Below are 64,523 nucleotides of genomic sequence, written 5' to 3' on the forward strand. Positions count from 1 at the left end.
GAAACACTCTGCACGTCAGTGCTTGCCCAGAAAGCGAGAGTGGGAGTGTATGTTCCCATCGCTCTGAGCTAGCACCTCCCCTTTTTTTTCGTATGCATTACTGTTTGCCCTGTTATTTTCCTAGAGTCGAGTTGTCATGCCTGGAAAGTACTGCTGAAGGGATGAGAGGGTCCGTATCATTGCATGGAGGCAGGATACTGTCCTTATCAACACGATTTGTGAACGTACTGGACGTGCAAAGTGGACCGTCATGAAGATTCTTGCTGCAGTGCGTGGCCTGCCACCTGATGTACCAGAGCACAAGCATGGCGGTGAAAAGAAGAGGATGACTTCCAGAGGTACAGATACGCTTCTGAAGAGGGAAGTAATCAAGAATCCTCAACTGACAGCAGGAGAATGGAAGAGAATGCATCCCCAGCTGTTACAAGATGTCGCAATTCGATCTATCAAACACCGCTTGCAGAAGGAGCTGGGTTTGCCAAGCCGCACCGCAGCCAAGAAACCGTTTCTCACTGACCGCATGAAGAAGCAGTGCGTTCAGTTGGCCAAGAAGTATGCACACTGGCCATCGAATGAGTGGAGAAAAGTTATGTTTTCCAATGAAAACACATTTCAAGTGTTCCAGGTGTGTTCTGCCAAGGTTCATCACCCTGCCTCCCATAGTTGATATGACCCTGCATACACGGTGCTGACTGTTAAGCACCCACATTCAGTAATGATATGGGGGTGTTTCTCAGGTGAAATGGGAAGGGGAGGCCTCTACTTTCTTCTTAAGAACTTGATGATGTGGTGGCTGGTACATTCAAGTTCTGAAAGATCATTTGTTAAAGTTTTTTTTTCTATTCGTGAGTGTGACTTTTTCATGCACGATTCAACTCCATGTCACAAGTCAAGAAAGGTGACAATATAGCCTCAGGATAATTGGATTGAGGTCCTTGACTGGCTTGGCAACAGTCCGGATCTGAATCCGATAGAAAACTGTTGGGCAAAGATAAAGAAAATCATGACAGAGAGGAAGACACCCAATCTGGGCAACCTCAAGACTGAACTGACAAATTTTTGGTGCAAAGAAATGTCCATAGATTACTGTAAAGATCTATGTGATTCCATGCCAAAATGCATCCAACTGGTCCTGAAAAACAAGGGAAACATGATTTCATAATGATGAATGGCATTTCATGAACAAACATTGTGATATACTCTGATTTCTGTGTTTTTTAATACCTTGTGGGGGGAGGTCCTAAGTCAGTTTGTGGTAGCTGTATAACTTAGTGTGGAAAAGTGTGTGAAACAGACTGAGAAGGGAAGTTTGTGAAATGGAGAGTGCTGATGAAGAAAATGAATAGAGTGTACTGAGACCAAACTGTGGAAAAGTGATGGAAAAAAGTAAAATGCTTTGGAAAATTAAGCATCATTGTGAGTTAGTTAAGTGGTTGGTGGGGGCTTTCACCATCCACTCACTCAATGTAGTGCTGGTGTCAGGTGCCTGCTCTTTCCTCTCTTCCTTCCTTCTTTCCATCCTTCCTCTTCTGTCTTTCCTTCCTTCCTCCTCAGTCTTTCCTTCCTTCATTCTTTCCTCTTCCTTCTTTTTGTGGGTGACTTTACACTGAGTGATAAGCCAAATGGTTTCCTGTGCACCAGGAAACCATTTACCACGCTGGATGGTAACTATATAACCAAATAATCGTGCCTGGTGGTTTAGTGGGCAATTAAAGTGCTCCAATTGGATTGAACTGGTGCAGGTTCGTATCCAAGGGGTGGTTGGGGTTTACTGCTCATGTAATGCCATTCAGGGATGAATGAGGCTGGTCACTCTCATCTTAAATGTCAGGACCAACTTGCCTAACCCTAGGCTGCTAAGCGTCTCGTGGGACAACACTGGATCAGATGATGAATGAATGTGAGTTCATTGTCATTGATGAGTAATCCTGGTCCATCCAGCTGAGCATACCCATCAACCATAGGCAAGCAACTTCTCCTGCTTGGTCATCCTGTGCAGTGAATAGATAATCCCATGCTACGGACAGTGCTTCGACACAGCTGGGTGTGGAGAACAATGTGGAGATCTGGTTCATGGATGGATGTCACAATTGTGTCTCCACCCAATTTACAGGGGCACCATAGCTGGCTCTACATTGCCATTAATTAATGGTTACCACCCAGCATTATAAATGTTTTCCTGGGTTACAGGAAACCATTAAGGTTTTCACTCAGTGTAATGCCACCAAGAAGAGTTATAAAAATTGACAGGAATCATTTGGTTTCTTCATAAAGGCTCCACCAGGTGTGCTTGCGTCTGCCCAGGTCACCTAATGGCGGTTCTCCATGCTGTTCAATTTCTGGCAACTTCCCTGCTCATTCCTTTATCCCTGAGGTCACACTCTATGACCCTGTCCCAGGTTTTTTAAGTCTGCCACTTGCTGCCCTACCCCCAACATTCACACTTTTCACTTTCTGCACCCAGTTGTCATCCCCCATCCCCACCACATCCCAGTCTGCCTCTCCTCATCACAATACCAATACACTCCAGTCCCATCCTTCCTCTCAACTCTTCCACCGTAAACCTAGCCCCCCCCCCCCCAAGCCTTGCATTCAAGGAATGATGGGAGAAATTGAAAGAGAGGAGGGGAGACATGAAGAATGATAAAGGTGAAGGAAGAAGTAGGCAGTGCTACATCAAGTGAGTGGATGATGGTTGCCATCACCTACAACCTGGCATATTGAAATGATTAAAAGAGTGAAGAGTGTAAGTGCAAAAGCTCTGTAGGAATGCAATAAAAAATCACACAAAAAATGTATATAAATGGGGTACAACAAAATATAATTATTTTGTACAGAAAGAACCATAGCCACTAAGAATGCTTTACTATGGCTGGAAACAAATTGAGCTGATAGCAGGCGACTTGGTACATGAGTAACAAAGGAGACTGACTGCACAACTGAAATTTATAAACAAACTGGTGCTTCCTGGGTGGGGGACAGCAGTATACAGAAGTGACGAGGAGTGCCGTTCTGGTGCAGTTAATTATTATTTACTGTATATCAGCTGTTTGCATGTATTTATATTTTTCTGTACCTTTTTATTTATGCTTATACGTTTTTAATTTAAACTCCTATTTGAGAGGAGCATGTTGAGTTACATGGAGAGACAGACTAACAAAAAAGTGAAGGAGTGTGGTGGTGTGGATGTTGATGTGATAGAAAGCGTTAGGAAAAACACATTGAGGTGGTTCCGCTATATGGAGAGGATGGAGAGTGAGAGACTATCGTGGAGAATGTATGTGAGTGAGGTGGAGGTGGGCAGAGGGAGGGGGGAGACCAAGGATGAGATGGAAGGATGGAGTGGAAAGGTATATGAGAGAGGGGTGTGTGAGCTTGGGGTAGGGCAGCAAAATGGCAGGGGACAGGCCAACATGGAGGCAATTTGTTTGTGGCCACCCCTTATGGGATTAAGGCATCTGGCAGTAGATAGGTAGAATTTAAACACCATAATGTATATTTCATGTTACTTATTTTAGTCTCTCTCTCTCTCTCTCTCTCGTACTCCTACAGTCCGTTGATAACACATATGGTCATCCTTTTTCAATATCATTGTCAGTTTAATTCTCAGACTTTTTTTTTGGCATTGTGTCTGTGTGCTTTTTTTTTTTTTTTTAACACTGTCCATGTCATCTCATGTGGCTTGTTTTTAGACAGAATATAATAAAAGATGTTAGTATGTTGGTGGGGTTAAAGTATCCTCTGTTGTCTCTGCAGGTTCATATAAAAGATGAAGTTGATATCAAAGAAGAGGAATTATTTGAAGAGCCAATGGAGGGTATGGAACAAGAAGTTATGATTGTAGTGGATGGAGGAACCTCAGAATTCATCCAGCCTTCTTGTCAGCCAGCTTCAGACCCTCTTGATGTGGGTAGTAAGCCCTCACTGTTCACCAAAACTCCTGTCATAGAGCCTCGTCATATCATCTTACCAGAACAGTCTCTCAGCAGTGGATGTGTTCAGCAGAAAAGTTAAGAGAAAAAGTAAGTTTCATCTTTATCAAAACTTTTCTCTTTATTTTCTTTCCATTTTAATACAGCACTGGACTATAGAAAAAGCACAGGCTAGTCTGTACTATATAACATTTACTGTAGTAAAGCCAGGTACTTTAGTACAATTTAGTTAAAGTGGACACTGTTATCTTCTTCAGTATCTGATCCATATAATTAAAAGCTTCTCTCATGTTTATCAGTTACTGTGAAGTGGAGATAGTGTGAAGTATGTGAAGTCAGGTATGAATGTATATGGATGATGTAAAGGAGGTGAGCTATTGGTGAGTGATGAATGGCAGAAGGTAACAAAAGAGTACGTAATAGTTCAGGAGCCTTAGATCATATGTAGATGGAACCTGGACCAAAAAAAAAAGTAAAAAGCTGATTTTTTCAGGAGAGGTACAGTCAACCCCCACTATTCACGGGACTGCTGTTCGCGGGTTCTCATATTCACAGATTTTTCTGGGAAGTCACCAGCTACGCAATTTACCATAACTTCTTATAACCATATCCATTAAAAAATTATTTATTACATTTTTTTATACAGTAATTCATGATATATTTGTGATATCAGTATTTTATGCTGTTTACAGGTGTGAGAGAATGGGAGTATGGATGGGGTATATGTGCAGGAGTAGGTGAGAATGAGAGGGTGAAGGAAGGAGTATGTATAGTTGTGAGTAAAAGATGGAAGAACAGCATAAGACAGTATGGATCAGTTGGGTCAAAGATTGTGTGGGTAAAGTTGAAAGTTGGAATACAAATGTTGGCGATTGTGTGTATGTATGCGCCAATGCAAGATCGTGCTAGAAGAGTGAGAGAAGAGTTCTGGACAAATGTAGAAGTGTGCATGGAAAAGTTTGGAAGGAATGAGATAGTGTTTTTGATTGGTGATATGAATGGTAAAGTTAGGAATGCAAAGGTGGATGGAATAGTTGGTGAGTGGGGTGGCCTGCCGAGATAGATGAGAATGGCAGTGCGTTAGTGGACATTTGTGCTGGGAGGGGGTTGGTGGTAGCCAATACCCTCTTCAGGCATAAAATGATCCACAGGTATACGTGGCGAGTGATGAGAAGGGTGGGTGGTGAACTGAATGAAAGGAAGGCAATGATTGATTATGTGTGTGTGGATGAAAGGATGCGAAGATGTGTAATGGATGCAAGAGTTTATAGAGGTTGGGGGAGTGGACTTTCTGACCACTACTTGGTGGTGGCCAGAATCAAGGTCCAATTAGAATGGAGAAATAGAAGAAGGGAAAGACGAGAGGAAGGAGTAGTTTCAAGGAGAGTGGAAAGGTTACAAGAGGGTGAGAAAATGGCAGAGTATAAGAGAGAAGTGGAGGAACGATTGGGCAAATATGAATTGGAGCAGATGGGAGACGTGGAAGGTGTGTGTAGCATATTTACAGAAGAAATATGTGCAGCATGTGATGTGGTGTGTGGAAGGAAGAGAAGACGGAGGGGGGTGCAAGGAACAGCATGGTGGACTGAAGAGGTGAAACAGGCTGTGGCACAAAAGAAGAAAGCATACAATGAATGGATGAGAAATAGGGGCGTGGAAGAAGTTGAGAGGCGGAAGAGAGAGTTATATGTGGAAAGAAAGAGAGGTGAAAAGATTAGTAAGAGAAAGAAGAGAGTGGATGAGGAATTTGGAAGGAATTTGAGTGTAAAGTGGAGGGACTGTAAGAAAATGTTCTGGAAAGAGGTGAAAAGAGTAAGACAGGGTGGAAGTGAAGTTAGCAGGGGAGTGAAAGATAAAAATGGTAGATTTTTAGTGGAGAAGGGAGAAAAAGTGAGCAGATGGAGAGAACACTTTAAGGAATTGTTGAACGTAGAGGATGGAAGTAATGCGAGTATAAGTGGCTGGGGAATGGCTGGGAGAAGGAGGCAGGTGAGAAGACAGGAATAAATCAGTAGGATAGAAGTTGTGGAAGCAATGAAGAAAGTTAAATCTGGGAAAGCCCCAGGAATTGATGGAGTGTGTGGTGAAATGCTGAAGCATGGAGGAGAGATAGTAGTAGAATGGATGTGGAAGATGTGCAGATTAGCCTGGGAGGAAGGTAGAGTCCCGGAGGATTGGAAGTCAGGTATAATTATTCCCTTGTACAAAGGAAAAGGGGAAAAAGAAGTGTGTGGTAATCATAGGGGCATTTGTCTTCTTAGTATAATAGGAAAAGTGTATGGTAGGATACTTATTGACAGAGTTAGAGAAAGAACAGAGAAATTAGTTGGAGAAGAACAGGGAGGCTTTAGGAAGGGAAGAGGTTGTGTAGATCAGATATTCGTTCTTAGATCTTTAGTGGAAAAGTTTCTAGAGAAGGGAAAGAAGTTGTATGTGGCTTTCATGGATTTGGAGAAAGCATATGACAGGGTGGATAGACAAGGATTGTGGAAAGTGTTAAGAATATATGGAGTAGATGGGAAGTTGTTGAATGCTGTGAAGAGTATGTACGATTGTGCGAAGGCTGCAGTGCGTGTGGATGGTGAACTAAGTGAATTTTTCTCTTTGAAAGTTGGTTTGAAACAGGGATGTGTCATGTCTCCATGGTTGTTCAATCTGTACATGGATGGGGTAATAAAAGAGGTACAAGGTAGGGTAGTGGATGTTGGAGTGGCCCTGGTGAGAGAGGATAGTGTTTGGAAACTCCCTGTACTGTTGTTTGCAGATGATACTGTGTTGTTGAGTGAAGACGAAGGGGAGCTGCAAGGCTTGGTGGATGAGTTTGAGAGAGTGTGTAAGAAATGGAATCTAAAGGTGAATGTAGGGAAGAGTAAAGTGATGGTCTTTGAGAGAGGTGAAGTCAGTGAATGTACAGCGAGGTTGAATGGTGAGGAATTGGAAAATGTGAGTACGTTTAAGTACTTGGGTAGTGTGATGAGTAAGGATGGAGGTTTGGAGGGTGAAGTGCTTGAGAGGGTACAGCAGGGAAGAAAGGTTGCTGGTTCTTTGAAAGCAGTGATAAGAAACAGGGAAGTGAGCATGGAAGTGAAAAAGTTACTACATGACAGTATTGTGATACCAACTCTAACGTACGGAAGTGAAGCTTGGTCGTTGTTGGAAGGACGCAAGTCAAGAGTGAGAGCAGTGGAAATGAGTTATTTAAGAGGAGCCTGTGGAGTCACATGGAGAGACAGGCTGACGAATAAGGAAATAAAGGAGCGTCGTGGTGTTGACGTGGATGTGATAGGAAGCGTTATGAGGAACACACTGGGGTGGTTTGGCCATGTGGAGAGGATGGAGGGTGAATGACTGACGAAGAGAGTGTATGTGAGTGAGGTGGAGGGGGAAAGAGGGAAGGGGAGGCCGAGGATGAGATGGAGGGATGGGGTGGAGAGGTATATGAGAGAGGGGGGTGTGAGTTGGGAGCAGGGGAGTGAAATGGTGGGGGACAGGGCGACTTGGAGGCGATTTGTTTGTGGCCACCCCAAACGGGATTGAGGCGTCTGGCAGTAGATAGATAGATAATAAAATCTGCTTCCAAGAGATTGGGTGTGCTAAGCCAACTCCGCTCTTTCTTTACCCCTGCACAATTGTTGACTCTATACAGGGGTTTTATCCGCCCCTGTGTGGAGTACAACTCTCATGTGTGGGGAGGCTCCCCACATACAGCTCTTCTCAATAGGGTGGAGTCAAAGGCTTTTCGTCTTATTAACTCTCCTCCTCTTACTGACTCCCTTCAACCTCTGTCTCTTCGCCGCACTGTTGCATCTTTATCTCTTTTCTATCGCCACTTTAATGGTCACTGCTCCTCTGAATTGTCTGCTTGCATTCCTCCACCTCTACGACGGGCGCGTAGCACCCGTCTGGCAGGAAACTCTCATCCCTCTTCTGTCCAACTCTAATGCAAGAGTTAACTGTTACTCCCAGTCCTTCATTTATGCAACAGGTCAGCTCTGGAACTGTTTCCCTCTGTCTGTATTTCCTGCTGCCTATGATCTCCAGTCTTTCAAACGCAGTGTGTCCAGGCATCTCAAAATGATCGGATCTTGAATTTGGCTCTCTATTGTATTTTGTTTTTCTCTTGGAGGGAACTGTTACTGCGGGCTCATGGCCTTTGGTTCCTTCTTCCTCGCAAAAAAAAAAAAAAAAAAAAATTGTACAGCACTAATTTCAGTTTTTTTACATTACTTTGTCTGGTAAAGGAGACCTATAAACCACAGCCAAGCAATTACCGTGGCCAAACAGACTCATCAAGCAGACAAGCAATCACCACTACAGGGACATACCTTGCAGTTACATGAAAAAGAAATGGCTCTGCCAGGGGAAAATGTTTGCTCCGCCATAATTTCCACCTGGATGCAAGCATTTTGTCCGAATAAAATGGAAAATGTACGATTATTGGTTTTGAATAGCCAGATCACAGGGTCTGGATAATGGACATCAAGCTAATTGAGGGATTACTGTACATATAAACACTGGAGGATTCCTTACCTTGAATGGAAGAGGTTGTGGGCTTGCTAGAGGGAAATGGAGTGGGGTCTCGAGGCAGGGCAGGACTCTTCTATCTATCTATCTATCTATTGCCAGACGCGATAATCCCGTACGGGGTGGCCACTTGACTCTGAGTTATTTGTTTTACAGGGAGAGGCACTAACCTTCCACCAACCCACTTGACACGTAGGGAGCACGTATGGTTTGGTTATATGGTTACCACCCAGCGTTGTAAATGGTTTCTTGGCTTACAGGAAACTGCACCTTTAATATTCCCACTGTTCACCACAACCCTTCGATCATCATTCTTCACACACTGCTCACCTCATCCCAATTATCCCTCTTCATCTGATTTGCCACCTTAAATATCATATTTTTCCCTTCCTCAGACTTCACCCTGCATATCTCTCTGCTAACCCTATGCTTGGCAGCCAAGTATTCCTCCTTGTTACCACCCTTCTTCCATTCCCGGAAAAGCCTTCTTTTCTCCTTAACTGCAGCTTCTACACCCTCATCACACCACCAAGTTACTTTATGTCTTGGTGGGCCTCTTGTCCAACCGCATACTTCATCAGTAACTCTGAAGAGGTTGTTCTTGAGGGCTGTTCATTAACGCCTCTATCCACAGCTCCCTGTTCAGCCACCACTCTCCTCATCTCGCTATAGAAGGCATCCCTTACTGCTTGGTTTCCCTGCTTCCATATTTTCCTCCTAGGTACATAAGTCCTCTCTTTCATCACTCATTCTTTAAGCACCATATCACAAATCAATAGTTTGTGCTGCTGCACACACTCCTCACCTCCTATAACTTTAACATCCCTCACTAACCTCCTATCAGCCCTCCTGACCAGAAAATAATCTATCTGACTGCTTATGTTTACATCTACTGTATTACGTTTACATCTACAGTATTGCTAACATTTCTGAGAGATTACTTCTTTAGCAGAAAAAAATGGAAGTTCATGCATGGAAAGAAGTACTGTATGCACATTTCTGTATTACCTAATATTCATTCTGCCAGCATGGAGATTAAAATTAATATTATGTAAAACATGTGCAATTTGAGAAGAGTTCAAGAGAAAAACATTAATAAAGTACTTGTGGCTTCAGAAATCATGGAATAAAAATAAAGACAGCCATACACTGTGCCTGACAATAAGGACAGGAAATAACATACGGATAAGTCAGTAAAACATTCAGTTTGACAGTAAGAATATATAATAAAGGTTATATACTGTAGATGGGTACAGTGTGTGTGTGTGTGTGTGTGTGTGTGTGTGTGTGTGAGTCCATCCCACCTGAAATCCTGCTGGTGTGGGTGTTGGGTCTGAGGTGGTGCGATATCCAGCCACACTGTTGGCTTTCATGTGACAGTTGCCATCCTCCCAGACACATGCTGTATAACGCCCACACTCACCCTCTGAGTTCACAGACTGCCCCTCTAGGTGTAAGGAACCAGGGAATCACAATTTATTAACCCCCTTCACTGAACAAGTATTAATATGTTAGTTTATCTTGGTACTGGAGTGACACCTTCACTAGTGACATCAATAGTACTGCACAGTAAGGACTCTTACTGGTCGTAATGATCACACACAGCATGAGTGCAGCCAGAGTGTGGGGAGAGGGTAGGCTCAACTGGGGTAGGAATGATCAGTCGGCTGTGACGACACCCCACGCAGACACATGACAGCTATATGTCATAGGCTGATGCAACCTGTGCTGTGACGATCACTGGCCACGTTGTATCTGTTCCCACCATGTCATGACCCAAGTTTGCCGTGTTATGACCATATGAATGATAATTTGGGGCCTCTTGCCGCAACATGTCAATCCTCACCACATAGTAAGGTGTTAGAATAAATGGGCAGCTTCCTCTGCCTATAATGTCTATCATTTTCATGTTGTGACTAAATTTGGAAGTAAAATTTTGCCTCCTGTGTTATGTGAGTTTCATGCTAGAGGATTGGGTATTATGTAGACACTGACTGTACTGTAATGCATGAATTTCATCCCTAACACCTGCCACATTTTGTTTTTCATGTAATATGGTATAAAAGAAAAACTTGAGAAAGTAATATATTTAATTTCTTTCAGCCTGCAGAGTACCAACTGGTCAATTAAACACCTCTATGAGTGAGGCCTCATTACCTTACATTTATGGGTTACCAAAGACCCATAAACCACAGATTCCCCTTCGTCCTATCATCTCACAGTGTGGCTCATTCACTTACAAACTTTCAAAATTTCTAGCGAACAAATTAGCACCATTGGTTGCACATTCTCTAAATCCCATGTCCAAAACTCTACTGATTTTATTGATAAGATTAAGTCTCTCAGTTTCTCCAGTGGCAGGTTGGTCAGTTTTGATGTAGACTCGCTTTTTACTAAAGTCCCTACTGAAGATGTAATTAGTTTCTTGGAAGAAAAATTACCTAATTGTAACATTGATCTCGGCATGCCACATGATGTCTTTCTCCAACTTATTAGCCTTTGTGTGCAGTGTAATGCATTTTCTTTTGGTGATCAGTTTTTCATGCAAAAGTTTGGTATGGGTATGGGCTCGCCCCTCTCTCCAATTCTCAGTAACCTGTACATGGAATATTTTGAATCCAACCTTCTTACCACCATATCTCCTCAAAATTTAATTTGGTATAGGTATGTTGATGATGTGTTTTCATTTTGGCCAGACGTATACGCTAACTTTGACGAGTTTCTTACAAAATTAAATGCACTGTTTCCCTCAGTTAGATTTAAAGTTGAATGGGAAAATAATGGTTCCCTTCCATTTTTAGATGTATTTGTGCACAGGGATGAACTTGGTACACATAGCTTTTCTGTATACAGGAAACCAACCCAGTGCAATTTGTATATACATTATTATTCATATGACCACAGTTCCACTAAAATGTCAGTTACTTCTTCTATGTTCCTTAGAGCACTGAGAATCAGTAGTCCCCAACATCTGGATACGGAAAATGCCAAGATATGGAAAATATTTTTAGATCTAAAATATCCCAGTTGGTTTATAAGGCAAGCGTATTTTAAAGCCAGAAAAGCCTTTTTTGTACCTAGACCAACATCACAAAGTCAGCAAAATAAGCCATACATCACAGTTCCGTATGTGTCAAATCTTAGCTTGGTGAAGTCTGTGAGTCATGATTTGGATGTAAACATTTCATTTAGATATACTTCCACCTTAAGATCAATGCTGGTAAAGAATAAACCAATTAGTAACAAAACTGCAGGGGTATACAAAATTCCATGTAGAGACTGTGATTTGGTTTATGTTGGTGAAACGGGAAGGGATTTGGACACTCGCATTAAGGAACACAAGTATGCTTGTAAGATAGGCAACATAAGTAATGCAGTGTACGTTCACTCTTCGGAAAACGACCATAGAATCGACTGGAATTCTAGCCAAATATTGTACAAATGTAGTAACTATAAGAAACATAGGATTGTGGAAGCTGTATGTATAGAGAGATATAATAATTTTAACCATGGTGAAGGAATGTATAAATTAGATCCAGTGATGAGAGGATTAGTGGCAAGGTCCTTGCCGCCCCTTGTAATCCCTCACTCAGGTCGTGGACAGAGTAGAGGGAGAGTCAGGTGAGGTCACATCAGGTGTGGTTGGGAAAACGTGTCCTCACCCTGCATATAAGCAGCTTCTCAGCATTTGTATGTACCACTCTTGGTCTGTAGATCCACTGAAGAGGGCGACAGCTGTTGCCGAAACTGTTTGGAATACATCTATTTTCGTCTGCCAGTGTGGGTTTTTGTATCCTCTCTCAAGACTATCTATCTATCTATCTATCTATAGCCCGACGCCCTAATCCCGCAAAGGGTGGCCGCAGACAAAACGCCTCCAAGTCACTCTGTCACCCACCATTTGACTACCCTCCCCCCAACTCACCCCCCCCTCCCTCATATACCTCTAAACTCCATCCCTCCACCTCATCTTCGGTCTACCCCTCCCTCTCCCTCCCTCCACCTCACCTACGTACACCCTCTTAGTCAGTCTTTCATTCTCCATTCTCTCCACATGTCCAAACCACCTCAGTGTTTTTCTCCTAATCTTCTCAACCACATCCACATCTACCCCACAACGTTCCTTCACTTCTTCATTCTCTCAAGACAAATTTAAATAATTGGTAAAACAGAAAGAGTTAAAGTTTGTTACCTTTCCATGTTGACATCATATCAGAAGCTAAAACCTGAGGATTACAGGACTATGCTGAGGTGGTACGAGGGACTGTATTGATGAAGGCTATATTAATCGTGCTGAGTAAAATAATCTCATTGAAATATGTCATAGAGGTGAAAGGGTTTAAGTACTATATGGTATTTTTCCTTACAGATCTGTACTTGGATGTTAAAGCTTGAGGATAAGAGGGTTAGAGGACAGTACCAGTGTGCTGTGCGAGACTAGTGTTGGTTTCCAAAGTGCAACCCAGTAAATTGGAGAGGTCCATCCCTTCACTGGAATACAGAGACATGCACATTATTCATCTTCTCTTCAAGCATCAGATCAGGAAGGTATTGTGGTCTTTATAAATTGCCTTTCAAAATGTATTGACCTGTATTAAAGCCAGTCCTTTTACCATAGCTTGGCCCAGATTTTTGTCCTTTTGCAGCTTACTTCACATAACATACTGCCACAGTAAGACAGTGTTACAGCTTTGCATCCCTTCCATAGCACTTCTTTGTGACTAGCAATATCTTTTAGTATTGATATCTTGTTACAGGTCAGTGCTTAAGATGGAATGATGGAAATTTTAGACTGAGTTAGAGTAAAAGGGTATAGTATAATTAACCCATGGATTGCGAGCCACAGCTCAGGCTGTGCTAACCTTCCAGTGGCCGTGCATCAATGCTAACCACTCCACCCCCATGCAGACTTGCGCATGGCGCTATGCAAAGACCAAGAGAGAGAGAGTTTTTCTTTTTCATCAGATGATGGCCTGGATGTTTCTCTTCAAGTTTATAATAAACAAAAACTAACAATTTTTTTTTTTTAAGTTTTCACTTCACTCCCCCTATGCAGACTTATGCATGGTGCTATGCAAAAATGGAAAGAGAGAGAGAGAGAGAGAGATTTTTTTTTTCACCAGATGATGCCCTGGATGTTCATCTCCAAGTTTATCTATCTATCTATTGCCAGACGCCACAGTCCCGTAAGGGGTGGCCATTTGACTTTGAGTTATTTGTTTTACGGGGAGGGGCACTAACCCTCCACCAACCCACTTGTTCACACGTAGGGAGCACGTATGGTTTGGTTATATGGTTACCACCCAGCGTTGTAAATGGTTTCTTGGCTTACAGGAAACCATTTGGCTTGTCACTCAATGTAAAGCCACCTGTAAAGGAAAGAAAAGCAATAAGAAGTGACAGGAAAGATGGGAGAAATAGGAAGAGAGGAGGGCAGGCACAGAAAAAGAATAAGGCTAAGGAAGACATAGGCAGCACTACATCAAGTGAGTGGATGATTGTTGCCAGCACCAACCACCAATAACAACCAATAAATAATAACCAATAATAAATAATAAACAATAAATCAACGGAAATACATAACATACGAACATCCTAAATATTTCGGGGGCTGAATGTTTACAAAATTTCGGCAAGGACACGAAAAAACCCGACATCCTTTAAATATCTGCAAACAACAATTGAGAGGTATATGAGGGAGGGGGGGGGTGAGTTGGGGGGAGGGGAGTCAAATGGTGGGTGACAGAGTGACTTGGAGGCGTTTTGTCTGCGGCCACCCTTTGCGGGATTAGGCCGTCGGGCTATAGACAGATAGATAGATAGAACAATATTCTCCCACCAAACTACACTTATTTATCTCCACTGCCATGTATAACAACAGTAAGCAGAATTAAGTGGGGAAATTAGCTGTAAGTAAGGAAAATATGGAGGCAGAGCAGGATACTTAACTTACTACGCCAGCCATCTTCGACGTCAAATCTTACAAGGATGCCAAATATCATCTCAATACAGCCACTTTCCCTCACATGCGTACACCCAAATAATCTCTAGTTGCTTCTCTAACACCAATGAGTAGAATTATGTCAGTAAATTAGATGGAAGCGCCGAAAAACGAATCAGGGCAGAATACCTAAGCTAGCCTTCTTCGACGTCTGTTCTTCCATTTACACCACCATTCATTTAATCTCCTCAAAACACGAATATTTCTTTCACATACTCCCTAGTACGCTCCATTAACTTATTTAATATTAACGAGCAGAATTATGCACGTAAATCAGATGCTAGAGGTAAAATCATGGAAGTGGACCAGGATACTCACGAAGCCAGCCTTCTTCAACGTCTGCTTGGAATTTGTTGCCCTTTCTGATCACGAAACACGAATACTCACTAGAAATGCTCACCTCTATGTTATCTCCAATGCCATATCTAATTTTCACAAGCACAATAATACAAGTAAATTAACTGTAACCGCTTGAAAATGTGGAATCAAGGCAGGATACTCACTTCATCACTCCTAAATGTTCTCTTGAAACATCCAAGTTTATAATAAACAATATATATATATATATTTTTTTTCACGCCATGGGTGGGATAAAGAAAGGTAAATGCGTAATCAACGGGTTAAGCATGGTTTATTTGTAGTTATGGTATGTGGTGGTTTAGAGGTTAGAATGCCCCATATGGAGTGACAGAATTGCATAAGTTCTATCCCCAGGTGGTGACTGGAGGCTTTTTAGTCATGTAATGCCACCAAGGGAAGCTAGCTGGTTATCTACCCTTAAATGTACCGGACTGCAGTAGCCTAGCCCTGGGCCTGTTTTGTGAAGCTAAGTGGCAAAGTAGGATATTCCTACAGCCCCACACTCTCTCTCACAGCACTTCTTCAAGACTAGTGTAATTTTGTAGTTTCCTCTTATTGCTAAAACAGCATTGAGAGTGGGGAGAGGGCAATTTTGGGTCAGGTTAAAGTGAGCTTAGTGCAGTGCTAGAGAAATCATCAGTAGGCTGTGGGATGGGTGGGGGAGAGGGCACCAAATGTACATAGTTTAGGTGAGGTAAGCAAGACTATGAATCTGTATGCCTGTCAGTCTGTCTCTCTGTTTAGTTATCAGTCTAGCTGTTTATCTATTTGTCTGTCTCGAGATATCTTAATACTGTAAATGATCACCACAAATGGATCACCTCTGTGTTACCATATCCTCTGCCATTTGGTTGCCCTTCATCCAGTTTACACCTTTTCTGAAATCTCTCTCCATTCCCTCCTTCCATCTCATCATCAGTCTCCCCCTTCCCCTCCCACACATGCACATTTCCAGCCAGTCTCTTACTTAGTGATGGCCAAGGTAAAGATGCAAAGAAAGTGGTTGAGGAGGCTAAGGGGAAGACAGGAAGAAGCAGCTCCTGTGAGAAGAGTGGAGAAATTGCAAGATAGTGAGAAAATGACAGAGTATAAGAGCATAGTGGAAGAAAGATTGGGAAGGTATGAGCTAGAGCAGATGGAAGGGGTGGAAGACGTATGTAAGATATTCACGGAAGAGATAGGCGCAGCGTATAAGGTGGTTTGTGGAGTGAGGAGGAGATCCAAGGGTGTACAAGGGACAGCATGGTGGAATGATGAGGTGAAACGAGCTGTGGAACAAAAGAAGAAGGCATATGGTGAATGGTTGGCGAGTAGAGGTAGGGGAGAAGATGAGAGAGAGAAGAGAGAGGTATATGTGAGCAGGAGAAGGGAGGTTAAGAGACTGGTGAAGGAGAGTAAGAAGAAAGTTTGGGAGGAATCTGAGTGTGAAATGGAGGGAGAGTAAGAAATTGTTTTGGAAGGAGGTAAAGAAAGTAAGGCAGTGTGAAAGGGGAAATAATAGGGGAGTGAAAGATAGGAATAATAGATTGTTGGTGGAGAAGACAGAGAAATTGAGGAGATGGAAGGAGCACTTTGAGGATTTGTTGAATGTAGAGAGTGAGAGCAGTGTGAGTATAAGTGGATGGGGAATGGCTGGGAGAAGAAGAGATGAGAGGAGGGAGCAAGAGATCAGTAGGGCGGAAGTAGTGGAAGCGATGAAGAAGATTAAACTGGGAAAGGCCCCAGGAATTGATGGAGTGTGTGGTGAAATGCTTAGGTATGGGGGTGAGATTGTTGTGGAGTGGATATGGAAGTTGTGTAGATTGGCTTGGGAAGAGGGAAGGGTTCCAGAGGACTGAAAATCAGGTATAATTGTTCCTTTATACAAAGGAAAAGGGCAGAGAGAATTATGTGGTAACCATAGGGGTATTTGCCTACTTAGTGTGACTGGTAAAATATATGGTAGAATACTCATTGATAGGGTTAGGCATATGACAGAGGAGCTAGTTGGAGAAGAACAAGGGGGATTTAGGAAGGGAAAAGGGTGTGTAGATCAGATATTTGTTCTAAGATGTTTAGTGGAGAAGTATCTAGAGAAGGGAAGGAAAGTGTATGCTGCCTTCATGGACTTGGAGAAAGCTTATGACAGAATAGATAGGCAAGGTATGTGGAAGGTATTAAGAATATATGGAGTGGAGGGGAAATTGTTGAGTGCTGTGAAGAGTATGTACGAGGGAGCTAGGGCTACGGTGCGAGTGGATGGTGAGCTGAGTGAGTTCTTTGATCTCAATGTGGGACTGAAACAGGGGTGTGTGATGTCTCCATGGCTGTTTAATATATATATGGATGGGGTTGTAAAGGAGGTGCAAGGTAGGGCAGTGGATGTGGGGCTGGCCCTAATGAATGAGGGTGAGATTTGGAAGCTTCCGGTGTTGCTGTTTGCTGATGATACAATATTGTTGAGTGAAGATGAATGGGAGTTGCAAGGTTTGGTGAATGAATTTGGGACAGTGTGTAGGAGGAGGAAGCTGAAAGTTAATGTAAACAAAAGTAAAGTTATGGTGTTTGAGAGGAATGAAGTCACAATATGTACAGTGAGGTTGGATGGTGAGGATATGGAGAATGTGAGTGCATTCAAGTACTTGGGTAGTGTGATGAGTAAGGATGGAACTTTGGGGGATGAAGTACGTGAAAGGGTACAGCAGGGAAGGAAGGTTGTTGGTACACTGAAAGCAGTGATGAGAAATAGGGAGGTGAGTATGGAAGTTAAGAAGTCACTGCATGATGCTATTGTGATCCCTGCCCTGACGTATGGAAGCGAGGCGTGGACCTTGCAAGAGGGGAACAAGTCAAGAGTGAGAGCAGTGGAAATGAGTTACTTGAGAGGAGCATGTGGAGTGACATGGAGGGACAGGTTGACGAATGAAGAAGTGACGGAATGTTGTGGGGTAGATGTGGATGTGGTTGAGAAGATTAGGAGAAATACACTGAGGTGGTTTGGACATGTGGAGAGAATGGAGAATGAAAGACTGACTAAGAGGGTGTATGTAGGTGAAGTGAAGGGAGGGAGAGGGAGGGGTAGACCGAGGATGAGGTGGAGGGATGGAGTTGAGAGGTATATGAGGGAAGGGGGGGGTGAGTTGGGAGGAGGGTAGTCAAATGGTGGGTGACAGAGTGACTTGGAGGCGTTTTGTCTGTGGCTACCCTTTGCGGGATTAGGGCGTCGGGCTATAGATAGATAGACTCTTACTTTCTGCTCCTCCACATGGCCAGACCATCTCAGAAGTATTCCTCCTAATGCTTTCATGCACATCATCATTAGCACCACAACTTCCTTTCACTTTATCATTTGTTGTTGCTTATGAATTTGCTTGTAATTTTAGCAAACCTTATTACAAGGATGTCAATACCTCATAGTTATTATTATTGTTGCTGTGGCATGTTAGGTGTACCTGTTATTCCAAAACCTTAAGCAGATGAATCCCAAATGGTGATGATGGTATTAATGATATTTTTTTTCACAGGTTGAGTGAAATGGCACATTGGAGCAGGTGGTGTACCAGAGCCAAGTGCGAGTGGATCCCAGATGACGATGTAGGGAATTGTAGCTTTGGCAAGGTCAACTGAGTTGGTAGGATGTGCTGTGGGTAACCCAGGGATTCAGGTTCAGACAGGCCCAAAATGGGCACAAAACAGGAGGGTTTGGCTCTTCTGTCAGTGTTCAGGTTTGGAATTTTCATCATTTTGTTCCCTCTCCAAATAATTGCAGCCAAACCTAGATCTAGGTATAGCATGGTTAAGGATAGCATAAAATTTCTGAGTGCTATAGTCCTTTCACCGCAAGAAGTCCATTCAGGGTGGGGCCCACCTGGTGAATCACCTCTAGCGATGCTGCCAAATCAACCGTAGTACGTGCCTCTCTCTCTCTCTTATTTCCCATCTATGTGCTATTTGAAATTGTTTTTTATATTCTGTATATAGTAAAGGAAGCTATATAGTACATTGAGTATCACTTTTTAGAATTATAACAACGATTTGAATGAATTATATGACACGTGGCAGCGCTTATTTCCCATGTTGCCACGCCGAGGTCGGCGAGGGACCCAGGGTCACTCCCTGTCTAGCACAACAAGACATAGCAGCTGAACATTTCGTAGAGTCATTCTTCGTCAATATAACAGAAAGTTCTGATGACGAAGAAGATTATGATTAAAGATCAGAGAGAGGATTAGGCCTATAGGGGAAACCTCTTAAAAATAAAACGCGCCTAGACTTTTACCTCATAGGTGGTGTGGAAAAAAAGTTGAAAATAAATAATAAATATATACAATATACATATATATATATATATATATATATATAGAGAGAGAGAGAGAGAGAGAGAGAAACAGGTGAGATGGGGGTAGGTAGGGAGACAGAGTGATAATCCGATAATTGGTGGTCAAATTGGCAACGTCGCACTCGGGGGAATTCCAACTTCTGCCACACCCTGAACGGACTTCTTGCTGCGAAAGGAGTATAGTGATATCCATGCTGCTAGATCTTTGGCAACTTCCCTATGCAGTCCCCTATCCCTGAGGTCACACTCTTTTGACCTCATCCCAGCTCTTCTTTGGTCTGCCGCTCGCAACCCTACCCCCAACGTTTACACATCCCTTTCTGCGCCCAGTTGTCAGCTCCTATCCTTTCCACATGTCCAGACAATCTCAGTCAGCACCTCCTCATCACAACAACACACTCCAGTCCCATCCTTGCTCTCAACTCTTCAGTCATAAACCTAGCCCCCCAAGGCCTCGCGTTCAAGGACGCACTGCACATCCACCCACTCATTGTCATTTCTGTATGTTTAAGCCTGCAAATATCCTCTTCCTTTGCTGCCCAAGTGTCACTACCATACAGTATTGCACTCCTGGCACATGACACATACAGAGGTCCTTAGCACAGAGGGAAAGCTCTCTCAGTGTCAGGAGAGGCAACAGCTCACTGAATTTCTTCCAACAACTCCTCACTCTAGCCACAGAGCTAGCTTCAGCCCCACCTCCAGCACATAACATGTCTTCCAAATAACAAAACTCTTCCACATACTCAAGAGACTCACCAACAAGGTCAGTCCTTCCATGCCTGACAAGCTTCACCTGCTCTCCCCGACACACGGCACACATGAAATCAGCATTATCCCGCAGTCTACCTCTAGTACCACTACATATCTTATGCACTCACTTATCACAGACTGCACAAGATGGAATTACTTTCCACGCCCTTGTGGCAGATCTCACATGGCCACTCTCCCTCTTCTTTGACAGTACTGCCACCAGCCCTATACACCATCACTTTAGTAATATCTGCATTTACTTTGAGCCCTTGTGTTTCATACCATCTCTGCACTTCCCAAATCTTTCCTCTGCCTTCCTTTCATTCTCTGTAATCAACACCAGATCATTAGCATAAATAATCTCCCACAGGAGTCCATTTCTGAAGTCACATAAGAGGGTTTCAAGTACCATGATAAACAACAAGGGGCTCAAAATTGACCCCTGGTGCACACCAGCATTCTTGGAAAACTTGTCACTCAAATTTCTATTCACACTTACCTGGGTGTGAGCACCCACACAAATGGCCATAACCACCCTAACCAGCCACTCCTTGATCCCAAGCATTCTCATTGCCCACTTCACCACCTCTCTAGGGACTCTGTCAAAGGTCTTCTCCAAATCAACAAAAACAAAGTACAGTTCCCTTTTGTTCCTATATATTTTTTCCTGAAACTGTCAAACAATGAATATGGCATCTGTGGTCCCTTTGCCTGACATAAACCCAAACTGTAACCTATCAATATTCACATTTTCTTTAAACATACCTGTAGTGCCAGGAAGTGATAATTAGTTGTATCTAGTTTATGTTATATGACCAAAAGTTCGGTTAAGTGAGAGAGAGTGGCCGAGGCATGGCTGTTACCATGCGGACGTGTCCAGAACATAGATTAATTACCTAGTTGCTAAGTCACTTTTTTTTTTCCTACTGTAATTCACTAGTATTAAGTCTCTTTATAATATAATATCTCTAGTCGATGAGGCATTGTATAATGAGGGTTTACTGTATTTAGTAACTAGAATACGAAATGCTATAGAGTTCTGTCTGGGCCTCAGATAAATGTGTGATTTTTGTAGGCCAAGTATTAGGTGCCCAGAGACTGTGAATTATTTATTATTGAGTTGAAATGACTTTGCAATTCAGTACTTCTTAGGGCTATGTTGTGAGTAAATGTTCACATAGTTGCTTTGTGAGGCACAATGATGTTGATGCAGTGATGATTTTCATGGTTAGAGTTACAGTTATTCATGCTTACTGTATTTGTTACAGTACTTTTTCTTCCATGTTATCCCTACAATAAGTATTATTTTGAGCAGACCTATGTGTCTGTAGTGCCATGTGTTATTCTGTTATTACTTGAGATGCTGAGTGTTGTAACTCATGTTTCTTTATTATGAGACCTTCCTGATCATGTGAAGGGATTACTTGCATTGGGAGGAATAGTTATTCATTATTCATATTAACTTCTAGCGGGTCCCAGTGTGGAGGTCGAAGTACCTGAGGGAGTCAAAGTTCAAGTGTGGAGGTCTAAGCACCAGTGAGTGAGTCAAGGTCCCAAGTGTGGAGGTCAAGGTCAGCAGTGGCAGAGGACTGGACCAGTGAAATTTGTGCTCAGAGGGACAATTATGAATAAACACATTGGACTGGGACAGAGGAGCTAAGTTTTGTGCATTTGATATTAGGACCATATAGGTATATATTTTTAGAACAATGTGCCAACTGATTCATGTTTAATCTGTAAAGCAAGTAGCTGGGGAAGATTTCTACTTTTTGGTCTTGTTAATACACATTCCCTCCCACTCGAACCTTATTGTTTGTATAACCCTTGAGAACTGGTGGTGTAGAGCTTACCTAGTAGTTTATTAATGTACAACTTAGAAGCATTCTGGGAAACTGCGAAGGTTGGGCTTGGGTTGGCCTAGTTGGAGACTGGCCCAGTCATTTTGGCATGCTACCACTCTTAACTTGGCCACTTGAAATGTAATAAACGCAACTGAAGAGGCCGTTAATGGGAGAGAGTCTCCATCAATCTGAGTTCCTGACTGTTTCATCACACATTGGTCATCAATAGTGACTTGTTTTCTACCCCTTTTGACCATGTAAAAGTCTGGATCGCAGAGGTGACAGTACATACCTTCTAGAACTCTCTCCATTACCTTCATTTTCTGGTCTAAAACTTTATGCCTCTATAATTTCTTCTTTCCAGGGCATCACCCTTCCCCTTGTAGACATTTACAATTACTGTACACTCTTCAGCTAATCATCTGGGACAACACACTCAGTTATAATCGTATTTATCAGGTCAGTTACTAACCTTGCTTCTGTATCTCCTGAGGCTTTCAGTGTTTCAACAGTCAACCCAGACACACCTGGTGCCTTCCCCACCTGCATTATTATTATTATTATTATTATTATTATTATTATAATTACTGTATTATTATTAAATAATTATTATCATGAGCAGGCTGTAGTATGGTACCAGCCTGTGAGGGCAGTACTGTACTCTCAAGGAAGGTGGAAAAGCTGGTGATAGGGAGAGCTGGAGCTCCCCCTTGACATTTTTCAGTGTCACTAACATAGAGGGTAGGCCAGCATACCCTGCCAAACATTTTTATAACTACCTGCTCTTCACTGCTGTACATGCACTTTATGCATCATACCCCATACCCTACAATGACACAGGTTGGTGCCAGTAAGGGCACATGGCTGGAAAGGACATCTAGGGGTTAGAACGCCCAGTCAGAATGACATCCATGCATGGCTTTGTCCCCGAGAAGCAACTGGATTTTTTTTTTTTTTTAACACCACCAAGGGATGTAGACAGGTCATCTACCCTTACATGTATTGGACTAGGTTAGCCTAGCCACAGGATCCTACACTGGAGATCATAGGAAGTAGGAAATACAGACAGAGGGAGACAGTTCCAGAGTTGGCCTGTTGCATAAATGAAGGACTGGCAGTAACGGTTAACTATCACAATACATCCCTTTGATTTTGCCTGCCAAATATCTGCATTACCAAGTCAGTGTATTTGATTCACTAACATTTCCTTCTGTTAACATCCAAAGCAGTTTTTTCTTAGTGTTAGTAGAGCTTAAGAGTAGTATCAAGCCCTCAGGTTGGTGATTGTCTTATATTTCTTGCTGCCATCATCATCATCATCATCTCATCTACTTTATCCTCACATACCTCTCTCACCCTCTCAGACAATCCCCATCCACTTCCATCTCTCATCTTATACCCCTCCCCTCTCTCTCTCTCTCTCTCTCTCTCTCTCTCTCTCTCTCTCTCTCTCTCTCTCTCTCTCTCAGTCATGTATCCTTGAGGGGAAGAGGCAGAGTGGTTTCCTTTAGCATTTGGTTTTCTTGGCCATGTCTTGTCTTGAACATGTCTTAACCTTGTTTATATTTTGCTTTGTCCTTGTCATTTCATTTTTTGCCATTTCCGGACATTTCTTTATAATGTATCTCTCTGAATTAGTGCCCTGTGGACTTTGACACCTAGCACTACAAATCTGCTATATTTAGAGTGTGTAGAACTGAAGATTGTGGTAGGTGGTGGCGACCATTATCCACTCACTTGATGTAGTGCTGCCTACTTCTTCCTTAGCCTTTATCATTCTTTTTCTGTGCCTGCCCTCCTCTCTTCCTATTTCTCCCATCTTTCCTGTCACTTCTTATTGCTCTTCTTTCCTTTACAGGTGGCTTTACATTGAGTGACAAGCCAAATGGTTTCCTGTAAGCCAAGAAACCATTTACAACGCTGGGTGGTAACCATATAACCAAACCATACGTGCTCCCTACGTGTCAACAAGTGGGTTGGTGGAGGGTTAGTGCCCCTCCCCGTAAAACAACTAACTCATAGTCAAATGGCCACCCCTTATGGGATTGTGGCATCTGGCAATAGATAGATAGATAGATAGATAATAGATATGTAAACTATTGTATCCATCTAAGAAGAACAGTAGTAGTAGGTGTACAGTACAACCTTTCAGATCCAAAATGCCTAGGTCCAAAGGCTTTATGCAAAATGGAACATTTTGGAAAGTGGAATCATAATGGCAGCTGTGAGAAATGACTTGTGAAACAAATACTGTAGTCAAGGCAATTGAGAACAATAAGTAAACTGAAGCACTTGGATTAGTAACTTATCATCTGCTCTTAAACATGTCCACAAAAGAACTCAGTCTTCAGTTATGCCTTGAATGTGTGAGGACATGATATCAACACCCCTCTATATTATGAAAAAATATTTTGGAAATTGGATGTTCGGATTTGGCAGGTTGTACTGAACCAGCAGTAGTAACCATAGGCTTATCTGAATGTGAATTTGGTGGACTGCTGGCGCCAAAACTGGTCTGGGGGAAAAAGAGGGTGGTGAGGGACATAATTTTGTATTACCTTGTACTGTAGTTAAGCCACATGATTATATCAGTCCCACCACACGAAGGAGTCCCTCTTAGCACCATGTGTACAGTACGAAAGACTCCTTAGGCAGACTTGTGTTAAAGCGAACAAGTAATGATCAGAATACACTTGCAGAGTTACTAAACAGTGGACACCAAACATAGCCCAAAGTCCTTTCATCCATCCATCTATCATCCAATCCTACATTGCCCAATAAGGAGCATAGGAGCCCGGGGCTAGGCAGTTGGTCCCGACATTTAAGATGAGAGTGACCAGCCTCACTCATCCCTGAGTGGCATTACATGAGCAATCAACCCCAACCACCCCTAGGATATAAACCTTAACTGGCTCAATCCGACTGGAGCACAATAATTACCCACTAAACCACCAGGCACCTGGTCCTTTCATATCATATATTAAGGCTACAACATGCTTGCATGCATTGTCCTTGGCCAATTAATGGTGGCTCTCCACACTTCTCAATGTCTGGAAGCCTCCCTATTCAGTCTCTTATCCCTGGAAGGATCACATTACTGGTATAAAATATCAATGCTGCAATTGCACAGTGTATTGTACTATGATGTTAGAATATGTTATGATGAATATTTGTATGTGTAAATAAGCAGTTAGGCTGTTTGCACCATGTTCTTCAACTAACTAATTCAGTGCACTGGGGGACACTAGTGTATACCAGATTTCTTGGCACCTCTTCCTTACTCATTTACTTTACATATTGCTAGCAGCCATGGCTCAGTGCGTTAGAACGCTCTGCACTGACCGAAGGGTCGGAGGATCGAATCCACCCAAGGGTCATTCGTAGACATCAGGAAGGGCATCCGGTCATAAAATGCTACATGCTCCAGTCCAAAAGTCCTCTACCCAGGGGCAACGCCTTAGCCCTTCGGGGATACCTGGCGTAAAACCAAATTATTATATTATTATTTTTTATAGGACAGTCTCTCTATCTATCTTGCCAGACACCATAATCCCTTAAGGGGTGGCCATTTGACTTTGAGTTATTTGTTTTAAGGGGAGGGGCACTAACCCTTCACCAACCCACTTGTTCACATGTAGGGAGCACGTATGGTTTGGTTATATGGTTACCACCCAGCATTGTAAATGGTTTCTTGGCTTACAGGAAACCATTTGGCTTGTCACTCAATGTAAAGCCACCTGTAAAGGAAAGAAAAGCAATAAGAAGTGACAGGAAAGATGGGAGAAATAGGAAGAGAGGAGGGGAGGCACAGAAAAAGAATGATAAAGGCTAAGGAAGAAGTAGGCAGCACTACATCAAGTGAGTGGATGATGGTACAGTACATATAAACATTCTTATGTATATTTTATATATATATATTTTTTTCCACATAAAATTTATCAACTAATTTAAGAGGGTGTTAAGGTGTATAGAATAAATTGCTAAAGAAGAGGTGTTAGGAAATCTCCACAACCTTTATACTGTACTTGAAAGGTATATTCATTTGTAAAATTTACTATTTTATTTTTTCTTACTGCTTCCAAACTATTTAATTCATCTTAGAAGAATAGCCTGATGGTGAAGGGGTTAGGTTGAGTTATAGGTTTTTGCATTGTATGGTGAAGTTAGGAGTTTGGATGCTTGAATGATTGTCCCATTGTACTGGGCATGATGTTGATAGTTAATAAGTGTTGTTCAGTTAGGTCTTAGTTATAGGTTTTTGTACTGTAAGGTGAAGCTAAAGAATGCTTGAATAATAGTTCCGTTCCACTAGACATCCACTTGGTAGTTCGTTAGGTGGTAGATGGTTGGGAACATTATCCCTGGTAGGTGCTACCATGTGAGTGGTGTGGGAACAGAATCCTGGTACCTGGCCTTGCACAACAATCCCAGATGGAGACCTCAGCCACAGTTACACAGTTGTCATAGTACTTGATAAGACTGCTATACATGTATATCTCTTGTACAAAACTAAAATCTGTTCATTAGGGATAGGCTGGATTTGTTAATTGAACACGACACTCAGGCAGGAAACTCAACCAAATGTACGCAGTTGTCGTAGTTTAGGCAGAGACAACAGTTAGGCATCAACTGAGCTGAAAAGGTTGAGAGATCTTTGTTAGGCTAAACACACTATAGGAACTCAACCAAATTTATGCAGTTGTCATAGTTTGGGGAGAGACAACATTCAAGCATCAACTGAGCTGAAAAGGTTTAGGGATCTTTGTTAGGTTAAACACATTACAGTACATGTATACTGTAGATGCCATCAACAGGTTATTAAAGGCTTGCATGTGGAGGCATAGCCAAGTCCCTCAAAATGATAAAAGCAAATGTAATACTGTTGATAGTTCTAGTTTTGTACTTTGATTATTATTTTTATTATTAATGCAGCCCACCTTATCTATTAGGTGGAAATTATAGTGAGGATGAATATGGTGATGATGATGATGATGATGATGACAACAGCTCACATACTTGTGTGATAGTTTCAATTTCCTTGGTTCTGGATCCTACCTTGCTTCTGTGTGGGAATTAGGGTTGGGATGATGATCATGAATATTTTGTGCTGGTCTATTGCCAAATCTTTTTTAATGCCATAGGGAAAATGGCCTAAGGTTCACATTAATCATCAGGAGTTAACTAGAAAGCAGTACTAGGTTCAGCCATTGTTATTCACTAATTATTAACCCTATGTACATTTTCTACACAGATGTCAGATATTTATTGGGAACCATATATGCTGTGAGGGGTTGGGGGTCAGGAAGAGTGAGCCTAGATGTGGTTTTATTAAAATTTGACACCACATGACATATGTACTAATGTTTAAGTAATATCCAAGCAATGTTCATGCAGTCAGAGCCATATTATTAAAACTGAAAGTACAGAAGCATCAGAAAACCCCAAATTTGTATGAGTGATGGGGTATCTGCTGGAGAAAGGGCAGCCTGATGGCAGAGGACAGGGTGACATGAAGGCAGTTCATTTGTGGCCACCCCTTCTGGGATTAAGGTATCTGGCCATAAATAGACATGTACAGTATAGAACACCTGTACTTGTTAGATTAATCAACTTGCAGCCCACATTACAGAGTGTAGTCAGCAGTAGTACAGAAGGATCGGATATGTTATGTCACCATGACATGGCTTGGAAATTATCATTTGATGATCCTTATCCATAACATTGCACTCTTAGTTGTAATAATATGGCCATAAATCCTCTTTATAAGTCTGGGATGCATGCAGGCAAATTTCTGCTTTAAGTGAAGTACCTTAGAGATGTGTTAGAGTCATGAGGAGGGCTAAAAAGCCAAAGGCAAATCTAAAACAACAGAACAAAGCAACTTTATGAAGAATGACAAGCAATTTTAACAGGAAAAAAGGTGTTATTTATCAGCAGTGTATTTTGAAAGTTTTCAAGGAAACAAAATTGGTACATCAGTCTGTTTCATGACAGTAAAGAACAAAATAATCTTATGCAGTCCTTTAGTACCCCTTGAGAAGCGTAGGAGTACGAGGCTAGTGTTTTCAGTCCAGACATTTAATGGCAGAGTGACCATTGGTTCATGTATATCTGATCTGATCTTGTTTCTCCTGATTTACAGTATGAGTTGAATGGAAAAGTTTGTAATATTTTCAAACATTGCTGCCTGATATGGGAAAAGTTCTGATAATTTAGCGTGATCCCTGACTTATGAGAGGACTGGCTAAATGTATGATACAGTATAAAAAAATTGTACAGTATATACTTTCAGATGGATTTATGATCAGTTTTCTGCCATAGCTGTGATTTCTTTTTTTCAAGTTGGATGAGGAGAAGAGAGAACTGAATTTAACCCATGTCTCTTAGTTATGAGATGAAATTGATCCTAAGTCAGTTGTGAATCCCTCTTAAGATTTATAGCCCTTAACCCCATGTACCCCATAAGAATTAAAGTAAGTTGGAATTGGTTAAACTGAGGTAATATTGAGCTGGTTAAATTAAATGTTATATGTAGTAAGTTAAGTCTAGTAGGTTAAACTAAGTACAGTAAGTTGAGTGTTGTAGGTTAAAGCAAATAAGTTAGAATGAGTATATTAATTCTATTATGTTAAATCAAGTAGAGTTCATTAAGCCACTGTGATTCAGAAGATCAGATCTGCCAGGCATTGGCTTTGAGACTTGACCCATCAGAATGAGGGTCCCATCATACTGAAGGAGTTAAATAAATCTTGTACCCCGTTCCCTGTGGCCACAAGAGAATTTTCTCATAAGCCCTTCAGAATTACTGTATTATGTAGCTATATCAATTTTCAGAAGTTTTGACATTTTTGAGGCAATCATTCTACCTCCTGACTGTATTTCACTTACTGTTCAATTTTAAGGTCTTTTAGTAATGTCTTTTATGTAACATTTCTTCATGCTGCTGTTTCCTTTTTAATTCCAATTTCTTCTTGATTCCATTTCATTATATAATTCAGTGTCATGGCCTGTATTACTTGGCCATTGGGGTTTGTTATGTAGTTCATTTTTTGGGGGGCCATGGCGTAATTTAATAATGGTAGATTAAATATAATATTGGCCATCATTTTCCTGAAAATCTTGCACCTCAAAACTTGCCAATGAACCCCTGCATAAAACTTCCAGCATTTAATAAGATAATCATAGTACTGTATGAGTTACTAATATTCATGAAATTCACCCTGTTTTACCTCAAAGCGTATGTGTGGTTGATATGACCCTTCTGGCTCAATAGTCGATATGGAGAGGAGAAGGTTTTATTGTAGGAGGTGATTTGTTTGTGGCCACCCCAAACGGGATTGAGGCGTCTGGCAATAGATAGATAGATAGATAGAATATAGCCAGCTCTATTGCCTGGTGATATTGGTGCCACCATGTGAAGGCATCCCTCTACAGTATCAACCAGAACCTAATTCTCAATAAAAAGAAGGTTGAGGTATGATTCAGCAACAGGTAAGAAAAAATAAATAGGTGAGTTGGGGGGAGGGGAGTCAAATGGTGGGTGACAGAGTGACTTGGAGGCGTTTTGTCTGCGGCCACCCTTTGCTGGATTAGGGCGTCGGGCTATAGATAGATAGATAGAAAATATATAAAGAACTATCAACAGTACATCATGGTTAGTGAAATGGCCCACACATATACATTCAGACGGTTGTAATTACATAACTTGTTTTAATATGAGGGACCTGGGTCACTCATACAATTCAAATACCAGTTTGTGGTTGCTTAGAATGAGTCATAGTTGTAAGGAAGGAGTAAGTCTCCTGGGTTACCATTCATACTGACAGCCAGTCTAACAACAATTGGCCATCAGCTCAATTACAAGAGATTAGGAATTTATGTTAGGATAGAATTAATGCTCTGTAGGCAATTTTGATCACCTTAGGAGTTCCCTTCAGACTGTCTCTCTTCATATGATATCTCCTTGGTTACTAGTCTTATCATCTGTGCAGTCTTGCCACACTTGCCATCAACTAATCTGAAAGGGTTGGAGATCTCTCAGGCTAGAAAAAATAACTTGTAGACAGTTTTAATAATCTTCAGAGACCCCATTAGCCATTGTTTCCTCTGGTAGAACTAGGCCAGTAAGCAAGTTTAATCTCCTTTGGAAGAGTCTCCAAGTAGTAAAGAAGTTGATCAAGGCTTTAGCCACTCCAGTTCATGTACTCTTTCCTAAGCTGAATGATATTACTTAGAATTAACAGGATTAAAATACAATACCAGATGCCAAGACCCATGGATTAAGTATTTTATTTCAGTTTTTCCCCTTCGTTCTTTCCTCGTCTTTCTGCCTACGGGTGACTTTACACTCCCAATTCTGTCTTGCATTCCTTCATTCTTTCCTCTTCCTTCTGCCTGTGGGTGATTTTACACTGAGTGACTTTACACTGAGTGAAATAGATAGATGGTCTGGTGTTAGAAATAGATAGTAAAATGAGAATATAACTACATCTTTTGGATTACAGGGCACAAACTGCTCCAATGATTAGCCTTTATTCTTGCTAATTTAAGACTGTTATTCAGCTTGGGTAAGACTTTTCAAACTGGAAGGGTCACATTACAACCTTCAGGAACCTGTTCAGTAGGAAAGTAATTAAAGGTTGATAGAGCTTTTGGACTGAAGGTGTTAGGGACAGGCTTCATTAAGCCATTCTTGTTACCTTTAAACTATGTTAATCAGCATAGGAGAGACTTTTCAAACTTAGAGTCCCATATGACATTCTTTAACATGTGTAGGAGAGACACTGGATAAAGCCTGATTGGAGATATAGTATATTGAACTGGAAGGACTGCATACCTTACATCCTTCATTAACCATTGCTGCTACCTTTAAATAAGAATTATCATACTGAAGGTAATTACTAGCAGCCTTCATTAACATATTACTGTACTGTAATTAGGAGAGAGGTTTCATAAGTTGATTGGAAGTCAGGAGACAGCAGGAATATACCATTACTGTTGAGGGGGATGAATTTATGTGTAGGCTATGATATAGGAAGCATATCTCAGAATATGGATGTACAAGGTTAATCATATCTTGTATAGTACTTACACTTTCAGATTTGATAGCTTTTCCTTTTGTAATCTTTACTGAATGATGCAATCAGTTCATGATTACACATTATATAATCTCAGACTTCATCTGTGTCATTGTAGTTGGCTCACCTTGACAAATTTTAGTCCTTCTGCTGCTTAGTTCCTGTATCTAAGTGGCAGAATAAGACAGTATTATGGTTTTGCATCCTCCCCATAGATCTTCATTGTGATCTGCATGATAATCTAGTCTTTATCTCTAGAAACAGCTCAGCATTCAAGGTGGAGAGATGCCAGGTTTTTGTCAGTTTAGGGTGGACATGTAGTCTATATGGTTTGTCTTTATTGTTTTATGTATTCATTATTATTATTATTATTATTTATTGTGGATCAAATTTAGCGATTCATCTCTTCCGTTTATAAATCGGTACAACAGATAGGCTTTCATTCTCAGTTCTCACAGAAGGTATAACCAATGAGTACTGTACTGTCTTCCTGTGCAGTGTATATTTTGTCATTTGTACTCTCATTATAAGTTTCATTAAAGAATTTGTATCATATGTTTAGTTTCTGTGTCACTCAGTGTGTTAAGTTTATGTAATATATGGTTAATCGTTTAAGTCTTGCCGTTGGATAGCAGACGTAAGTTGCAGTTTTTACTTTCTCCCTTTATATAAGTAGCAACTGCTCTATATTCTTTCCATAGCACTTGTTCATGATTAGCATTAAACTGCAGGCTTAGGTATTCCAAGTAGCTCAGGAAATTTCGAGATATCTCCTCCTAAAGCGACATTAATAGGTACATGAAAATTTAGTTTAGTCTATGCATGTTGTCCAATTTCCCATTTTTTGTAAACATGTAAAGAAATAAAATACAGTAGAAGTTTTAGCCGCTATTCTTGTGGGGCCGCGGTAGCAGGGTTAGCATGGTGCTGGCCTGGTAATCAGGAAGACCCGGGTTCAAGTCCCGGTGTGATAGAGGTTTAAAAATGTGGCTGAGGGAAGTTTGCGTAGCAGGCTTTCCTTAAAACCACAAGGCCCGATACTTACACACTCCAAGACACTTACACACTACCAAGACACTTACACACTACTACATACATACATCAAGACTAGTACATGCATACATCAACGCACACACACAAGACACGTACACAGCCACCTTCACACAGTAGACACGTCACACACACACAAGACACGTACACAGCCACGTTCACACAGTAGACACACACAAGACACGTACACAGCCACCTTCACACAGTAGACACACCACACACACACACAGGGTGGGACAGACACACCACAGGCAGGCAGACAGAGATGGGTATATACAAAACACAGGGAGTGAGAGAGGAGGGGGTTTATTAAAAATTCCAATTTTGGTATACCTCCTGTGGCAAAATTGATATAGCCCCCCCTTTAATATTTTTTGGATATTTTCATTTAGTGCCCCCCAGGCCCCAGACCCACTCGGCTGAACCAAATTGTCTGGCGTCAGCTGGAACATGATGCTAGAGTTATGTCGGTCGTGAGGGGGTTAATGGTGACAGTATTGACACTGTCAGGCTCCTATGACTCACTCAGCCGAACAAAATCGTCTGTCAGCTGAAATGGGGTACTAGAGTTGTCCCAAGCACCAGATTCTTAACCCTCTGGTGCTTGGGTCAACTCTAGTACCCCATTTCAGCTGACACAGACGATTTTATTCGACTGAGTGAGTCATAGGAGCCTGACAGTGTCAATACTGTCACCATTAACCCCCTCACGACCGACATAACTCTAGCATCATGTTCCAGCTGACGCCAGACAATTTGGTTGAACCAAATTGTCTGGCGTCAGCTGGAACATGATATACCAGAGTTATGCCGGTCATGCGGGGGTTATTGGTGACAGTGTAGTAACTGTCAGGCTCCTATGACTCACTCAGCCGAAAAAAAACGTCTGTCAGCTGGAATGGAATACTAGAGTTGTCCCAAGCACTAGAGGGTTAGGATTTTAACCCCCTGAGTGATGCTCGGGACAACTCTAGTACCCCATTTCAGCTGACTCAGACGATTTTATTCGACTGAGTGAGTCATAGGAGCCTGACAGTGTCAATACCGTCACCATTAACCCCCTCACGACCGACATAACTCTAGCATCATGTTCCAGCTGACGCCAGACAATTTGGTTCAGCCGAGACTTGATCCTAGGATCCTGAGAGACACTATAACAGCGGTTCCCAACCTGGGAGCCATGGCCCCCAAGGGGGCCATGGGACATTGACTGGGGGGCCATGGGCCTTATTGGTAATATAAGATATTATAAGTTACTTGGTCTGGGTAAAACCTGACAGAAATCAAGTATGAAATATACCTTATTGTGCTAGTTTAGCCTTAAGTATATTGGGGTAATTACCGTTTTCTGCACAATATCAAATATTAAAAATATATAAATATACGATCTGAGTTATATAGGGGCCATGGAGCTTCTCATAATTTTCTCGGGGGGCCACAGGACCAAAAAGGTTGGGAACCACTGCACTATAACATCACAAACAAAATACAAAATGCCTTCCCTCCATCCTGAACGTACTATAATTCATTTACATTAAGTAAGCTCGTATTTTCGTATTTTTGCAGCTTATTTCATGTATCTTAGTTAAAAGAAAAAAATACTACGAGCCGGTGAATAAAACCAACACTTGTAGACGAAGAATATAATTACCAAACAGTTTCGGTGGACACTGCCACCATCTTCAGTGGTCAAGATAGTGAGAGGGAGTGACATACTGACCATACAAGGGTTCCTTTTTATGCGTGTGTGTGTGGATGGGTGGGGTAAAGGTGAGGTGGGGTGGGGTAGATTGTAAGCGGGGATTAACCCAAGGGGGATTTTTGGGGGGACATTACCGGACAGGTCAGGTGTAATTCCTATCTGACCTTACCTGTGTCGTAGCAGGACCCCATGCCCCTCCCTGCTACGACACAGGTAAGGTCAGATAGGAATTACACCTGACCTGTCCGGTAATGTCCCCCCCAAAATCCCCCTTGGGTTAATCCCCGCTTACAATCTACCCCACCCCACCTCACCTGTACCCCACCCTTCCTGCTACGACACAGGTAAGGTCAAATAGGAATTACACCTGACCTGTCCGGTAATGTCCCCCTCAAAATCCCCCTTGGGTTAATCCCCGCTTACAATCTACCCCACCCCACCTCACCTTTACCCCACCCTTTCACACACACACAGGCATAAAAAGGAACCCTTGTATAATCAGTATGTCACTCCCTCTCACTATCTTGACCACTGAAGATGGTGGCAGTGTCCACCGAAACTGTTTGGTAATTATATTCTTCGTCTACAAGTGTGGGTTTTATTCACCGTCTTTGATTATCACGCAAGAGTGATTCATCCAGCCAATACTACGAGCTCTGTATCTTTTCATAGCCCTTCTTCGTGACTAGCATCGTATTCTAGTTATCTATAGTTACAACTGAGCATTCAAGTTGGAGGGATCACAACTTTAAGCAATTACAGTAAACAAACAAACAAAAAGCAAGTGTCGTCCTCTTGACCTCTCGTCTTCGCAGGAATGCAGCGGTGGCGCCATCTTGTGCGTGGAATGCGTGAAGTGCAGGCTCTTGAGTGGAAGGAGCACGGAGCCACGGGAGACTTAATAATATTCGCTAGTCAGCCAGTCTAGAAGCCTGGGACATTTGCCTGAAATAATAATAATAATAATAATAATAATAGTAATAATAATAATAATAGAAATAACAACAAAACCAGTCATATACATAATTCAATATCTTAGTCACTCGATCTGTCCATTCCGCCTCTTCTGTACGAGACGCATTTCTGTAAGCTATTTTTTCTAACATGGGAGGTTCGATACGTTTGATTAAGCCTATCCATAAGACTCCTAAAGCTGAGTAAATGCCTCTGAAAGTTGCAAAATATAAAATATAAAACGTCTATATGATATAAAAACCTTTGTTCACCTCCGGGACTCGATTTGTGGCGCCTAGACCAAGCTCTGACGTCATGTTTACACTGCTACCTTTAGACGATTTCCTGGAGCTTAAAGAAACCCTCTCGGGATGATGGGACAGACACAATAACCCCTTCAGACAGAGAATGACTTAGTTACTTTGTTCTAGGTAACCGGACGATTTTATTCAGCTTAGGAGATCCCCTCGTAGTGAAGGGGTTGATGGTGACACTATCTAACCCCTCCAGTACGAAATTTCTCTCCAGAGTTGAAGAAAATCGTCTGGAGGAAGAAAGATGAAAATCGAAAAGTGTTAATGTGGCGCGGTGTTGCTCCCGTAGTAGGGAAAAGCTACACGTACGATAGCAGGGGCTCTTTTCCCTGGTACGTACTCTGGCCGTAGCCGGGAGCTGATCTTTCCGACCAGAAGCAACTGAAGGGCGTACAAGGCCGCTCCTTCCCCGCCACATATAGAGACTGTCGGCGCGGTGTTGCTCCTGTAGGGGAGAACAGCAGGAGAGGGATGCACTGGGGCAACTCTCTCTCTGGGGTGTACTAAGGCCGGAGCCTTGGGTCGCCTTACCCTCGTACACTTTATTAGGCCGTAGTCTTGGGCCTCCTGCCCTTGGGCCTCCTGCCCTAGAGGGTGTAACAATTGCCGTCAATACGGTGTTACCTGGGACTGAAGCTAGTTCAGTCCCACCCCTTTTCTGACGATGGTTGTCCCGCCTGCAAGGTAGTTGCCTTTCCCTGGTCACCTGGTGTTGGGGCAGTTGCGGGGGTCAGGGGCTCAGGATTTTAGTGTCCTGGTGACCCTCTTGATCGGGGTCACTAACCCCAATGTTGTATCCTCCTGGGGTGGTGGTGCGTTGGCGGCCCGGTGGTGGGGTGCGGGGTGGTGAGGTGGGAGGTCCGGCGGCGGGCACGGCGGGCATTTTACCACCCTCCGCTTTGTAAAAGTCACGACCCTGTGACTGGAGGTGGTAGGTGGTGGAGGTGGATGTCTGGTGGGCCGGGGTGAGGTGTTGGAGGAGGCTGACCCAGTGGGTGGTGAAGGTGTTAGGCTCCTGATGGGGGTTGAGAGTGAGCCGGAGGGAGGATGGGTGGTCAGTCCGGCGTAGGAGGCGGAGAAGGTGGGGGTCCCTCGGATTCTGACAGGTGGGCGGTCGTGGTGGCGCTATAGCACCCTCTCAATTTTCGTCTCTGGTTGTGGTGGTACGGTGGTGGTGGTTGTTTCCGCGGCGGTGAAGGTGGGAGTTGGTGATGGGTGGTGTGGTGCGGTGTTGGTGGTGGGCGTAGCGGGCGGTGATTGAGAGTGGTGGGTTGGAGGAGGTGGGGTAGCCGGAGGAGATGCAGGCGGAGGTGAGGTTGGTGAAGGATCAGAATCGGAGGAAGGTGGTGGTGGGTCAGGTAAGGGTGAAGTGGGGGAAGGGGTTTGTGGGTATGGTGAGGTTGAGGGTGGGGTGGGGGAGGTGAGCGAGGAAAGAGAGGCAGGTGAGAGTGAGGAGGAGGATGGTGTGATAGGGAAGGCGAATGAGTTGGCTGTGTTGGCGGGAAAAATGAGTGGCGGGGAAGTGATGGTGGTGGGTGGTGTGGGGTGGTAGGTGGGAGGGAGTAGACAGGAGGAGGCGGTTTTGGGAAGTAGGTTAGGGGAAGATGAGGTAAGGGTTCTAGGAGGTCTGTGAAGGGGGAGGCAGGCTGTGTGTTGGGGAGGAATAGGAAGGGGGGAGGCGGTAGTAGTGGAGAAAGTGGTGTGTGAGGTGGGAAGGTTAGGAATAGGGGTAGGAGTAGGGGAGGGCAAAATAGAAGAGATAGTGAGAGGAAAGGAAAAGGAAAGATGACGTTTCCCCCTGTCGTGGACTGGGGGAGATGTGAGGTGGCCCTCGTCATTACGGTGGGATGCGGGGGCGCCTTCTGTGCCTTCCTCGTCTTGCATTCCTGCTTTGAGGCTTGCGGCAATCCGCGTATGGTGGGGAGGCTTGTAAGCGCTCTTGTGTTGTTTTGCTGCGCCGGGCAACTTTTAGCTGTTCACGAATGTCGTGGATTGGGCACTCAGGGCAGCAAGGAGAAAATTCCCACGGATTTACAGGGATGAGATCCGTGGGGAATTGCTTGATGTTCCCGATGCGTTTGGGGGAGGAGTGGACGGCTAGAAGGCGCCTTATTAGGTTGATTTCTTTATCCAGGTCTCCCGTCGGTTCATGTATTATGAAGTGGTTTTTAATGAAACCGGGGAGGGTCCTGAGGAGTTTGTGGAATATGAGTTGTTCCCGGGTTTTTGCGTCTGTGCCCGGGTACGCAGCGGTGACGGAGTAGTCCACCCTTCCCTCAATTGCTGCTTTTTCTCTCACATCTTCTATTCCCTCCTTCTTTTCGTTCAGTACTCCCTCTTTCTTTTATTTCCTCCATTCCCTCTTTCCTTTCCTCCATCACTCCCTCACTTTTTAACTTCCACTACTCCCTCCCTCCTTCCACTATTCCTTCACTCCGTTACTCCCTAACTCCATTCCTTCATCCTTCTATGCATTCTCTCCCTCCCTCCGTTATACCCTCTCTCCCTCCACTCATCCATCATTCTCTCCATTCCTCCACTCCCTGCCGCCTTTCACTGCTCCCTAATTCTTTCCATTCATCCACTCCCTCCATCCCTCCAAGTATTCCCTCCCTCACTCCTTCCATCCAACTATCTATCCTTCTAGCGAATCCCTCCACTCTCCCGTAACCGCAGCCCATCTTTTCCTTCCTCGTTCTCCATTTTTTCTTTCTCTTCTACCAACTTTCCCTCAAGGTTTTCCTCCATCCCCTATTCTTCTTGCCTCCCTCCCTCCACTAGCTGTCCTTCTCTCCCACTTCTCCTCCTACTTTCCTCTCCCTCCAATTTCCCTCACCCGTTCCCTCAATCTTTCTAACCCTCAGTCAATTACCTACTTTCCTTCCTCTGCCCCTCCATCCCTTCCTCTCCATCCCTCCATCCTGCCCTCCCGTTTTTCCCTTCCTCCATTTTCTCTCACTCTTCCTCATATCTACCTATCTATCCCTTCAGCTATACCCTCACTCCCTTCCTTTGAAAACCATTATTTTATACTCTCTCTCTCTCTCTCTCTCTCTCTCTCTCTCTCTCTCTCTTTTCATTAGTACAGATATTACCTCCCTCCATCTTCCACCTGCTCCTCCTTCTCCTCCTCCTTTCTTCCCCCATTCTGCTGTCCATCTCTCCATTTCTGCTCCTCCTCCTCCCTCACTTTTCTCTCTCCCTCCTCCTCATTCTCCACTTCTCTCTTCCTCCATCCCTAACTCCCTTTCTAATTTTTTCATCCTCCCTCCTCTTCTTCCACTTTCTAACTCCCTCCTCCACCTCTTCCTCCTCTTCTCTTCTCTCTCCATACCTTCTACTCTCTTCCTTTCTTCGCTCACGTCGTTTACTTCATTCGCAAATACTGTATCTCCCTTCCTTCTCGCCCAATCACTTTTCTCTCTCTCTCCCGTTCCTCCCTACCGCTTCTCCCTCTCTCCCGTCTTGCTCTCCTTCTCTGCCTTCCACATTTTCTCCTTCATTTCTTCCTTTCTCCTTTCCTTCTCGCTTCCCCTCCCTCCATCTCTACCCCGACTCCAAATCACGGCTTTCATTTTTTTTTCCTCCAATCCATCTCTCTCTCTCTCTCTCTCTCTCTCTCTCTCTCTCTCTCTCTCTCTCTCGTTAACTGTTACATCCCCATTAACTAGTAGAAATGTTAATTATACAATGAAAACACTTTAACCATAATATGGTCAGCTGAATGTTCTGGGGACGAAGCTGTATAACATTATATTACCTCAGAAAAAAGGCAGTATACCCTAAAAGAAAGCGGAAGTCACCTTCGGCCGCCCGTTTATCTCCCACCTGACGTCATCAGAATGTGCGCACGAAGTGACCTTCTCTCCTTGGACCTTGGCCTGGATGAAGGTGTCATCGAGGCTTCCGTCGTATGTGAGGGCGTCTAGTTGCGATAAGGCTACAACTGTGCCCAGAGATGGCGTCGCTGCCTGTTTCACAATTTGTTTGAATTGATCCCATTTTAGTCTCGGGACGATTTTCGGAGTGACAGTGGCGATTATTTTACCCAGGTTAGGTAATGTGACTGCAATCTTTTCTTTGTCTGAGTCGAACCCTATGTCTAAGAGGAGTTTAACCATATCCAAGTACTCATCAATGTTACATTGGTCCGGGTTGAATTTCGGCAATTGAATGTGATGTTTGGCTGCCATTGTACAAGTTTCCTTTTATCGTTCCTCCGTGCTTTTACTCGGATCCAGAACCACCGCTTGCCACCAGTGTTATGCTGGTGTTTTTAAGGCGACTTCTCGTCCTAAAAACACTAGCGACTGAAGCGGGGTCCTCTTTCTAGACCGGAAGTAAAGCACCAACAAAGGAACAGGACATAAAAACCAGGCAGTACACCTTAACACATCTATAACCTTAATTCTAACCGTTACAATACAACACAGAGTGATATTTGAGATACAGGGGAACAGAGACACAGAGTTAACATTCAGCACCACAAAATATAGTTACACTCAGTGCACACTACAATGCTCATACAGGGATATCTTGAATTATATATGGTACTGTCTATGTGTCACTTTTAGGCAGGATATACACTGAACTGATCACAAAGGGGATAAACAAGATTGGGAGTCTGTAGGGGAAATATTACTATAAATAAGACAGGGTGCGGATAGCGACACTTGACACAGTCACCTGGTCACGGCGACACTCACACTCAAGCGACTTTGATGAATGGTCGTGGAGAAGGAAGACGTGTTTCTGAGCTCTCCTCTAGCTGCAGGGTTGCCTCACCGGCGTTAGCTTTTTCCTTTTACTCGCCACTAGGGCGTTTTTCAATAAAGTTAGGTTAGCTAGACCTCATTTTCCTCCCTGGCCTTAGTAGATATAGTAGGTGTCTATATCTAATTACTGAGATTGCCTTTGCTTACTCACCTCTGGAGTGTACCCCCCACTGATCGCTCTGGGGTGAGTGACACACAGGCGCGTCCTCCCGAGAGTGGTTTGAGAGGGTAATCTCAGACTAGGTGTGTTTTCCCCGGGCAATTTCTCCCTTGGTTGTTTTTCTCTTTCTTCCCACTTCCCCCTCACGGGGGAAGTGGTAACTATGGCGGACGCCACTACTGCCTCCCCCCCCCTTCAGGGGGGGAGGTAGTCCTGACCGACCCCCGACTGCTGCACGGACGGACTGCCCCCAGACTGAACGGCCCCAGACACGTACCCGTCTTGACATTAACATACACAACGCCGAGTTTGTCATGATTCATGCGGTTAGTTCCACTTCCCTGTCCAGCCTCAATCCCTTCATCATCAAGAAGGTGATTGATGGGTGTGCAGGAGAGGTGGAACAAGTGAAAAAACTTGCGAGTGGAGACCTTCTCGTAAAAACCAAGAATTCAGCTCAGGTCAAGGATTTGCTTAAACTGAGGAAGTTCCACTGTCACGATGTCCAAAAACGATCCCGCACGCCATGAATTCCTGCAAGGGTGTTATCACCTGCAGGGATCTTGTGCTTATGGAGGAGGAAGAAATCGTACAGGAACTTGCTTAGCAAGATGTAATAGAGGCCAGATTCATCACAAGATTTTCGGAAGGCATAAGGACGAAGACCGCAACAGTTGTTTTGACTTTTGGAAAGGTATCTCTCCCAACCAATGTGAAAGTTGGATATGAAATAGTAAATGTCAGACCATACATCCCGAACCCCCTTCGTTGTGCAAAGTGTCAACTCTATGGACACCACGAAAAGGCTTGTCGGGCTTCCAACATTGTGTGTGGCAAGTGCGCGACTGTAGGTCACTCTGCTGACAACTGTACATCCGAGACTGAGTGCTGCTTTCACTGCAAGGATGCTCACTCCACTTCCTCGAGGGCTTGTCCCAAGTGGAAGGAGGAGAAAGAGGTCTGCACAGTGAAGGCAACTGAGGGCATTTCCTTTTACGATGCAAGGAAGAAGGTGAAGGAGTTGCATGCAACTCCCAAGCCTAATATCTCCTATGCATCGGCGGTTGTGTCCCGTCCCGTGATGTGCACCGTTGAGACACAGACTGACCTAACATTCGCTCCTCATGCCCCACGCCCTACCTCTCAGTCTAAGCCTCCTGTACGTTCCAACTCTCTGACAGACATCCCTGTTGCCACTTCATACTCTCAGGCTGCCGCTGCTCCTTCGCAGTCAGTGCGGCCAAAACAGAAGCCTGACAAGTCAGATAAAATTAACTTGACCACCCTCACCAAACAGTCACGTCCTCATGTCCTTCCTGCTCCTAGTCCAGCGAGCGAGAGAAAGAATAGCTCTTCCTCGATGGATTCTGGGAGCCTTGTTATTGACGAGAATATGGAGATCTCCACGAGCAAGCACCGGGAAAGGTCCCCCGGTAGCCACTCGCCTGGTGGCGGGCGGCATAAAAAAAAACTCGCCTGGTGGCAGGCGGCATAAAAAAAAAACTAAGAGCACTGGCCACCCTCGTAAATCTTAAACCGTCGCTTTCACTGTATTACAGTGGAATTGTAGAGGTGTCGGGAATAAGTTACCAAATATAGCAATCTTGCTGTCAATACACAGGCCAGACGTTATTTGTTTACAGGAGACGCGCCTGGAGGATCACCCTGATCCTCCACAGTTAAAACACTACCACTCGTATAGAAGATATGAAGGTCACGGAGTCGCCATATACACCCACAAATCACACCCACAAACGGAAGTGATTCTAAATTCTACTCTGGAAGCGGTCGCGTGCAGAGTAAAATTTAATAACACGTATCTGTCTATTTGCTCTCTGTACTGTACTCCACACGGCCCCATTGATAGTGATGCTTTAAATTCACTACTATCCATTTCATGGACCGTGTATCATGGTTTTTCTCAAATATCTTTCAAACTAATCAATTGATCGGTATGATACTTTGACACAGTGTACATGACACCTCCCGCTAATTTTTGGTAATATACGGCATTGCCAAGTGGTGTTAGTGAAGGCGTTTACTCTTGACGTTTAAAGGCAAAGTCGCGTGAGCCCTGCAGGGCTAATCTACGCAAACGAACGTCCGCTACCCCCATCTCCTTCCTCTCCCTCCCTCTCTCCCTCCCTCCCTCTGTCTCACTGTTTCACTCTCTCTCTTTCTCTCAGCATTCCCCCCAATACCTGTATGTAACATACAATATGCAATAAAATACCGTTTACCATTATATTATTCAGTAGTAGCAGATAACTGGAAAGTTCTTAATGAAAAGGATATAGCGTGGTCTGACCTAACGACCATAATAGGCTAATGGTTAAGTTTTCCCAACGAGGGTGTCAGGTGCGGGGTTGTCTGTCGGCTGCAGCACTTGTAGTATACCTACTGACTGCATCAGGCTAGTGAAGGACACGGATGCCTCATCGCTGTCATGGCCGCCATGTTACTGTGTCCGCGTCGTTGCAGAAATGCAATTGCACTCCGACTCCTAACCATATACAGATTGGAGAAAGCTGACAATAGATTAAGGATTAATCTCAATAGGTAAGTGAATCTTCAAGTGTATAAATACATAACAACACACTCACACGCAAAAAGCACACACATATTGGTCACTCAATCAATCAATGCATCTATCTCCCTATCAAATTATCTATTACTTTGTCTCTATCTCACCCGTAGTATACAAAACGGTGGCTCACCATTATCCATTCAATAATTGCTACACTCGTTGTAGTAAATTGGTTGTTATCTATTGAAAGTATATATTTATGAAAACACAACAACAGTATTGTGACTATCTATCTATCTATCTATTGCCAGACGCCTCAATCCCGTTTGGGGTGGCCACAAACAAATCGCCTCCAAGTCGCCCTGTCCCCCGCCATTTCACTGCCCTGCTCCCAACTCACACCCCCCGCTCTCATAGACCTCTCCACCCCATCCCTCCATCTCATCCTCGGCCGCCCCCTCCCTCTTCCCCCCACCACCTCACTCACATACACTCTCTTCGTCAGTCTTTCACCCTCCATCCTCACCACAAGGCCAAACCACCTCAGTGTGTTCCACAGAACGCTTCCAAACACATCCACATAATTGCTACACTCGTTGTAGTAAATAGGTTGTGTCTCTCCACGTGACTCCACAGGCTCCTCTTAAATAACTCATTTCCACTACCCTCACTCTTGACTTGTGACATTCTTTAATATTTCACGAATGCTTTACAGACTATGTTATTGTTTTTAACTGCATGCTTCTGTATGTATTCTACAATTGTAGTTTTTCCTGCACAGGCCTTATGATCGCGTAGCAGATGTCATGGGAATGACGGTGGGAGCAGTGCGTGCACTTGTACACCGCAACCCGGGTTCTCGCAGTGGTACACGAACACCACCACCTGGGACAGACACTCCCCCTGCAACACCACCAGGCACACCGACACCCACCTCCACACCACGTCTCTTTGACAATTTTGCCATTGGTGCCATACGCCGCCATGTACATGGTGAATTTGCTAAGAAACATACTTTCACCATTAGCACGTTGACAGACGACTTACGGAAAAAGGACATCATCCCTAGTGAAACCTCAGACACAGCGGTGTGGCGATTACTACACAGCATGGGGTTGCGCTATAAGACCTCACAGAGGAAAATGTACGTACGCAAGGAGTCACTTGATATTGTGTGCTGGCGCATTGGCACTCTCCGATCACTCAGGGAATATCGGAAGGAGGGGAGACGAGTGGTATACGTTGATGAGACATGGTTCACCACGAGGATGCATCCCAGCAAGGAGTGGGTGGACACCTCACAGCCTGCGACCAGTGCCGCCTACAGTCGTCAGGTCCCGCCTGGAGAGGGTGAGCGCTTTGTGGTTGTTGCTGCGGGCACAGCTGACGGTTTTGCTGACGATGCATTCTTGTGCTTCCCAGCAAAAACAAAAGTGGTGACTATCACGGCGAAATGAACAGTAATCTCTTCCTCCGCTGGCTGACGTCGCAGCTCCTTCCAGCCTTGCCTGAGCCATCAGTGCTGGTGCTTGACAATGCGCCATACCACAACCAGCTGAGTGAGGAAAGTCGCTGCCCTACCACCTCCACCATCAAAGCAGGCATCGTGGAATGGTTGACGTGCCGCCAGATACCATTCCCACCACACGCCACACGCCCTGAGTTGCTGCAGATCTGTAAGCAGAACCGGCCACAACCGCTGTACCAGATTGATGACGTCATCCGTGCATGGGGTCATGAAGTCGTCCGACTGCCACCAGCTCATCCTGAGCTCAACGCCATTGAGCAGGTCTGGGGTTCAATGAAAAAACATGTGCGTTCCTCACTGCAGCGGTTCACTCGGGCAGATCTGCAGGCCAGGATAGAGGAAGCCAAGCTTAGCGCAACAAGGGAGGTGTGGGAAGGTGCAGTGAGACGGTCCAGAGCCTTCGAGGATGAGTACTGGTGCACGGATAACATCCATAAGCGTGTAGATCCCGTAATTATCAACATCGAGAGTGATTCCGAGGATGATTTGTTCCTTGATAGTGACGAAGACTGTGAATAAACTTTCTGTAATATGTTCAGCTGTTTGCATCACTTTTCTACCTATTATGATATTTATTATGAGAGAGAGAGAGAGAGAGAGAGAGAGAGAGAGAGAGAGAGAGAGAGAGAGAGAGAGAGAGAGAATTTCATAAATCCATTACGGCCCTATTATGTTGTGTTGATTATATACCGTACCGTACTGGTTTGTAAGTTAAACTGTGTGATTTAATTTTGGATACCTTATCTTACCTGCTCGTAGTAAACACGTCGATATGGGGGGTAAAGGAATTAAGAGATCGTGATAGTAGGCACATTATATTGGGTGAATAAGGTGACGGTCATACGCTCTTTAGTCAACTCCCGTTTATATAACTTCAGGACATACAATAACAATGATTAAATGAACACAGACTCTACAAACAACAACATACTGTATTTATGATACCCGATACTAATCATTATAACATGATAGAGTGGACAGAGGGGGGGGGGGGCCACGGGAAGGCCAGCAGGAATGAGGGTTGAGGGGGGAAGTGAGGAGGGGGAGGGGGGAAATGAGGAGGGGGAAGGGAGAGGGGGGAGAGGGAGGGAGGTAGGGTGGGAGAGGAAGGGGATGAGGGGTAGCGAACGTTCGACTGTGTTGATTAGTCTGGCGACTCACGCGACTTTGCCTTTAAACGTCAAGAGTAAACGCCTTCAGTAACACCACTTGGCAATGCCGTATATTACCAAAAATTAGCGGGAGGTGTCATGTACACTGTGTCAAAGTATCATACCGATCAATTGATTAGTTTGAAAGATATTTGAGAAAAACCATGATACACGGTCCATGAAATGGATAGTAGTTGGCCAGAGAGAAGGAAGGAAGCTGTGAGGCACCATATAAGGTTGCCTAACCAGTTAAGTATAAATAATATTGCATTTACAGAACCAGTCACAAATGCACAGCCGTCTGGGCATCGGGAAAGTACTTAATATTCAGGTATCCAAGTTTCAGAACAACCTCTTAGTGGTAGCTGGTGACTATCATCCTCCACTCACTTGATGTAGTGCCGCCTCCTCCTTCTTTTACCATTATCATTCTTTTTCTGTGTCTGTCCCTTTCTCTTCCTATTTCTCCCGCCTCTCCTGTCACCTTTTAAAGCTCTTCTTTCCTAGACCGAATGAATTTTAAAAGTAAAATGAGATTATTGTTTATACTGTGGAAGCATAGATTTCTCTCTTAGAGAGTCTTTGTGTGTGTGTGTGTGTGTGTGTGTGTGTGTGTGTGTGTGTGTGTGTGTGTGTGTGTGTGTGTGTGTGTGTGTGTGTGTGTGTGTGTGTGTGTGTGTGTGTGTGTGTGTGTGTGTGTTTCATCTTTAGTACAAAGTTATGGTTGCATGAAATTCGTTGAGCCTTAGTTAAGAGGCATGAATGAGTCTCCTTGGTTACTAGTCAAATCAACCCTTCAGTCTGACTACACCTGACCACCAACCGAGTTCAGTGACGCCACAGATCGTTGTCAGGTAAAAATCGCCGTATACACCATAAACATACATTATATCCCATGCCTTAGTACACTCGCCCTCAACTCTCTCTCTCTCTCTCTCTCTCTCTCTCTCTCTCTCGCACTGGAGAGTGGAATTAACTAACCCATATGAGCAGCCACAAGCAGCACTAGAATCAGCATCAAAGCTTATTTATGTGCAGTAAAATCGTCCGTAAATCAGGCTGGCGCAATATAAGCATCTGTTAAAGCCAGCCAACGCTTCAACGATACGACCTCCAAAATAGGCAGCGGTCAATCTAAATAGGGAGTAAAGGAATCAATGGCCTATGTATACTAAAATAGTTATAGAGTAGGTATTACGAGATTAGAGTTCATTTAGTTTACTCTCTCTAGACAGACAGACAGACAGATAGATGAATAGATAGATACATAGATAGACAGATGGACAGATGAATAGACAGATATAGATACTATGTAAAATTCTGGAGTTGCTTATCACCTACTTGGGAGACAAATAATCTGAGCACATTAGCACACCTGGAGGTTAATCAGGAACCGGTCCAACGATCATGCCAGGAGTGAGAGGGAGTGGTGATGGGGGGAGGTGTGAGAGTGATGGAGGGGGAGGGAGTAGGTGTGAGTGACAGACGGGGAGGAGGCACGTATAGGAGTGATGGAGTGAGAGGTGGCAGGTGTGCGAGTGATGGTGGGGGAGAAGGCAGGTGTGGGAGTGATGGAAAGAGAGAAGGAGAAAGAGAGGGAGAAGGTAGGGGGAGAAGGCAAGTGTGAGAGTGACGGAGGAAGAGGAAGCATGTGCGAGTGTAACGGAGGTAAAAATATTAGGATGTTGAGAGAGACAGAGAAGAATTGGAAGTGATGGTTCAGAAAGGGAATTAGGTAGAGGTGTAATGAAAAGCACACATTAATACGTAAATCTTTTCACTGCTATTACGTCTTTTTTATTTAATTATCGTTACAGCTACACAATATATTTATTTTAGAAGAATCCTAACATAGTAACGTGATTAATTACAACCTCTGTTTAACTCCTTCACTACCAGAGATTGATTTAGTAGATTAGGTTAGACCAGGTTAGACTAGGTTAGGTCAGGGCATATACGAAGAAGCTATGAAACTGGCCCAGGGAGTTAGGAGTTTATGGTGAATGAAAGAGATATCAGGCTCAGCTAAGGGTAAGTCAGACCACGTAAGACGGGACTATGATGCCTGGTAGAGAGTGAGACTATGTAAAGAAGAATATGGAATGAATATTAGATTAAGTTAGGCTAAGTCAGGTTAGGTTGAATCACGCTAAGTCAGAACGCGTACAAAAAAGAACTGTGAAACTGACCAGGGCGCGAAACAGATCGAAAAAGAGAGTAAGGAGTGGAGGGATGGATGTTGGGGTGTGAGAATGGGGAGGGAGGGGAGACCGGAGTGCAGATTATGGCAGGAGAGGGAAGAACAGAAGAGGAGGGAAGGGCAGTTATGTCAGGCAAGATCCGGGTGTGGTGGGACACAGGTGCATACGTCTTCCCTATCAGCATCACCAGATTCTGTCTCCCTATCTCTCTGTCTTGATATCTATGCCTCACTATTTTCCTATCTCTGTCTCGTTATCTTCCTACTAAAACAACCAGCTAGCCTCTCTATCTCTCTATCTCCCTAGCAGAACCAACTTCCGTCTCCCTATCTCTCTGTCATTATCTCCCTCCCACTACAATCATCTTCCCTAACTCCATCTCCCTACCGTCACCACCAGCTTTCCTGTCTCCCTATCTCTCTATCTCCTTACCAGCATCACCATCTTCCTTATCTGTCTCCCAACTAGCATCACCAGCATCCCTATCAATCCATCTATTCCCTATCAGCATAACCAGCTTGCCTATCATTCTACCAGCACCATCATGTTCCTTATCTCCCTGTCTCTCTCTCTACCATTCTGACCTTTCCAACACCACTACCACTATTTTTACTTATTTCCAAATCTTCAGCATCCGTCCTACGTTTAAACCAAATAATGCTTAGAGCGTTAGCAATTTTCGTAGCTACAACACTGAGGAAAGTTCACCAACACTTCTTTGCTGGCTGTGACAATCTTAAGTGTTAACTAAACCATATAAGTGTCACATATTGCAAGTGCCAGATATTGTTCTCTAGGCTACAAGTGTCAGATGGTGCTACCGAGGCTAAAGTGCTCTCAGGTCATGTCTTAAAGTGTCAGATATTGAGTTAAGGTGTCATAATATCGCCACACGTGTCAGATATTGCTCTCTAGGCTACAAGTGCCAGACGCTGCTACCCAGGCTACACTTAGTCTCTGGTGGTGTAGGGGTTAAAGTGTCACATATTTCCCCTTGCCAAATATAAACACCGTAAATCTGATAGTGATTCATGGCAGGTGTAACTCAGTGTGGTGTGAATAAGACTTGATGAATGTCTCGCGAGATAAGGCCATCCCAACTACACGAACCTGCCCTACAAGGAATACTAACTATACTGACGGCATGTCCAAAACTTGGGGCTCGTAACATCTCTCCGTTAGCGATTTACCTTGTCTACTACACCCATAATCTATAGGCTACTAACAACACTGATGGCCTGTTCAAACTGAGCTCGTATTCTCGGTGACAGATTTTGTTACGTATTGCACCAAGGAAAATGTGGACAAAGTTGTTGTTGTTGTTGCTGCTGCTGCTGCTGCAATCCCAGGCTGCCTGGCCGAGCAGACCCGTGGGCCACAGGTAAGCCACTGCTTCTGCGGGGACGTCCTACAAGAATAGTACAGCAAATACAACGTCCCCTTGTGGCAGACAGCGCCGGACCAGGGTCCTCCCCACGGTGAAATGCAGGGAAGTATGGGGAGGCTTGGCTCCTGGGTGGACGCTGCAGCTGCTCCATTCAGGGTGCACAAAGCCACTACCAGAGGAAAAGTGGCAAGAAAGGAGAGAGAGCAAAAAAGTGGGTAGGGATATTAAAATGTGTTTAGACAGGTGGGCACAGGTGGTGAGATGGGCAGGGCAGCCAAATGATCATATTAGCGTGGAGGTAAATCAGGTGCATTGGCCAGCTGGGAATCGAAGGAGAAAGGAGAGAGAGTGGAGAGTGTAGGACTAGAACTGCAGGTGTCTGAGAAGGGAATGTGTTTTATTTTTTTACAGATTTACGTAGTGAGTGAGTGAGTTAGCCACTTGTCTATTACTTTATATATTTATCTATTTAATCATTTATTTAATTTATTCATTTATTTATTCGTTTATTTGCGGGTTGTCAAGTAATGTGTAGTGGGACTGACAGGATGATTTAAAGGCGCAGTGAGCTGAGATTGGATTAAATAAAAAACAATTCAATAAAAACAAAAGTATCTGATGAGGAAATTTCAGGACCCTTCAGTTAATGCTCTTGGTGTGGTGTGGTGTGGTGTGGTGTGGTGTGGTGTGGTGTGGTGTGGTGTGCTTTGCTGTGCTGTGGTGTGCTGTGCTGTGGTGGAGTGCTGTGGAAGGGCAGAATGGTATGGTGTGGCATGGTAGGGAATAGTATGGCGTGCAGTGGTGCGGCCCCGCTGATGTCGTTATAATGCTGTGGTGAAGTGATGTGGTGTGATGTGGTAGGGTAGAATGGTATGGTGTGGTGTGGTGTGGTATGGTGTGGTATGGTATGGTATAGTGTGCAGTGGTGTGGCTCCGCTGATGTCGCTATAGTGCATTGGAGTGATGCACCTCGGGTCCTAAAATGATTAATGACAGACAGACAGACAGACAGAGTCGTTCCCTGAAGCTACTACACCTAAAAACTGTATATATAAAAGTGGCAGGACTATCAGCTACGTGCCCAGTAATATGGACTACACATCATTCACATACAATTCAGTTTGATCACTATTACATATACACTATCAAATTAGCCATACCCATATCAAAGCAGTTTCTACTAACGGTTTTAAATAGGACGCTAACTGAGATATAATAATAATAATAATAATAATAGGCTTACTACTCCACTGCGTCTACTTCACACTAAGGACAAAAGTTAGCCTATTGTTCCACCGCCCCTACTCACACTTGGGCCTGTCCGCTGCTTTCCACCCTGACGCATCGTATCAAGGAGAATCATGTATGGGTCCCCTAACTAGTGAACCAGATTCCAACCCTTCCAGCCCACTGAATGTTACTGATTAGCTTAGCAGGACATTACTAGGCCTTGACACAGTTTGAAGACAGTAGGGAATATTTAACCTGGTGATATTTCCGACCTTTGCAAGCTATTTCCCGTAACCTAGTGGCAGAGTTAATGATACGGCTTCTCATTCCTTCCATAGCAGTTTTTCGTGACTAGCATCACATCCTAGTGTTAATCTCTTCTCATAGCTCAGCATTCAGGGTGATGATGGCACTTCTACGCCTAGTTGGAGTGAACAGTGCATTGTGAAGCCGACAGTACAATATAAATCAGAAAACACTATGAGGGCACACGCCTTGACCAACGACAAATAAAATTACTATTTACTCCAGACTCCAGACTCGGATCCACCTCAAAACTGAAACAACTCTTTCTTGCTCCTTTGTCCACCTGTCCGCTAGATCTTTATTAAAATCCGATGCCAACTTTTTGACTGATACGGATGAAAACGGCCTTCCGACACCGTTAGCGAAGGTAATGACACTACAGCTGTAAACATAGAGAAAAAACTGCATCTGTCTTAAAGGAAATCTAGGCAAATGACTAACACAAATGCAAACGTAGATAAGAAATGCTGCACCTGTCTAAAGAAAACTGAGGCACAAGAAAAATGTAGCTGCAAACGAGGTAAGAAATACTGCATCTGTCCTAAGGAAATCGAGGCACAAGAGGAGATAAAAACCACATTACCAGATATATTTACAACCGCGAGCAAAAACCGCACCAAGACTACATAGCAAGATAGCGAGACTGGCCATACGGGGCGATCTGAATACTGTACTACCCTTGATATCATCTGGACCCCCTCTGACGGCAGTAAATATGGAGTACCTAAGGAATCAACCACAAGGCCAGCTGAGGGAAAGGAACTGCACCCATTTTGATGATAAGCAAGGTGCGTGGCGTGTAAGAGGACTGCCAGGCCTTTGGGAACGGGCTGTCAAGTCTACTCACAGAGTATATGTATATAGATTACCGGTGTGTGTGTGTGTGTGTGTGTGTGTGTGTGTGTGTGTGTGTGTGTGTGTGTGTGCAGAAATCTCAAAATGAATTAATCTTGAAATTTGGCGTTTTGTTTTTCTCCAATTTATTTGAAAGGCACGGATTTTCATGGATCTAGGGATAATACTCTGCTTTCTTCCTTTTCTGGCATTAAATTTAAAAAAAAATGATATCGTATGCCACTTAAGATCAAGAAAATTTACGAATATGGACTCAGACTTCATTTCGTACGTGAACATCGGTCAAGGGAAAGTTATGGGGTTGTTTTTATACTACGTTGTCCCTGATACCATCATACTGCGACCACCCTCACTGAATAACTAATGTGATGGTGATGCTGAGGCCATGGCAAGCTACTGGACCCTACATAAAGTTCGTAGTGTGGACACCCCTATTGAAAAATTAATGTGATGATGGTACTGGTGTCATGGCAAGCTACTGGACCCTACATAAAGTTCGTAGTGTGGACACCCTTACTGAAAAATTAATGTGATGGTGGTTCTGGTGTCATGGCAAGCGACTGGGCCCTATAAAGTTATTACTGCGATCACCTTCACTGAATATATAACTAATGTAACGGTGGTACTAGCGCCATGGCAAGCTACTGGACCCTACATAAAGTTAGTAGTGTGGACACACTTATTGGAAAATTAATGTGATGATGGTACTGGCGCCATGGCAAGCTACTGGGCTCTATAACGTTACTGCTATGGCCACCTTCACTGAATAGCTACTGTGATGTCAGTGCTGCGCCCATGGCAAGCTACTGAATCTTATATAAAGCTATTACTGTGGCCATCCTAGCTGAATAATTAATGCGATGGTGGTACTGGCGTCATAGCAAGCTACTAAGCTCTATACAAAGCGTCTCAAGCATAAAAATAACTGACTAGATGAACCAAGATACATGTGATAACAGAGAAATGATGCCCTGTCACAAGAGAAGAAAGATCTCATGATATTGTGTTATTTGTGTACAGTCGGATGAACCAAATATAGATGTTTTTAAAGATGATAATGCTTTCGCTTACGAGAGAGAGAGAGAGAGAGAGAGAGAGAGAGAGAGAGAGAGAGAGAGAGAGAGAGAGAGAGAGAGAGAGAGAGAGAGAGAGAGAGAGAGAGAGAGGTCCATGACTCCGGTTTTGTATGAATGTATTATATGAAAAAAATACATATTATGTTTATATAAAGTATGAAGGAAAATACTGATATGTACTAGAGATAATAAACTGCCAAGGAAAAGGAGATAAGAGTCCTCCAAACCCCAAATACAAACTATCATCACTGAGACAAAAACCATTCCCCCCACAGAAATTACCTGAGCCAGCTTTGCAAGGGACCTGTTCAAACCTCCTTTCTAAACCACTATGACTACCCCTTTTCCTCTAAGTTGGCCTAAAATTGCCATCTCTCCGCTTTGAATGCTGAGCTGTAACAGTACACACTAAAATGGGAAGCTAGTCAAGAAGAAGTGCTGTGGAAACCTGTAGTGCCACAGTACTGTCCTTTCCCTTCACTTACCTACGTTAAGCTGCAAAAGGACGAAAATCTGGGCCAAGTTAAGGTGAAAAGAGTACAGTTTTCAACATGTGGCCACGATGCTACTCTGTCCTTGTGCGTCAGTGTGGGAAGGGTGGATGGAGAGACATGCAAGCACGCACACACGCATCCTGACATGCATATTAACACACACACACACACACACACACACACACACACACACACACACACACAGGACATGGCTCAGATAGACGCTGCTAGTGAGTCATAGGGCGTGGTCTTGTTAGCTAAGCAGGCCTTGTAACTTTTCCTAAGCTGTTTCTTTGCATATGGGAGATTAATATTCTCTTGGATCGATAGAGAGAGAGAGAGAGAGAGGGGTACTGGGGATAAATATGCATAGTAAAGAGCACCATAAATCCTCCTATAGTGGGTTTACTCGAAGCTGACAAACACCCGCCACCCCTTTCTACCAAGTGCAGTCAGACTTGAAAGCAAACTCGACTAGTAACCAAGGAGACTCATTCCTACCTCACAACTACAACTCAACGACTATCTGTCATCACTTATCCTTAATAGATCTCTTTGCATAGGGCCTTGATATTCTGTGTGCCATTCATGCAGTTTACATCATGTCTGTGGCCCAGAAGGTGAGTCTACACGTGGTGGCGCTGTGCATCCTGGGCGGTGCAGATGTGTCGCACACCCGGGAGCCATACTGTATATCCCCATATTTCCCTACACCTCGCCGTGGGAAGGAACCTGGACCGAACCTGTTGAGGCGCTGTCTAGCACAAGAGGGCAACGAATCCCAATACTTGTAGGACAGCCCCTCAAACGTAGATGCCTGCCTGTGGCCGACGCGTCTGCTCGGCCAGGCAGACCCTAGTTTAGCACCAACATCAGTATCAACAAGAACGACCATAATCATAGGCTACAGTACCAAGAATCTTTTACAATATCTTCATGAACAGACCTCAACAAAGAACAAGTCTCTGTTAGCCCCCTTGGAGTTACCATCAATTCAACAATAATAGTCTGTCTTTAAGTATCTGTAATCTCATGACCACGCCTCATAAGACTTCCTCTGACAACCAAAATTAAATCCTTAAATGCAATTATAGGTTTAATCGAGGTTTTGGTACGTGTGAATGTGTGTGTGTGTGTGTGTGTGTGTGTGTGTGTGTGTGTGTGTGAGAGAGAGAGAGAGAGAGAGAGAGAGAGAGAGAGAGAGAGAGAGAGAGACACACACACACACACACACACACACACAAAAGGTATATTTCATGACGTATGCACAACACAAGCACCAACGCGGCGCCACACACACACGTCATAGATTCTGCCTCACACACACACACACACACACACACACACACACACACACACACACACACAAGGACAGGATACTCTTCTTAAGTGGGCGAATCGAATGAGAACACGATACTTGTAAAATTGCCCTGCCTTGAGGAACACCAAAACATTGTCAACTTTCCATCTATTGAACTCTTTTTTATTTTTATTTTTTCCACAGAGCCAAATATTCCCGAAAAACGCCAAAACTTTTCCGCTAGGCAAGAAAACAGCACCATTATTTTTTCTCTCCTCAGCTGTTGTGCCGATCATGGCTTGTCGTGGTTTTTTTAAACTGTGGTGAAAGCTGTTTTCCAGTGGTACCAGATACTTGCCAAAACAACGACAAATGCTGCTATAAAAAAAGGGCCACAAATTTACCCTTGCCCTCTCGGATGTGTTCTACACCTAGTGAGTGGACACTTATTACTTGATCATGCTATCTCAGTATCTCTCCTGTAACACCTTTTATAGCTCCAGCCAGATGAGAAAAGTCGACTTTTTTGCCTTGCAACAGGTTGACGTCATCATCAAGAACGAACACAAGCAACAGCGGACTCTTATCATCAGTATTTCTGGCCAGTACTGGCAAAATCAAAGTGGTTCCGTGCTAGTCTCACCGTTCCCATTATCACCCAAGGACAACACTAGCACAGTACCTTGCTTTAAGCTCACATCATCAGTATACTACAGGAAGGTCAAAATCTCAGAGTGGTATGGTACAGTACAGTACAGCAAAAGTTCGCCGACGCTCTCTACCGATTGTGGCAAAGTGGGGCGTTACATGAACTATTTCTATGTGATAGCAATATGAAGTACACAAGAAAAGAGTATGGGAAGGAAGGATATTCCCTGTCTCTGGGGAGGAAAGAGAAATACGCAAGATACGACGCAATGCTGGCTGAGAAATTCCAATGAACTCTTGGTCATGGCTGTGCGGAATCAAATCATCAGTCATTATCATCATCATACACACGACCAGATTAAAGTGCTATGGCCAAATACCTTGCAACTAGCTATGGGTCGACTTAATACCACATTGCTATAGGTCCACATCATCATTATATCATCATCATCATCATCATCACCATCATCATACCATCATCGACAATTTCAAAGCACACTACCTTGCAATTGGCTGTGGGTCGAGTTGAGACCACTTGTCAATGGGGTCAGCGTTGATTAGCCTGGCCAGAGCCGCCTCCGTCAGTGTCACCAGCCCAGTCTCGGGGTCGGCGCTCCACTGGCCTGCCTGTAGACCCAGGCCACCGCCACCATCTCCCTCAGTCTTACCTCCGTCGCCAAGTCTCATCTCTTCCACCATCATCCTTGGACTTGAACCTCCTCTATTTGGAAGGTTCTCTGCTACCTTCTCAACCAGCTTGAAGGCTTGTACTCTTGTCGTAGCGAAAAAAATTGTGTCTTGTCCTTATATCTGCCTGAATCGTATTAATCCTTTCAGGTGAACCTCCTGTGTCTTGAAGGTTCTCTGCAACTTTCTCAACCAGCCTAAAGATGCTTCGTTGTAAAGAAATATACTAATGGAGTTTTAGTTACTTCTGCCGGAATGGTATCACACAATCGTCCTAAGCACTGATGTCGTCCCTCATTATCACGGAGCTAACAGGATCATCGACACTCAGAAAATGTTAGGTAAATTCACTGTTCTATTCCAGAAAAATACACTGCATGTAAACCATAAGGCTTTGAGCTGGGACCTCTGCAGGAGGGAAGGGGACTGGGTGAGACTTCTTCAGGGGGGTGAAGGAGGTTTTGAGACTTCTGGAGGAGGAGTAGGCCACTGAATGAGACTTGTAGGTGCTCAAGGAAGCTTTTGAGACTTTTGCAGGAGGGGAAAAATACTGCTGTAGGTGCTCAAGGAGGCTTTTGAGACTTGTGAACGAGGGGAAGGAGGCTTCGAGGTGAGACTTCTGCAGGAGAGTAAGGAACCGAACCACTAACACAGCCGCGACACTCTGTCCCTGGAGGGAGTGACAGGGGCGTCCGTCCTCTCTTAGCTCACTCGCGGTCCACACTGACTCCATTCACCACTGCGCTCCCTCGGCCCTCTCTCTAGACTTGGAGAATTGACGGCTAGGATGCTGGGTCGACATACATTTATAATCATTCTTTTGCCTTATCAACGTTCTCTGTCTCAACCAGAGTTTAGGACTGCTTACTTAATCCTTTGTCTTCACTTATATAACCACCAAACGTTTCACAATAAGGCAAGTTAATATTAAAAAGGAAAAACATAAAACTAACACATAAAGGTGGGTTTAGCTGAGCTTGAGAATAAATTGGTTTGGGGATAAATAATTACACTGAGAAAGAGTGTCTGAGAAAGAGGTGGATCTGATTAGTATGGTAATAATGAGACAGCTTTGGGGTAGTCTATGGATAATTAAGATAGAAGATAAATAATAACTAAGAGAATAAATAGGAACTTCGATAATTATATGGTAAATGGGGGGTTTGTCTTAATATGGAAATAAATAAACAGGTTTGTGGGTTGGAGAAACAGAGGGCAGGACACACCAAACAAAACCTTGCTAGTTTTATCACGGGGTTCATCTCATCACTAAATAGCCTTAAACATGTCTCCCTAGCCTTTGTGTGTGTGTGTGTGTGTGTGTGTGTGTGTGTGTAGACAGGTAGGTAGGTAGGTAGGAAGGAAGACAGGCAGGCACGCAGGGACACACAGGTAAGTGGGTAGGTAATTAGGTAGGCAGACAGGCAGGCACACAGGCAGGTAAGCAGGTAGGCAAGTTAGTCCATCCTAAACCTAAACTGAATCGTTTAAATGTAATCTCTTCGAAAGGACTAAGAATTATGACCAAGGCGCCTGATACACTGTTGGTAACGAGTACTGTGCCATCTCAAGTCAGTCACGAGGCTATAAAAATATCACCCAATTCTCCTCTCAGCAACATACAGGGGAAGAGGCTTGATAACTGGGCACTGGTCGAGGGAGCTAGTGATTTGAGGTGCCAGTCATCGGTGTTGGTTAGCGATGTTACGGGAGCTAGTTTGGTGATGAAGCAGAACTGCCTCAAGAACACGAACACGATAACGAACACACACACACACACACACACACACACACACACACACACACACACACACACACACACACACACACACACACACAAGATAACCTCAGATGTGTCCTTTCCATATGCCTACAGACTTATGCCTCACCCTTTATAATGAGGAGGACCATAAGTCGAAGAGGCTGTGTATTTCAAGTGTACAATTTTCCTGCTTGGAATGATTATAACCACTGATGCTACCGGCTCTAAGTACAGGCTTGCGAGGATCCTAAGTGATTTGCCTGATAAGGGAAATTACAATGAGGAAAAGAATTAATGAAGGTAGGAGTGTGGAGGATATAAATGGGGGAAAGAATAAATGAAAGTAGGGAAAAGGAAAATATAAAAATAAAAATATAAACTGAGATGACATGAGAGAAAAGTGATACCATGCCTTTTGCTGATAGGAAATTCCAGCACCTTATTACATGGACTGAGGTAGCGAAAGGGAACTGGTCAAAGTTTTCCATTTTCTACTTACAAAATGCTGCGGTAAAGGACGCACGCACGCACACACTCACTTACCCACTCTCTCTCAAAAGAAAAAAAAAAGATGCACAATTAACTTATATGTCATGCCAGAACACAGAATGTATTGTATCACCGAAAAGTCAAGAACGGTAGATTTTACAGCCAATAAACTGGAAGGGAAGTCTCAAAGAAATCGTTTTATTGCCCAGACGAAACACCTACAGCTTTTGATTGTGCCTTGAGGACCCGAGACCAATTTAAGAGACCGAGGTGGACCAGAATACTAAGAAAGTGTATCGCCTTTAATATGAGAGACTTTGGAGACGAGAGAAGTAGGAGAGGGCTTGAGATGAGAGGATTACTATTTCAATACGAGAGGCCTTTGGATAGGAGTGAAGCAAGACAAGGAAACTTCAGGTCAGAAAATTATCTATTTCAATACGAGAAACTGTGGAGAGGAGTGAAGTTAGAGAGGAAGGGTTGAGGTGAGGAAAGGGGGCGTGAGTTGCAGAGAAGGTCGCCATATGGAGGAGGAAAGGGTGACATGGAGGTGATTCATTTGTGGTCACCCCTGACGGGATTAAGGCATCTGGTGACAGACAGGTAGACAGTTAGATTGATTGTCTGACTGACTGAATGATTGATAAGTGAAGTTTGTATGGAAGACGTAAATTTGGACCAGCTTAAAGTGAGTGTACAGTAGAAATGGATGGTCGAAGTAGGTATACAGGACAAAAATCTACCAAGTGAAGGTGAAGGTATTACAGAAATGGGTGGCAGATGTATGTATGAAGGACGAGAAAATGGACCAGGAGATATATGTATGAAGGACGAAAATAATGGGCCAGGTTATTGTGAAAGACCTATAATTATCACAGTATAAAAAACAAGGAATCAATAAGCTTCAAGTACTGAGATACAAGTCCTTCAAGTCTAGAGAGAAGCCATAAACCACACACAGAGGCCAATTAAGGAAACTCGCCAATGAACGAGCAAGATGATGACCATAACCATTTTCGTAATAACTTTCCTTATATATCTTGCACGTAGGTGGGTTTGTACAACTTTAAGATGTGGAAACTGATTAGCTTGCGTGTAGATGTATGTAGGGGGGGGGGTGCGTTGTTGTTATTGAGATTCGTCCATTTTATTATGATAATGGACCCGGGCTCAGGGTGGAGAGCCCGCCAGAGTTATCAGAGATAGGCATTGGAGCAGCCTCTACGAGCAACTGCTGGGGCTGGTTAGTTTGGAAAACAAGGATACGTCTGTCTGTTTTAGACGGCCTAGGAGAATGTCGGGATTAAAGGCCGACTTTACGATGTTCGAAATTTCTGCCTTGCTGAGGGTGTCGTTATAGCTGAGGTCAGGTTCAGAAGCGTGTGGAGTAGTGCCTTCAGGATCTATCTCGGCAAGTGGCGGTGGTTTAGGCTGTTTCTTCCTCTACCTCTTCTTGTTCGATGTCGGTGGTGGGGAGGGAGAGGTACATGCCTCCTCGGTGGCCTGGAGGTTCACGACAGCATCAGGTGGTAAGGGGGAGGTGTGGTCGCTTTCTTCCTGTATGATGGAAAAGACAGGAGAGGCGACCCTTCCCTCAGCTGCTGACGGCGGGCGGTGATCATCGGCGGTTTCGATGTCCATGGGCGGGGCAGAGGTAGAGCAGGAGGCGGCAGTTGCCCTGTTTAGGGAAGCGTCGAGCTGCAGCCTTTTCCGCGGTGTTGTGCGGGGTCTAGGAGTCTGCAGCGTTGTGGTGTGACGCTCCTGACACGGGAATGGCCGTGCATCACGAGCGAAGCTCTGAGGGATGACAAGGCGTGGCAGCCCGTTCTTCTCAAAGATTTGAGGGAGTAGAACGAGCATAGCTGCCTTGTCATCGCCACAGAAAGCCTTCGCCGTCGCGATGCACATGGCGACAATGGTGTCCACATCCCCAGGACATCGGGGATCCCCAGGCCGCCGCCCCTGGGCCGTGGGGCGCCGCTGTGCATAGGCAGAGCCTTGCACAGCTGCACCCCCCGGTCCAGTGACGTGTATAGCCTCGGGACCCTTCGGTGTCTGGAGAATGTGGAACTCCACTGTCTCACCCTGGCGTAACAAGGGTGAGTGGCGCCGAGAAGAGGTAGCAGCGATCCCAGAGCGATGTACAAATACATCGGCGCCAGAATCCTGGCGCCGGATGAATCCGTACTTCGCCTTGATGCTGTACCACTTCACGGTGCCAGTGATGGTGGTGGTCTGCTCTTCTCCCTCAGGCTCAGCTGCCAGGTCAGCCCCCCTCAACGGGTCGCGAGCTGTGGCACAAGTAGAGGCCATGCTGGAGAGAGGAGGAGATGTTGCTGCTACCGCTGCTGGACGCGAATGAGTAAGGCAGAGATCTATCTATTTATATACCTAGGCTGCTTCCCCCAAGGAAAGGGAGGTAGCCGAGACAGGACGACACACTCCCCATTAACTCATCCATTCAAACACATTCATTCGCATCTTAGCCCCAAGGCAGAGATACAAAGGTTAATACATGATACAGTAATTCCTGTTACTTTTCAGCAATATAAAAACAATAAGTACAAAGACGACGAGATTAATACAAAATAAATGAAGAATAAAGAACAATTATTAACACTACACCGACGCTTCCATCTCGTAAGCAGTGGTGCCCTCCCCCCTCCCACCTCAATGCCCTCCCCTCTAGCTCACACCCCAACTGTGTATTTCTCCTAACGCTTTCTGTCACATCCATATCCACACCACAACGCTCCTGTACTTCCTCATTTGTCAGTGCGAGACTGGTGTGCATTGATACGCTGTGGATAACCACACAGCTAGGCACCGCGGAGCTGGGCGGCACACGTCAACACTACCACCTAACATTGGGGTAACTAAGGCGGTAACCGTTGGTATGGCGGCGATATGTGAATGTAGAGGTAGACGGCCTGGCGCCATGACCTAAGCGAAGCAGATGTACACTACACCATCCCAAGAGCGACACTGAGGGTCGCTGACTGGGCATAGGGGTTTTAAATGGGTTGAGGCAGACAGGTAGACGCCGCATTGGGGGCGGGGCTTGCAATAAAGAAAATTCCCACAAAATGTAGGGGACCCTTATGTAACTTCGACGAATCTTTATACCGTCCATTGTCGTTTCGTTTTTATTTTCTCTCTCTCTCTCTCTTGTTCTTACGTTGCCTCATGTTCAAAGGTACTTTTATTTCTTAATGGCGGTGGTCTAATATGAATTTCCATGTGGCTCTATATGTGGACACTCAGTGGATTGTGTTTTCCATTCTTTCCAGCTAATCTACAGTTTATCACATCTTACCTGGCTTATTTCCCAGCGATATCTATACTGCATTCGGATTCTACACTAAGTTATTGGCTGCTTAATCAGTTGCTTTGTACTGTGATCGTATCGTATCATTTATAAAAGCTCCAATAAGCTTCATGCGTCGGTCTTAGTCACATGATGGCTCTCCACGCTGCTTGATCTCTGGCAGCCTCCCTATTCAGTCCCTTATCCCTGAGGTCACACTCTATGACCTCGTTTCAGGTCTTTTTCGGTCTGCCTCTCGCAACCCTACCCCCGACGTTCACACTTCTTACTGTAGATCCATAATATCTGAATGTTTCTTGTCTGCTTCTTACCATTTGTAGAGGTTCCCTGTACGGTGTGTGTGTGTGTGTGTGTGTGTGTGTGTGTGTGTGTGTGTGTGTGTGTGCGCGCGCGCGAAGTGAAAACACGAGTACGAGGACAAGGATGGCGTTGGTAATGAATGGTGATGGATGGAATATCTCAATTTTGTTGTATGCTGATGATGCATGGTGTGGCATGAAAATGAAAAGTCAAGAGTGAGAGCAGTGGAGATGGGACTGCTGAGGAATGTATGTGGAGTACAGAGAGTGGATAGGATACGAAATAACGATTCGCGGAAGATGTGGAGTGAGGAAGTCGGTGGACACCAGAATCGAAGAGAGTGTACTGAGATGGTATGGTCATGTGGAGAGAATGGATAACAATAGAGTAGTGAAAAAGGTATATCTGAGCGAATTTGATGGAGGGAGGAGGAGAGGTAGGCAAAGGAGAAGGTTGAGAGATATGGTGGATGAGTGTGCTGGGATGAGAGGTATGGAAGTCGGTGAGCCTGGCTGGATGAATGTTGTGAGAAGTGCATAACCAGGAATTTGGCACCCCATTTTAACGTGACAGCGTTCTAATTGACTGTATCAGATAGGTATATGAGAAGCTACAGAACGTGGTGAAAGTTTTTTTGGTTTATCTGATGGAGCCAGGATTCCGGGGGCTTGACTAATGAGTGAATGGAAGCGTGGTCCATTGAACTGGGCAAACTTAGGTTGTCTGGACGTTGCTACTTCTCACCCTGCCGTAGGGTGGTAAAGGAGGTCTGGATGATGATGATGATGATGATGATGATAATGATGATGATGATTATTATTATCATTATTATTATGTGGAAATTGTGAGGCGTGAACGGACTGAACTTTCTGGTGAGTCTTTTGAGTGTGTGGAAGAGTTTTGTTATCTAGTTTGGTGATGAAGCAGAACTGCCTCAAGAACACGAACACGATAAAGAACACACACACACACACACACACACACACACACACACACACACACACACACACAGGATAACCTCAGATGTGTCCTTTCCATATGCCTACAGACTTATGCCTCACCCTTTACAATGAGGAGGACCTTAAGTCGAAGAGGCTGTGTATATCAAGTGTACAATTTTCCTGCTTGGAATGATTATAACCACTGATGCTACCGGCTCTAAGTACAGGCTTGCGAGGATCCTAAGTGATTTGCATGATAAGGGAAATTACAATGAGGAAAAGAATTAATGAAGGTAGGAGTGTGGAGGATATAAATGGGGGAAAGAATAAATGAAAGTGGGGAAAAGGAAAATATAAAAATAAAAATATAAACTGAGATGACATGAGAGAAAAGTGATACCATGCCTTTTGCTGATAGGAAATTCCAGCACCTTATTACATGGACTGAGGTAGCGAAAGGGAACTGGTCAAAGTTTTCCATTTTCTACTTACAAAATGCTGCGGTAAAGGACGCACGCACGCACACACTCACTTACCCACTCTCTCTCAAAAGAAAAAAAAAAGATGCACAATTAACTTATATGTCATGCCAGAACACAGAAATGTATTGTATCACCGAAAACTCAAGAACGGTAGATTTTACAGCCAATAAACTGGAAGGGAAGTCTCAAAGAAATCGTTTTATTGCCCAGACGAAACACCTACAGCTTTTGATTGTGCCTTGAGGACCCGAGACCAATTTAAGAGACCGAGGTGGACCAGAATACTAAGAAAGTGTATCGCCTTTAATATGAGAGACTTTGGAGACGAGAGAAGTAGGAGAGGGCTTGAGATGAGAGGATTACTATTTCAATACGAGAGGCCTTTGGATAGGAGTGAAGCAAGACAAGGAAACTTCAGGTCAGAAAATTATCTATTTCAATACGAGAAACTGTGGAGGGGAGTGAAGTTAGAGAGGAAGGGTTGAGGTGAGGAAAGGGGGCGTGAGTTGCAGAGAAGGTCGCCATATGGAGGAGGAAAGGGTGACATGGAGGTGATTCATTTGTGGTCACCCCTGACGGGATTAAGGCATCTGGCGATAGACAGGTAGACAGTTAGACTGATTGACTGACTAACTGATTGATTGATAAGTGAAGTTTGTATGGAAGACGTAAATTTGGACCAGCTTAAAGTGTGTACAGTAGAAATGGATGGTCGAAGTAGGTATACAGGACAAAAATCTACCAAGTGAAGGTGAAGGTATTACAGAAATGGGTGGCAGATGTATGTATGAAGGACGAGAAAATGGACCAGGAGATATATGTATGAAGGACGAAAATAATGGGCCAGGTTATTGTGAAAGACCTATAATTATCACAGTATAAAAAACAAGGAATCAATAAGCTTCAAGTACTGAGATACAAGTCCTTCAAGTCTAGAGAGAAGCCATAAACCACACACAGAGGCCAATTAAGGAAACTCGCCAATGAACGAGCAAGATGATGACCATAACCATTTTCGTAATAACTTTCCTTGTATATCTTGCACGTAGGTGGGTTTGTACAACTTTAAGATGTGGAAACTGATTAGCTTGCGTGTAGATGTATGTAGGGGGGGGGGGTGCGTTGTTGTTATTGAGATTCGTCCATTTTATTATGAAAATGGACCCGGGCTCAGGGTGGAGAGCCCGCCAGAGTTATCAGAGATAGGCATTGGAGCAGCTTCTACGAGCGACTGCTGGGGCTGGTTAGTTTGGAAAACAAGGATACGTCTGTCTGTTTTAGACGGCCTAGGAGACTGTCGGGATTAAAGGCCGACTTTACGATGTTCGAAATTTCTGCCTTGCTGAGGGTGTCGTTATAGCTGAGGTCAGGTTCAGAAGCGTGTGGAGTAGTGCCTTCAGGATCTATCTCGGCAGGTGGCGGTGGTTTAGGCTGTTTCTTCCTCTACCTCTTCTTGTTCGATGTCGGTGGTGGGGAGGGAGAGGTACATGCCTCCTCGGTGGCCTGGAGGTTCACGACAGCATCAGGTGGTAAGGGGGAGGTGTGGTCGCTTTCTTCCTGTATGATGGAAAAGACAGGAGAGGCGACCCTTCCCTCAGCTGCTGACGGCGGGCGGTGATCATCGGCGGTTTCGATGTCCATGGGCGGGGCAGAGGTAGAGCAGGAGGCGGCAGTTGCCCTGTTTAGGGAAGCGTCGAGCTGCAGCCTTTTCCGCGGTGTTGTGCGGGGTCTAGGAGGCTGCAGCGTTGTGGTGTGACGCTCCTGACGCGGGAATGGCCGTGCATCACGAGCGAAGCTCTGAGGGATGACAAGGCGTGGCAGCCCGTTCTTCTCAAAGATTTGAGGGAGTAGAACGAGCATAGCTGCCTTGTCATCGCCACAGAAAGCCTTCGCCGTCGCGATGCACATGGCGACAATGGTGTCCACATCCCCAGGACATCGGGGATCCCCAGGCCGCCGTCCCTGGGCCGTGGGGCGCCGCTGTGCATAGGCAGAGCCTTGCACAGCTGCACCCCCCGGTCCAGTGACGTGTATAGCCTCGGGACCCTTCGGTGTCTGGAGAATGTGGAA

At 44.2% G+C, this 64,523-nt stretch overlaps 2 protein-coding genes across 2 annotated transcripts in view; one reads left to right on the forward strand and one right to left on the reverse strand.

The window, feature by feature from the left end:
• Positions 1 to 43,741: 43,741 nt before the first annotated feature.
• LOC145389938 (uncharacterized) lies at positions 43,742 to 44,335 on the forward strand. The gene has a single exon (XM_080265048.1). It carries the CDS (start codon positions 43,742 to 43,744, stop codon positions 44,333 to 44,335), a length of 594 nt encoding a protein of 197 aa, XP_080121174.1.
• Positions 44,336 to 53,546: 9,211 nt separating this feature from the next.
• Positions 53,547 to 64,523, reverse strand: part of LOC145389939 (uncharacterized) — an 11,220-nt gene continuing 243 nt past the window's right edge. Inside the window, exons 2-4 of the mRNA XM_080265049.1 lie at positions 59,487 to 59,693; positions 54,221 to 54,247; positions 53,547 to 53,593 (exon numbers count right to left, since the gene is read on the reverse strand). Of these exons, the coding sequence (XP_080121175.1) occupies positions 53,547 to 53,593; positions 54,221 to 54,247; positions 59,487 to 59,693 (281 nt within the window). The remainder of the gene's footprint in view (positions 53,594 to 54,220; positions 54,248 to 59,486; positions 59,694 to 64,523) is intronic.

The sequence above is a fragment of the Coenobita brevimanus genome, unplaced genomic scaffold (assembly GCF_032717465.1).
Source record: "Coenobita brevimanus isolate Jiangsu-jjx unplaced genomic scaffold, ASM3271746v2 jjx.HiC_scaffold_2628, whole genome shotgun sequence".
Classification (NCBI taxonomy): domain Eukaryota; kingdom Metazoa; phylum Arthropoda; class Malacostraca; order Decapoda; family Coenobitidae; genus Coenobita; species Coenobita brevimanus.

Bases quoted from the DNA above. Each gene is read 5' to 3' on its own strand.
- LOC145389938 (XM_080265048.1), top strand. From the start codon at position 43,742: ATGAACAGTAATCTCTTCCTCCGCTGGCTGACGTCGCAGCTCCTTCCA.